Source organism: Triticum urartu, chromosome 6A (assembly GCF_056163025.1).
Source record: "Triticum urartu cultivar PI428250 chromosome 6A, HENAU_Tu73, whole genome shotgun sequence".
Lineage (NCBI taxonomy): Eukaryota > Viridiplantae > Streptophyta > Magnoliopsida > Poales > Poaceae > Triticum > Triticum urartu.
The window spans coordinates 444,794,284-444,866,142 of NC_141878.1; the positions used below are offsets into that span (position 1 = coordinate 444,794,284).

Here is a 71,859-nt window from a genome sequence, read left to right on the forward strand (position 1 = left end):
GATCAAATAGATCAATTGTTGTGTCTCTAGGGTGCCCCCTGCCCCCGTATATAAAGGAGCAAGGGGGGTGCGGCCGACCAGGGGAGAGGGCACGCCAGGAGGAGTCCTACTCCTACCAGGAGTAGGACTCCCCCCTTTTCCTTGTTGGACTAGGAGAGAGAGGGGAAAGAGGTGGAGGAGAAGAAGGAAAGGGGGGGCGCTGCCCCCTCTCCTTATCCTATTCGGACTAGGGGGGAGGGGCGCGCGGACCTGCCCTAGCCGCCTCTCCTCTCTTCCACCAAGGCCCACTAAGGCCCATTAAGTTCTGGGGGGGTTCCGGTAACCTCCCGGTACTCCGGTAAAATCACGATTTCACCCGGAACACTTCCGATATCCAAACATAGGCTTCCAATATATCAATCTTCATGTCTCGACCATTTCGAGACTCCTCGTCATGTCCGTGATCACATCCGGGACTCCGAACAACCTTCGGTACATCAAAACATATAAACTCATAATATAATTGTCATCGCAACGTTAAGTGTGCGGACCCTACGGGTTCGAGAACTATGTAGACATGACCGGGACACGTCTCCGGTCAATAACCAATAGAGGAACCTGGATGCTCATATTGGCTCCCACATATTCTACGAAGATCTTTATCAGTCAGACCGCATAACAACATATGTTGTTCCCTTTGTCATCGGTATGTTACTTGCCCGAGATTCGATCGTCGGTATCTCAATACCTAGTTCAATCTCGTTACCGGCAAGTCTCTTTACTCATTCCGTAATACATCATCCCGCAACTAACTCATTAGTTGCAATGCTTGCAAGGCTTAAGTGATGTGCATTACTGAGAGGGCCCAGAGATACCTCTCCGACAATCGGAGTGACAAATCCTAATCTCGAAATACGCCAACCCAACAAGTACCTTTGGAGACACCTGTAGAGCACCTTTATAATCACCCAGTTACGTTGTGATGTTTGGTAGCACACAAAGTGTTCCTCCGGTAAACGGGAGTTGCATAATCTCATAGTCATAGGAACATGTATAAGTCATGAAGAAAGCAATAGCAATAGACTAAATGATCATGTGCTAAGCTAACAGAATGGGCCATGTCAATCACATAATTCTCCTAATGATGTGATCCCGTTAATCAAATGACAACTCATGTCTATGGTTAGGAAACAAAACCATCTTTGATCAACGAGCTAGTTAAGTAGAGGCATACTAGTGACACTATGTTTGTCTATGTATTCACACATGTATTATGTTTCCGGTTAATACAATTCTAGCATGAATAATAAACATTTATCATGATATAAGGAAATAAATAATAACTTTATTATTGCCTCTAGGGCATATTTCCTTCAGATAATTGGTACAAAGTTTGCTCGCCGATAGAATACGGTGGGCTTGTCATCCTCAACCTCGAGAAATTCAGTAGGGCACTTAGGTTGCGATGGTTGTGGCACTCTTGGAAGAATCCCGATCGACCATGGGTGGGGATGGAGGTGCCATGTGATGACAGAGACAAGGCCACATACAACGCAATGACGACGATCACCATAGGGGACGGAAGCAGGGCCACCATCTGGGCTGTGGTTGGGCGGACGCTGAACCCTTGAAGCTCTCCTTCATGCGCCTGTTCAAACACTCTAAAAGGACAAATAGAATTGTATAGGCGGCACTCCATGCCAACACTTGGATCAAGGACCTGGCACATGGAGACACAAACCCCCTGCTCCAGGAGTTCTTGAACATGGAGAGGTTGATCAGAATCGCCAGAGCGAGAATCAGACTAGGCCAACCGGATGAGATTAAATGGGAGCTCATGGCAAATGAGCACTACAGCGCATCATCGGCGTATCAAGCCCAGTTCCAAGGATCCCCGAAGACCCCTTTCAAGGTGATTTTCTGGAGTCTCTGGGCTCCTGGACGTCTCAAGATCTTCTCATGGTTGATGCATCTAAAATGACTATGGTGCAACGACAGGCTGCAAAGACAAAGATGGGAGAACCGATACTTCTGTCAACTATGCTTCAGACACATAGAAAGCTCGATCCACCTGTTCTGGTAGTGTGAACTGTCTAGGGCTGTTTGGGAGAAGGTGGCTACGTGGAACGGCTGCCAGGCCATGAGCCCATCCATCTGGTCCTCCCTCAACCACTCAATAGACATTGTTGAGAGGATCATCAGTAGCACAACGACATTGAACCGAAATGGGATCACAACGATCGTCACCCTGGTGCTATGGGAAATCTGGTTGGAGCGACACCAGTGCACCTTCAGAGACAAAATTGCACAAGGGATAGATGTTTTCGACGGCTGTAAGACGAAGCATTGAACTATATATGGCGCCAAGCAGGAGCCAAATGCCTGGAGCAGCCGTTTGAAGAGCCGCCAGCAGGGATTGGCTAAGTCGTGCAATACAATTGTAGTGCCTCTGTGCCTTTTCTTTCTTTTTGCTTTTCCCTTTGATCTCTAGATCACATCCTCCATGTTAAGCATTTTCCCGCTAGTTCCTTCTGAATATATGAATGCCAGCAATTTGCTAGATCTTTCAAAAAAAGGAGTTCGAGAGTTGACCGGTGCATGTGTGGTGATGATGGGTCACCGGTGCCAAAGAAGAACCATATGTTAGAGGGATACCTGATGCATCGGTGACTCCGGTAGGGTGGCACGGTCGCAATGCCAACTGCGGGTATGGTGGTTGGAGACGGTGCTTCAGCCGGTGGCGGCAGGCTGCAATGGGGCCAGCGTGCAACGATGCCGTGGAGAGGAGGAAGGTGGCAGGAGAATCAAAGGATCGCAACATTATGAACTAACAAATAATCCTCCCCTAAAAGCATCTACAGCGGGTGCCTGAAACCTTCCTTTTATGTCGCGGACGGCCCAGTCACTAACCAGTCAAGAAAAAACTCAAACAAGCTCCTCATACCGACCCTAAAAGCCCAGCCAGACCGATACCCCTCATATTCAACCCAAATCTCGGGCGGATATGGGGAGGCCTGAGCGCGCCTGCCACATCGGACCAGACAGGTGGACCCTGCCCCAAATTGCACCAAACCACCCCCTGTCCTAGCTGATTCGTTTTATTCCTCTCCTCTCTCCTCTCTTCTCTGCGTCATCCCTCCCCTAGCTCTGCCGCCATACTGAGTCGTCACGCCGCCAACACCGCTCAACAGCTTGCCCATCCGTTCTCACCTCCGCAGACGTTGTTGCTGGCCCGGACGCCACCACGCTACATCCGGTAACTCTACTATCAATAGTCGCAACTATAACATGGGGTCATATCTTGCTGATGATATCTATTCTCGATGAGCGGCGTTTGTGAAGACCATATCCAAACCCCGAGGTAAAAAACCAAAGCCACTTTGCAACAATGCAAGATGCAGTTGGGAAGGATGTGGAGAGGAAATTCGGAGTGCCCCAAGCTGGTTGGAGAATTGTTTGTGGAGCTGCAATGATGTGTGAATCGAAGACTTTATGGCAAGTAATGACATGTTGTATTGTTTTGCACAATATGATTGTCGAGTACGAGGGTGGTGGGGTAGCCCAAACCAATGATTTTGCGACGCCTGGATGTAGGATCGAAAGTATGTCTAGAGGGGGGTGATTAGACTACTTGACAAAATAAAAACTTAACCTTTTCCCAATTTTAGTTCTTGGCAGATTTTAGCTAATTTAGGACAAGTCAAGCAATCATCACATAATTCAAGCAAGCATGCAAAGAGTATATAGGCAGCGGAAAATAAAGCATGCAACTTGCAAGAATGTAAAGGGAAGGGTTTGGAGAATTCAAACACAATTGGAGACACGGATGTTTTTCCCGTGGTTCGGATAGGTGGTGCTATCCTACATCCACGTTGATGGAGACTTCAACCCACGAAGGGTAACGGTTGCACGAGTCCACACAGGGCTCCACCCAAGGGCAACGGTTGTGCGAGTCCACACAGGGCTCCACCCACGAAGGGTCCACGAAGAAGCAACCACCCACAAAGGGTCCACGAAGAAGCAACCTTGTCTATCCCACCATGGCCATCGCCCACACAGGACTTGCCTCACTAGTGGTAGATCTTCACGAAGTAGGCGATCTCCTTGCCCTTACAAACTCCTTGGTTCAACTCCACAATCTTGTTGGAGGCTCCCAAGTGACACCTAGCCAATCTAGGAGACACCACTCTCCAAGAAGTAACAAATGGTGTGTAGGTAATGAACTCCTTGCTCTTGTGCTTCAAATGATAGTCTCCCCAACACTCAACTCTCTCTCATAGGATTTGGATTTAGTGGAAAGAAGATTTGAGTGGAAAGCAACTTGGGAAGGCTAGAGATCAAGATTCATATGGTAGGAATGGAATGTCTTGGTCTCAACACATGAGTAGGTGGTTCTCTCTCAGAACATATGAGTTGGAATGGTGTGTGTGTTCTGATAGCTCTCTCTTCGAATGAGAAGGAGGTGGAGGGGTATATATAGCCTCCACACAAAATCCAACCGTTACACAGTTTTCCAATCTCGGTGGGACCGAATCAATAAACTCGGTCGGACCGAAAATGTAAACCTAGTGACCGTCAGAGATTTTCGGTGGGACTGACATGCAACTCGGTAGGACCGATATGGTTAGGGTTTGGGCATAACGTAATCTCGGTGAGACCGATTACACAAACTCAGTGAGACCGAATTTGGTAATTAGCTAACCAGAGAGTTGGTCAGGCAAACTCGGTGGGACCGATTTGCTCTTTCGGTGAGACCGAGTGGAACTCGGTGAGATCGAAAAGTTACAAAGGGGAAACACTGAGTTTGCATTGCAATCTCGGTGGGACCGATTCGCTCTTTCGGTGATACCGAAAAGTTACGAAAGGGAAACAGAGAGTTTGCAACCCCATCTCGGTGAGACCGAGATCCTTATCGGTAGAACCGAATTGCTAGGGTTTGGCAGTGGCTAATGACAAGTGAAACTCGGTGGCGCCGGATAGGAAGAATCGGTAGGACCGAGTTTGGCTTAGGGTTTAGGTCATATGTGGATATGGGAAAGTAGTTGAGAGTTTTGGAGCATATCACTAAGCACATGAAGCAAGAGGCTCATTAAGCAACACCTCATCCCTCCTTGATAGTATTGGCTTTTCCTAAAAACTCAATGTGATCTTGGATCACTAAAATATAAAATGAAGAGTCTTGAGCTTTTGAGCTTGAGCCAATCCTTTGTCCTTAGCATTTTGAGGGTTCCACTTTCACATTCATGCCATGCCAATCATTGAGCTTTCCTGAAATAATCATCTTGGAATAGCATTAGCTCAATGAGCTATATTTTGTTATGAATTACCAAAACCACCTAGGGATAGTTGCACTTTCAATCTCCCCCTTTTTGGTAATTGATGACAACATATAGATCAAAGCTTCGACAAATGATAATAAGCATGAAATATATCGTTGCTTTGAGAAGTATGTGATAAGTAAGAGCTCCCCCTAAATTTGTGCATATTTAAAATTTGCTTTAGACTGCAAATGCACAAAGAGTTAGAGTCATGGGTTACTCTTCCATGTCACATACATCTTGGTGGAGCGCTTAAAATGATAAGAATGAAATACATGCACTCATCACCAAGAAAAGTGAAAGATCACATAAGATGGATAAGATAATAGCATTCATCAAGCATTAAGTGTAGCTTATGATCAAACACATGATCATCAATGTCTCACAAACAATGACGTAGTATCTCAAGCAAACAAGTTCAAAAAACCACCAAATAAAGCAAGAGAGAAAAGCAACACTCTCTCTCTCGAAGCCTATGATCTATACATCTTCTCCCCCTTTGGCAACAAGTTACCAAAAAGTTCCTAGAAAATGCATAGTGTTAAATCGACGCTCAGGCTTGATCTTCTAGTGGTGGTGGAGTCCGGATCACTCCAAGGATGAAGGCTTCAGTAGATGTTGAAGTAGACGCTGGAGTTGGAGCTGATGGAACTGAGGCTGTGGCTGGTGCTGAGGTGGTGGCTCTTGTGTCAGCAACTGGCACGGCAGATGACCTCAGACCTCTTGGCACTCTGGAAAAGGTATGAGTGGTAGTCCTGCCTCTCCTCTCCTGCATGTCCTCCTGGAGCTGCTCCACTGCAGACTGAACTTCCGTTACCTTGACATCCAAGTCATAGAACTTCTGTTCCATGATTCTCTCTAGGCTCTGCTGATTCTGAGTGAGGGTGGCCAGACTTTGCTCAATCCTCAGCGTGGATGCAATCAAGTAACCAAGCTGCTCTTGTTTAGTCTTCAAGAAATACTCAGATGCCTCCTCTTGAGTAGGCATCTTAGCATCTTTCTCCTTCCTCGCCTTCTCCTTCTTTGCGTATGCTTGGGCAGATGATGGCTCGTTCTCAGTCATGACAACTTGATTGTCCTCGAAATCTGGACGGATGGGCAGGTGTTCCTTGTCCAATAGATATATGCCCGTGCCCATCTTGGAGTTGATGAGCTCCTGAATTTGAGGGGCATATCCGCAGCTCCTCTTCTGATCTGCTGCAGTCCTCTTGATAGTTTCCACTATGAGGCTCATCACTTTGAACTTCTGAGGCACATCAAACACATGTAGCAAGTTGATAGCATGGCCTCTGATCATCTTGTGATCACCTGACTTGGGCAATAAGGTGTGCCTCAAGATCCAATTGATAGTCGGGAGCCCTGACAGAAGGTAATGTACTGAGCCAAACTTGAAGGTATGAAGTGCTTCATTTGGGATCTCCTTGTACATATTTGACATCGAGTTGTGGTCCATCTTCTTCTTGGCATAGATATCCAAGTCATCATCTTGCTCCTTGGGGCATTAATGATCTGTGCCCACTCAGCAACTGTGGATTGGTATCTTGTACCCTCAGACATCCATGTGATCCTCCCATCTGGATAAAAGTGTGCCGTGGAGTAGAATTGCATGATCAGTTCCTCGTTCCACTTTGTGAGCTTCTGCCCAACAAAGTCAGCTACTCCACAAGCTATGAAGCTGTCTTGCACTCCAGGATAGTGCTCCTCATTGTCCTTAATGTATTGCCAATCAACCCATCGCATATCACAGACAATGGGCTTCTTATCTAGCAGCACTGTCTCATAAAAATCCTGCTGCTCCTTGGTGTGAAACCTGTAGTCAACTGTTGTCCTTCTCCTTGAAGCATACGGGTCTGCTTCTCTCCACTTCCTCAGCCCTGAATCTCTCCTGAGCTTCATATCCTCAGCCACAGGATGAGCATCGTTGTGGTCTAGGATCTTGGGCTTTAGCTTTCTCAGGACATTCTCTTCCTCTTCTTCTGCAGCAGTCTCAGGCACTAGGGCCTTGTTCTTCTCAACTGCAGGAATGCTTCTTGTATTCCTCTTTGGCTTTGGCTTTGGAGCTGGCTTGGCCTTGGAAGCAGCTCCCCCTGATTTTATGGCATCTCCCATTAGGTTGGGTGCCTTGGGCGCTGGTGCAGCTACCTCTTCTTCTTCTTCCTCTTCCATGATGGAAGCTTTGCCAAGTACTCTAGCCACAGTCTTCTTCACCCTTTCCTTTCTTTTCTTGCCCTCAGCTACAACTGGCTCTATGGGCTTCTCAGTTGATATTCTGGCCTTTGACATTGGCTGCCTGCCTGCTGGCCTTTTGATTTTCAGACCTGGCTTAGTGCCTTGAGCTGGCTCAACTCTCTTGGAAGTGGCCTCTTCCTCTGCCACATAGTCCTCATCTTCGGAATCTGAAGTCCTCTTCTTCCTTTGTCTCGTGGCAGCCTTTGGCAAGTTGCTAGGAGTGCTCCTGCTGCCTTCATCAGATGAACTAGAGGGACTAGTGCCCTCACTCATCACCACTTGCTGTTCTGACACATTCTGGCTATCACTTTGATCAGACATGCTGCAAACTCTGACTGCTGACCCTGTGAACAGATTATAGATGAGGTAGAAAGGATGAGCATCACAAAATGCAGAGATTTTTGCAAAAGAATGATCCAAAAAACTTAGTTTTAGTTTCCCACTGAAATCATCTCGGATCTACCGATTTTCAAACTCGGTGATACCGAAGCAGTTTTGGAACCTAAACTAGTGAACTCGGTAGGACCGAGTCACAGTTCGGTGGCACCGAGACTGCTAGGGTTTCACAGAGTTCCAAAATCGGTCACACCGATAAGTAATTCTCGGTCAGACCGAGTCTCACTTGTGCAATGGCATAAGCCAAATCGGTGGGACCGAGTTTTTCAACTCGGTGGGTCCGAGATGGTTTCGGCGGAAACCTAACCCTAAAAATTTCGAATCAAAGCTATTCTACGGGCGTTTTGACCGAATAGGAGTGTTTCAATTGTGGCAAGAATCATGAAGAACACAATGTGCTAGGAATTGGACGGGGAATAGCACTATGATCAAGTCCATACCCTAGTTCGGCGGAGACTTGCTACGGCGGCAACGGCGGGGCAGAATTCCCGTTGACGGCGACGGAGACCAGCGACTGGAGGCAGCTGGTGGCGAGAAGACGATCCGGAGACCACGAGGGCAGAGCAGGCTATCGCACGGGCGAGGGGTTCGGAGAAATTTCCAAAATTTTGCCCGTGACTATATATAGCCCGACCCTGTCGGTGTGACCGAGTGGAACAACTCGGTGGCACCGAGATGCATAACTGCAAGCAGTTACTAAAACTCGGTGTGACCGAAAGGTTCAAATTGGTTGCACCGAGATCGAAAACCTAGATCAACTTAATGATCTCGGTAGGACCGAAAGTGGAGTATCGGTCAGACCGAGAATCATAAAGAGGTTTTGGAAGTTTAAGTCTATGACGAATCGGGGACTCCGAGCGCTCCTCACACAGAGTGGTTCGAATCTGACTTGATCAAATTTTGTGATGCAGCATGAATAGAGTTTGAGACGAGAAAAGCATAGATAGATAGAGGAGGTTCTTAGGCATTCTTGTCCATCCACTTGGCAAAAGAAGATAAAACCAAACAATCAAAACAACAAGTGGATGTCCTCGAATGAGTAAAATATGCAACCAGCATGCTCACATAATAAGATGGCAAATGAAATATGTGGCAAGGCATGCACAACCAATTCTAGCATCTATCAAGCAATTTGCGATGACAAGGTCATCTATATATGAGTATATTGACTTAGGAGTCAAGTGAGAACACTTGATCATAGGTCATACTCATCGTTTAAGCTCAAGTGGGGTTACCACTTTTACATAAAGCATTGTTTTGTTCACATCTTTAGAGTTGCTTTAGCTCAAGTCTTAGAGTAAAGCTCCCCCTAGATGTGATATCCCCCCTAAGAGGGATGAACTAACCTTGGGTTTTGTCGATGATGACTTCATGTAGATGTTGAGGATGTGGATGCTCAATGTTGATGTAGATCACTTGGAGCTATCCATTTGAGTGAATTGCACTTACAACACCTACATGGGTTAGTCCCACAAGGAACAAATAAGGATATCCATAGACATAGAGTGATGCACACAAAAGATGATGTCCATGAAAACTTTTAGGTTACCTTGTCCCTTGTCTTACCAACAAGAGGGTTTGTGACTCCTTGAACTAGTGCAAGATGTGGAAGTTGATTTCACTTGTTCTTGCCAAAATGATAAGAGTGAAGTATGTTGGCGGAGTCACCCTCAAGAACTCTCTAGTTCTTCTTCTTTTGGATCCACATCATCTTGATGGGAATCCTTGGAGTTGTAGTCGTACTTGATGAAGTGGAACTTGAAGTAGTCTTGGGAATCCACTTGACTAAGGTCTTTGGAGCTTCTTCAAATGCATCAATTTTCTCTTGAAGCTTGTCCTTGCCTTTTTGCTTGTAGTCTTGTGGTGGAAGATCATCTTGAGCTTGTGTCCCCTTGAAAGAAGTATACTTCTCTTGTTGAGGGACAAACTTTGTCTTGGGGTATTGATCTTCTTCTCACTCAACTCCATTGGCATTGAACTTTCGCTCAAAACCAACACCTTGATTCTTCCGGTGCATTCCTTGCTTGCGCACAATTTCCTCGAATTGCTTACTCCCGGCAAGGCTTTTGTACACTCCTTTCTCTATAATTCTCTTCAATAAACTATTTTCTTGCTCAAGTGTAACTTGTCTAAGAGAATCATTAGTGGAATCAAGAGAGCTACTAGAAGTAACAATATTGGATTTAGCATGATCATTGTTACTACTAGAGGAAGAATCTTTCTTGTTAGACTTGACTTGAGGCATGTAAGTGGATAAGAGTAAACGTTTGGCAATGTAAGAAGAACTTTTCTTGTGGAGATCATCATTGATTGCTTTTAAGAATTCATGCTCTTGCTCAAGATTGAGCTTTTCAAAGTGTAATTTCTCATGAGCTCTTAAAAGTTCTCGATGATCTTTGAAGATGGTTTCATGAGCTAACTTAAGAGTGTTTAGTTCTTTAGTTAGGGCCTCAATCTTCTCCTTATCATTGTCATTCGTTTTATCTTGATTAGCATGTTTAATTGACATTTCATCATAGTATTCATCACTAGAGTTGTCACCAAGCAAATCATCACCTAACAAGTCATCTTCATCACTATTGAAATCAACATACTCGGGGTGTGTTACCTTAGGACCTTTGGCCATGAAACATCTTCCAATTCCTTCATTTGGTGAGTCAAATATGTCGTAGGAGTTGGTTGACACAAGTGCTAGACCGGCAACACCTTCATCTTTAGTATCTTCGGAGTCGGAGTGATAACTTCTCTCGGAGTGGCTGTCGGAGTCGGAGCCGGACACCCATTCACCAACATGAGCTTGATGTCTTCGTCTTGTGTAGCTCCTTGATGATTTTTCCTTCCTTTCCTAATCCTTACTTCTCCGTGAGTATCTTCGTTCATAACGATCATCTCTACTCCTTCTCTCTCTTGGTGGTGATCCTTTGCTTCTTCTTTTTGGAGAATCTTCTCTTCTCTTGTAGGGAGCCGTACACTCATTGGAATAGTGTCCGGGTCTTCCACAATTGTAGCAGTTTCGCTCTCGACTAGAAAATCTTTTGTCATTGTAGGACCTTGACTTGGAGCTTCTATCTTTGCTTCTACTCTTGTAGAACTTGTTGAAGTTCTTCACCATTAAGCTCAATTCTTCATTGAAGTCTTGTTTCTCACTTGATGATGTCGGGGCTTCACATGAGGCTTTATAGGCACCACTTGATTTGTTGTGAAGTTCCTCTTTATCCTTAAGTGACATCTCATGAGCAACAATTCTTCCAATCACCTCGGTTGGCTTGAGATCTTTGTAATTTGGCATCATTTGGATCAATGTGCACACGGTATCATATTTTCCATCCAAGGCTCTTATAATCTTCTTGATGATGAATTTGTCGGTCATCTCTTCACTTCCTAAGCCAGCAATCTCATTTGTGATGAGAGCAAGCCTAGAGTACATTTCAGCGACACCTTCACCACCCTTCATCTTGAACTTGTCAAGTTGGCTTTGAAGCACATCCAACTTGGATTCCTTGACGGAGTCGGTACCTTCGTGCATATCAATCAAAGTGTCCCAAATTTCCTTCGCATTCTTAAGACGGCTGATTTTGTTGAATTCTTCGGGGCACAATCCGTTGAAGAGAATATCACAAGCTTGAGCATTGTATTGCAACATCTTCAACTCATCCGCGGTAGCTTCACGGTTCGGTTCTCTCCCATCAAAGAAGTCACCTTGCAAACCAACACACACAATAGCCCAAACGGCGGGGTTATGTCCAAGAATATGCATTTTCATTTTATGCTTCCAACTAGAAAAATTAGTACCATCAAAGTAAGGACCTCTACGGTGATAATTTCCCTCGCTAGACGCCATACTCTCCTAGGTTGTGAAACCAAGGCTATGACCACAAAAAACTATGGAGATCAAAGCAAATGGAGACCAAAGCTCTGATACCACTTGTAGGATCGAAAGTATGTCTAGAGGGGGGTGATTAGACTACTTGACAAAATAAAAACTTAACCTTTTCCCAATTTTAGTTCTTGGCAGATTTTAGCTAATTTAGGACAAGTCAAGCAATCATCACATAATTCAAGCAAGCATGCAAAGAGTATATAGGCAGCGGAAAATAAAGCATGCAACTTGCAAGAATGTAAAGGGAAGGGTTTGGAGAATTCAAACACAATTGGAGACACGGATGTTTTTCCCATGGTTCGGATAGGTGGTGCTATCCTACATCCATGTTGATGGAGACTTCAACCCACGAAGGGTAACGGTTGCGCGAGTCCACACAGGGCTCCACCCAAGGGTAACGGTTGCGCGAGTCCACACAGGGCTCCACCCACGAAGGGTCCACGAAGAAGCAACCTTGTCTATCCCACCATGGCCATCGCCCACACAGGACTTGCCTCACTAGCGGTAGATCTTCACGAAGTAGGCGATCTCCTTGCCCTTACAAACTCCTTGGTTCAACTCCACAATCTTGTCGGAGGCTCCCAAGTGACACCTAGCCAATCTAGGAGACACCACTCTCCAAGAAGTAACAAATGGTGTGTAGGTAATGAACTCCTTGCTCTTGTGCTTCAAATGATAGTCTCCCCAACACTCAACTCTCTCTCATAGGATTTGGATTTAGTGGAAAGAAGATTTGAGTGGAAAGCAACTTGGGAAGGCTAGAGATCAAGATTCATATGGTAGGAATGGAATGTCTTGGTCTCAACACATGAGTAGGTGGTTCTCTCTCAGAACATATGAGTTGGAATGGTGTGTGTGTTCTGATAGCTCTCTCTTCGAATGAGAAGGAGGTGGAGGGGTATATATAGCCTCCACACAAAATCCAACCGTTACACAGTTTTCCAATCTCGGTGGGACCGAATCAATAAACTCGGTCGGACCGAAAATGTAAACCTAGTGACCGTTAGAGATTTTCGGTGGGACTGACATGCAACTCGGTAGGACCGATATGGTTAGGGTTTGGGCATAACGTAATCTCGGTGAGACCGATTACACAAACTCGGTGAGACCAAATTTGGTAATTAGCTAACCAGAGAGTTGGTCAGGCAAACTCGGTGGGACCGATTTGCTCTTTCGGTGAGACCGAGTGGAACTCGATGAGACCGAAAAGTTACGAAGGGGAAACACTGAGTTTACATTGCAATCTCGGTGGGACCGATTCGCTCTTTCGGTGAGACCGAAAAGTTACGAAAGGGAAACAGAGAGTTTGCAACCCCATCTCGGTGAGACCGACATCATTATCGGTAGAACCGAATTGCTAGGGTTTGGCAGTGGCTAATGACAAGTGAAACTCGGTGGCGCCGGATAGGAAGAATCGGTAGGACCGAGTTTGGCTTAGGGTTTAGGTCATATGTGGATATGGGAAAGTAGTTGAGGGTTTTGGAGCATATCACTAAGCACATGAAGCAAGAGGCTCATTAAGCAACACCTCATCCCTCCTTGATAGTATTGGCTTTTCCTAAAGACTCAATGTGATCTTGGATCGCTAAAATATAAAATGAAGAGTCTTGAGCTTTTGAGCTTGAGCCAATCCTTTGTCCTTAGCATTTTGAGGGTTCCACTTTCACATTCATGCCATGCCAATCATTGAACTTTCATGAAATAATCATTTTGGAATAGCATTAGCTCAATGAGCTATATATTGTTATGAATTACCAAAACCACCTAAGAATAGTTGCACTTTCACTGAAGAACAATTTCACATTCCGAAACAACAAGATGCATATAATCTTATGAGAATCTTTGCGATCAACAGATGCACACACAATGAAAACAAAGTGCTAATGTTTGAATTGTGCACTTCAAATAAATTATATGTTCAAACTATGTATTTTCGATATCAACATTTAATATTTACGTGTGAGATAGATGTTCATGAATTTGCATTAATTTAAGAGCCATGCATGATTGTGATTGACAGGCACGACATTTGAGAGGTTGTTCGATACTATCCGTGGGTCTGTCTGAACATGTCCACAGACATACAGAAGGCCGGATTTGTCATGTCCTATTGCAGATGCTTTAACATCTTGGTACTAGTATAGTAGAGAACATGAAGAGAGTAAATCATTCCTAGCAAATTTGCATGCGCATAGCACCAAATTTGTGGGACGCATCCCGCATACAACCAAATTAATCGTGATGGAGATTTATCTGGAATTCTGGACCATCGCTTGCTGGTAGACGTATGAATCATGGTTCTTGCTAAGATCTGTATATGATGACAGGAGGTTTCTGAATTGGACGCCGCTTGTCCTCGCTCGACGAGAATTTTTGGTGGCCTCGCCAAGTTTGAGAGCAACTCTAGTCGAGTCGGCATATTGTCGGCTATACTAATGGTCAATGCAGTAATTTAGGGTTAAAATGACATTGGATGCAGGATCACGTTAAATGACAAAAGCGCGGTCCGGATGTATTTACTCGGATGGTCGACATGCGAGAGAAAAGGAAAATTGATGCCCGACATAGCATCGTTCAAGCAGCAGTAGGTAGACTCCAAAGGCGAGCGACGTTTCTATGCCCGAGTTCACCTAGGAACATTAAATTCGAAACAAAAGGTAAACTTTTCAGTAAAAAAATGTAGTTTTACACTAAAGAAGATGAAATTTCGTATGAGCTTGCAAATTTTCATGCCAAGATGACTTCGGGAGGGACTCCATAAAAAAAGGCAAAAACGGAGCTAGGAAAACTCGAGCAGCTTCGGCCATTTTGGAGTTCTGATTTTGTGTTTTGTCTTTACGGAGCTCCTCCTGAAGTCACCTCGGCACCAAACTTTTGCAAGCTCCTAGCAAATTACATGATATTTACCGCAAACAAAATCATATGATTTGACTTTCTTTTTAATTTACTGTGCACGCTGTAGCAGATGAGCTCGGGCTCAGCTTTGAATCCAAAGCAGCCATACAGCTAAAAATTGCCATCACCAGAGCTCAAAAGGCAGAAGTGAAAATTACCCGCCACCGAATACAACTGTGCCAAGCACAGACAGCAGCACTTTCATCCGGCGCAAGCCGGCCAGAGAGCAGCCACCGAACGATCGTCGGGGCCGGTCCCTCGGCGCTCGCCGTCCATCTGCATGTCCCGTTTGCACCACAGCTCCACTGTTCCAGGCCAACCCTGCCGCGATAGTAATAGGGCACCTTCCAGTCCAGGCCAGCCAGGGTCCCGGCGACCCTCCTACTCCTACTCCTACCCCTCCCAACTGCCGCTGCCACTGTGCTCACCGATTCTCAACGGAGGAAATGGCCATGCACAGCACACCACACCGCTAGGGTCGGTCCTCTACCTACCAACTCCCCCACTTTAACGCTAATCTCCAACAGAAAAAAGGCCAAAGGCGACGGAGGCTGGACTCACTGGACTGGAAGCCCTCACTCTCCCACACTGCTCACTGGTTGGTCGATGATGATAAAAACCTCCACACGATAGGAATCTCAAGCCACCCCCCTCCTCCTCCTCCTCCCGGCAGTTTCCTCCACGGCTCCACCACCCCGAGCCCAAGCCAACCGAGCAAAGCGCACGCCAAAGCGAGGGGCTTTGCCTCGAATCCTGGGCGAGCCGAGCCACGAGCCCCACCACCACTGCTTTCGCCTTTCCGTTCATTCCAAGAACCGGCGTACGTACATGGAGCCGGCGGCGGCGGACGGGGCCTCGGACGAGCCGGTGCACAAGGGGCGGACCAACTCCATCCTGCTCCCCATCCTCGCCGTGCTCCTCGCCTACCTGCTCTACCGCTACCTCCGCCCGCGCCTCCGCGGCCTGCGCCTCGACCGCCTGCCCTTCCGCGTCCCGGACTGCCTCCGCCGCCGCGGCAATGCCACCCGGACCACCCTGCTGCCATACTTCGCGCCCATCGCCGACCGCCTCGGCGCGCTGCAGCCCTACCTCGGCCCCATCGCCGACCGCCTCGGGGTCGGCGGCCCGCACGGCCACGGCGGCGGGTACGGCGGCGCCGACGCGCTCGTCAGGTTCCCCGGCGGCGAGGGCCTGTCGGTGGCCGCCATCCTCGAGGCGCCCGGGGAGGTGGTGGCCAAGTCGTCGCACAGCACGCTCTACCGCGCCGCCATGCGCTCCGGGGAGACGGCCGTGCTGCTCCGGTTCGTGCGCCCCGCGTGCGCCGTGGGCGCCGACGAGGCCGCCGCCGCCGCGCGCCGGATCGGCGCCGTCAGCCACCCGAACCTCGTGCCGCTCCGCGCCGTGTACGTCGGGCCCAGGGGCGAGAAGCTGCTCGTGCACCCCTTCTACGCCGCCGGCTCGCTCCACCGATTCTTGCAAGGTCAGTGCATGCGCATCACTCACTCTTGCTTTGGTCGACATGTTCATCCTGATTCGTACAAATGCACAATTTTGCTACGTCAAAAGTGCACATGAGCCCACACCGCAAATGAAACTTTTTCTTATTCTATTTGTTGCGACGAGATCACACATGAAACATTATACAATTACATTTCGTCACAAAGGGAAAAGCATGGCGTGGTTGCGAAGCGAGTTCGAAGACTCCAAAAAGGCAGATCAGCAGCTTTCACTAAACAAAAATCATTTGGGCCATCAGTTTCAACTTTCTTTTTCGATAATCAGTATCAACTTTTGAGGCAATGTGGAATGTGTTACACAGTTTGGTTATGGTACAGAGTCCATTTCTTATTTCCAGTTCATGTTCGCTGGTTCTTATTATTATTGCCTACTGCGGCCAGGCAGGAAACATTTCTCTGCTTTGGTTGTTAGCCTGAGACCTCACATGACACTGTCCTGAAGCAATGGTCCTGGCCATTAATGTTACATAAGGTCATTAGATCACCCTTCACAATCGTGATCGTTGGGGCATACAATCATTCCAGTGTGTTGCTCAGTTAAAACAGTGGTTAGTGCTGTATAGTCGTCTGTCAAACAGTAGTGAACATAGTCATTGTTGTGCCTTAATTGAAGGCACATGCACACATGTGCAGTCTTTTCAAGCCAAAACCATGCATTCATAATATTGGCATTTGTTGTGATGGTAGCTGATGATAGTCTGCCTGTGTGCTGCCATTTTCACAGAGGGGATCGCCGACTCGCAGAGATGGAGCCTGATCTGCAAGCTCTCCGTGTGCATCGCCAAGGGGCTCGACCACCTGCACACGGGGATGGAGAAGCCGATCATCCACGGCAACCTCAAGACGAGCAACATCCTCCTCGACGCCAGCTACGAGTGCAGGATCTCGGACTACGGCCTCTACCTCCTGCTCAACACCGGCGGCGCCCACGAGATGCTGGAGGCGTCGGCGGCGCAGGGGTACAAGGCGCCGGAGCTGGTCAAGATGAGGGACGCCACCAGGGAGAGCGACGTGTACAGCCTGGGCGTGGTGCTGCTGGAGATGCTCGCGCAGAAGGAGCCCGCCGGCGACGACGACCGCGCGCCCAGCTCCCGCGACATCTTCCTGCCGGCGTCGTTCAAGAACCTGGTGCTCGAGAGGAAGATCTCCGACGCCTTCAGCTCCGACCTCGTCAGGCAGAGCAGGAAGTCGGGGAACGAGAAGAAGCTGAACGCGTTCTTCGAGCTGGCCACGGCGTGCTGCAGCCCTTCGCCGTCGCTCCGGCCCAACACCAAGGAGATACTCAGAAGGCTTGAGGAGATAGCAAAATAATTAACTAAATGTGGGTAGGTTCACCATTCAGACGTAGCACGAGGCAAGGCTCAAGGAACGACTGAACCTCTGCTGGACGGAAAATTGGAGAATGGAGGCACACGGTTCAGATATCATGGAATGTGTATAGTCAGAGTGTAAGCGCAGTGGAGGCCATCGTCTCAAGAATATACTCATTGTACGTAATTTATTTTCTTGTGCTTTGCTTGAAACTGACCATGTACAAAGTGTTGAAAGAGTGGGGAAGGCGTATGCTGCATGTTCATGCATCAAAATCGCCATGTCGATGTAACCTTGGTCTGATCTGAGTGTTATATCAGATATGATTGGTAGGAGCATTTGCTGTGCAGCTTGTGATGTTCCCGGTGCATGTGCGGTTGTTCTACTTGTACGCACTGACAAGGGCCGGCAGGGAGTGATTCTCTCCAAGGGAATTATGCCCAGCGGTTGCCTGATTTCGGTCTCTGCACAGTCATGCTGTCCTTGACAGTGGCTAGATTCCGAAATAGTAAGAAATTAAGATTCGGAACTTTTGGTTGTAGCTAGATTGCTCAGCGGCATGGCCTCAAAAACAGGTCACCATCCACCACCTTCTCTTTCGCCGACACCAAAAGCGTAGCGTGCGTAACACACGGGCCTACAGTCTGCTGATTTATTTCGTAACCTCCAAATGAATCGCCTATTCACTATCCCACGTCAACAAATGATCATCCTGTGCTAGCTTATAAGCTTACCAAAAAAATCTTCGGCTTGACGCCGGAAAAACTTACTGATCATCTCGAGTCTCCTTGTCCCTGAATTATCGTAATGAGACGAAACATGAAAGGCATGTGTCATGGCCTCCGCTGGCCGAGTGATTATCAGGTGGGTGAGGCCTTGATTTGTGCCACCGGTTAGCCGCGGCGTCTCTCTCGCAGCGCAGGGAAAGCGGCAGCACGTGAAGCGCCAACGAACCCACCGAGAAAACTTGGAGCAAGCCTCCAAGCCTCCAAGCCGGGACCGCCTCTCGTCGTCCTCCAACTCCGCGGCCCCCTAATGGTAGATCTTGTCGGCACGTACATACGTCCGTAGGCCGTGGCGTAGATCAAATGCCCCTGCGCGCGCTCAGGCCGGCCGGCCGGTCCGGTCCGGTGCACGGACGCCTGCGCTCGCCGTGCCGTATCATCAATTTGCTAATGCACATGTCCCTTGGTCACAAATCTTACGATGTGTACTGTCGACGCGTTTTTACTGCCTCTGGCCCGTTGCCGACGCCGACGCCGATGCCATGGCCGTGCGCCGTGGTCCTCGCCCGTCCATTCGCGGCTACTACAGTTGTGCGCGCCGCCCGTCGTGTAGCGTCTTGTGGGCATGCGGCGTGCACCGTGTTTAACTTGGTAAGCTAAGCCGCACACGGCGAAGCGATCGGGGTCGGTGGGAGGCGGGTCACCGTACCTACCTATGCGTCGACATGTACCCGGTGTACGTACGTGCCGGGCCGCGACGGCGATGGCTGGGGAGAGGAGATGATGGTGGATTGGTGGTGGCGGTGGTTGCGCGTGGCTGGCGCGGCGGAGTAGGAGTGGTAGGGCGTCGGGGCGGTACCACGCGGATTGGGTGCGCGTGCACGGCGCCGAGCGCAGGGGGCTGCGTGGCCGGATGATAGATGCGTCGCACGCAGGCGCAGGCATGTGGGCGTCATGTGGTAGGGAGTTGGCTGTGGGTGCTACTACTGGGTGAGATAAGGCTCTGATAAGATGTGATTTGGCTACTGCCGCTCGCGATTCGCTGCTGCGCTGTCTACTCATTGCGAGAGTTGATGCTTGTCACTGAATGTGAATGGTACCGTACCGGAGTTAAATCAAGTGAAAGCAGCAGGTACCACTGCCGGTGCCGGGGTTTATTTATGTTGGGTTGCACTGCGGCGCTGCAATCATCGCTCTTCCGTGCGGCTTCATTCGTTCCTTTGCTGGGGCCGGGGGAAACGGGTTGGCCTTGGCCGTCGCCGGCCGAATGCAATATGGCATCGCGACCCAAAGCTTTTGCTGCGGTATTGCCGACTTGCAAGTTAAGTTTTTTTTAATGAACGAGCAAGCTCGGCTGAGATCCTTGCTTTTTCAACCTTGAACAGCGGTATTTGTTTTGATAGAGTATTTTTCATTAATTCATATTGAAACACAAGCAGATGTACAAAATACAACGAGCACACAGCCAGCCACTACACGACTAGGATGCACACAACCAATACACACACAAAGATATTCATCACAAAATCAAAACTATGCCTAGGTCAAATGAAAAAGAAAGAGAAAAGAAAAGGAGAAAGGACTTCGCCGAAGCAGTAGAAACAACCGTTGATGTGGCATGCCCTACTGCAAACATGACTAGTACACAAGTCATGGTGAGTACGTCGGTCAATGATGACAAGCGGTTGCAGGCAACTTCGGACGAATGAGGCAGCGACAATGCATGTGGATGAGGCGGATGTCGGAAAGAAAGTTGTTGATGCGAGTTGTAATTATGTAAGGACATGAGGACTACATTGTAAAAGAACAAAAATCTAAATGAAGGGAGGTGAGAAGGGGATCGGTAGAAGACCCCAGATTTTTCCCCAATGTCTCCTCTCCTTCATGAACCCTAGTTCACAAATCCATGAGTGACAAGATGGTATCAGGGCGGGACGAATCCTGTGTGGTTCTCCTGTGATTTCGATTGATTTTGGTCGTCGGTGCGGTGCGGTGCTGTGTCGCTCCTATTGTTGGAGGTGCTTCTGCTGCTGGCTTTGTTGTAGGTGTCGGGAAGCGACCTCGATTCTGCCTGAATCAAGTACAATCGGGGAGGCTCCTGCAGCTACCAGTTGAATTGAATAGAGCCTGGGCGTCTAGACTCCCTCCCGCGCTACAAGCTAATTTTTTCTCTCCTGCCATCCGGCGCCGTGAGCAGGTCTAGTTCGTCCCCAACTTGACTCTCGGACTCCTTGAGCTTCTGTGTTTTTAATTGCTTTAGAAGAAGAATCAGTGTTGCCTGGAGCTGCTTTGGTGGTCAGCTGGCCGGATTAAATAATACTATTTGCTAGTGTTGCAATCTGAAGTAATTGCCGTACTCTTTGGCACATTGTTGAGCTGTACTAGTTGGTTCCTCTTTGTGCTGCACGTATTTGATAAGAAGAACCAAGTACTAGTGTTGGAATATATTCTTGCTCACTGAACCATGGGAGATCCAAGTACAGAAAAGACAGGGGATTCTAGTGTTGATAAGATGTATGAAATATTTAGCAAAGTGCTTAAGCACCAGCAGGCTGCTGAGCCAGTTAAGCAGACACTTGAGCCAAATCCAGTCAGACTATCAGGACCTGGTGACTACATCAGTTGGGCACGCCATGCCAAATTGATTTTGAGCGCCAATGAGTATGATTATTTACTTGTTGGGAGTGAAGAAAGTTTGGAGAAAGGCGGTGCGGGCAGGAAACAAATCAATGATAAAGTACTAGTATGCCTGTTGGGAAGTATGGAACCAAAAATAAGAGAACAAGTGGAAGGCATGGACACTGTTTGTGAGGTCTGGTCATCTTTGAAGAAACAATTTGCAGGGAAAACAAATAAAATGCAAGCCACCCATATCATGCATGAGTTAACTAATTTGAAGCAGCGCTCAAGATCTGTAACAGAGTATCCAGGTGAAGTAAAAAAATTATATAGAAACTTACATTATCATCACCCTTTTGAACCTGTTGACAAGGATGACTTGGTAATTCATCATGTGTGGTTTGAGTCGTTTGTGAGCAAGCTCTTTCTTGATGGCCTAGACCAGGAACTAAACCTCCGTCGTCAATTGATATTTGCAATGCCTGAGTGGCCTAGTCTTGATGATATTATTTCTAGCATGATTGAGGAGGAGACTCGTTTGGCACAACCGAAGGAGGATGGTCAGGAGCGTGCAGATGCTCGTGCTGCATTATCCATACAACCTCGCCGTGCTACAAATTCCTTTGGTAAGGTGGATAAAAGCAAATTGCTTTGTGACCATTGCAAGAGAAAAGGACACACCAAGGATGAGTGTTTTGAGTTGCATGGTTATCCACCTTGGTGGGATAAAGGGAGATCTCAGCTAGGGGGAGCTCGGGGTTCAAACAAAAGACAAGCTAATTACAATGCATCTGCAAGGGAACTACCTGTGGTAGATATGCAAGCTCTTGAGGATTTCAAATCCAAGCTCAAATTCTCTGAAGGCTCATCTTCGTCCCAAGGTTCCTCCAAAGTTGATTCTAGCTTTAATGCCATCACCCAAGGTATGGAATCCCACCAAGCCCAGTCAAAATCATGGATAATTGATACTGGAGCTACTAACCACATGACAGGTGCCTCAAACTTGTTTACTTCCTACACACCTACCTCTGGTAAGGACAAAGTTCGTGTTGCTGATGGTTCCATGGCACCTATTACAGGACGTGGAACTGTCCAGTGTACCAAGACATTGTCCTTATCCCCAGTTCTGCATGTTCCTAAATTTCCTATCAGCCTATTATCAGTTAGCTCCATCACTAGTGCTCTCAAGTGTAGATGTTGGTTTGATCCTACCTGTTGTGCTTTTCAGAAGCTTGGGACAGGGAGAGTTCTCGGGACTGGGACCATGCATGAGGGACTCTACTATCTTGATGAAGGGGGAGATGAAATTGCTCTTGCAACCTGCATGTCTCCTACTCAAGAATTGTTACTTCATCACCGAAGATTGGGACACCTCTCTTTTGCTGCCATGTCACGTATTTATCCCTCTCTCTTTAACTTGTGTTCTATAGAATCCCTTGTATGCGACGCATGTGAATTAGCAAAATATACAAGGGGTACCTATCCTAGCAGGGGTTTGCGAAGTCATAAATCATTTGAAGTAATACATTCTGATGTTTGGGGGCCCTGTGAGGTTTATTCTGTTTCTGGACATCGGTGGTTTGTGACTTTCATTGATGGATTTAGTCGTTACACTTGGCTTTACCTTTTGAAGCATAAAAGTGATGTGTTCCCTGTTTTCAAAGATTTGTGTGCTCTCATTCAAAACCAGTTTGGAACAACTATAAAAACCTTACGTTCTGACAACGGTACTGAATATGTTAACATGGAGTTTGGACAGTTCCTTGCATCACATGGCATTGAACATCAAACTACATGCGTCAATACACCAGAACAGAATGGTGTTGCAGAACATAAGAATAGGCATTTACTTGAAGTTGCTCGTTCACTCATGTTCACCATGAATGTCCCTAAGTTTCTTTGGGGGAGGCAATAAAAACAGCAACATATTTAATAAATCGTATGCCTCTACGCACTCTTGAGTTTAAGACTCCAGCTGCGTGTCTTTTGAACACAAATGATTTTGTGGTACCTCCAAAGGTATTTGGTTGTGTTTCTTTTGTGCATGATTATCGAAATTCTGTTGGGAAATTAGATCCTCGTGGCATCAAATGTGTCTTTGTGGGCTATTCTCCTTCTCAAAAGGGCTATAGGTGTTGGTGTCCCTCTGAACGTCGATTCTTTGTGAGTATGGATGTGACCTTTCGTGAACATGAACCTTATTATCTTGGATCAGCCAATGACACTGGCATTGCTCTATCCCCACCTGAAGTAGGACAAGAGGGGGAGAGCAGTGGTGGAGGCACCCTTATTGGATCAATACTTGTCCCTACTCCAGATGCTTCTGCTCTTGATAATAATATTCCTGGACATGGGGATGAGATAAATCATGAGGAGAGTAACAATTCTGGTCATGGAGACATGCAAGATGCAACAGGAGATTCATTATCACCTTCATAGAATGTTGATCACTCAGCACATGATGACCCAGGCACCGATGATCACTCTCCTAGTCCTATTGCTCCTACTAGCACCATGGGTGAGAGTGATAACCAATTGTCGACATCTGTTCCGCGAGGTAATTTACCCATTGCCTTGAGAAAACCAACTAGAACCTCAAATCTTCCTCCACACCTAAAAGACTACGATGTTGGTTATAAACACAACATAGCCAATTTCATCTCCTACAAACATTGTAGCCCATCCTTTCAGAGCTTCATTACATCTCTATATTCCACATCCATACCTACTAACTTCGACATAGCCAAGGAGGATCCAAAGTGGAGGGAAGCAATGCTTGAAGAGATGCGAGCTTTGGAAAAGAACAAAACCTGGGAGCTTGTGGATCTACCACCAGGTAAACAACCTGTAGGTTGCAAGTGGGTTTTCAACATTAAGCATACCCCGGAGGGTAAAGTGGATAGATATAAAGCTCGCCTTGTGGCAAAGGGATATACCCAAACATATGGAATTGATCATGAGGAAACATTTGCACCTGTAGCAAAAATGAATTCTGTTAGAACACTCATATCATGTGCAACAAACTTGAACTGGAACATTCACCAGATGGATGTAAAAAATGCCTTTCTTCATGGTGACCTTCAAGAAGAAGTGTATATGGAGATGCCACCAGGGTTCGAGTCCGGCTATGTTACTAGAAAGGTACTTCGCTTACGTCGCTCCTTGTACGGGCTCAAACAATCGCCGAGGGCCTGGTTTGATAGGTTTCGGCGTGTTATGTTGAGAATTGGGTACACTCAGAGCAATGCAGATCACACCATGTTTTACAAACGCAGAATGAGCAAGGTTGTCGTCCTCATTGTATATGTGGATGACATTGTTATCACAGGTGATGACCAAGAGGAAATTGTTCACTTAAAACATCATCTTGCGCGAGAATTTGAAGTCAAGGATTTGGGACACTTGAGATATTTTCTTGGGATAGAAGTATCTAGAGGAACAAAAGGTATTTTCCTTTCCCAAAGAAAATATGTCCTAGACCTACTACAAGAGGCAGGTATGCTTGGGTGTCGTCCAGCTGCAACCCCAATCGAGCAAAACCATTGCCTGATGAGTGATTCAGGAAAACCCGTGGACCGTGAATGCTATCAAAGATTAGTCGGTAAGCTCATTTACCTGTCTCATACTCGACCAGATATTGCGTTTGCTGTTAGTGTAGTGAGCCAATTCATGCATGACCCAAGATCATATCATATGGATGCCGTGACTCGAATCCTACGCTATTTGAAGGGGTGTCCTGGAAAGGGTTTACTGTACAGTCATCAGGGAAACCTCCAGGTTGAGTGTTATACTGATGCAGATTGGGCAGGCTCACTGGATGATCGACGATCAACATCTGGGTACTGTACCTTCGTTGGTGGGAATTTAGTTTCATGGCACAGCAAGAAGCAAACTGTTGTGGCTAGATCCACAGCAGAGGCTGAGTTTCGATCTATGGCACATGGTGTATGTGAGGTATTATGGTTAAAGATATTACTGACAGAACTAGGGTTGTTCAAGGAATCACCACTGATGCTATACTGTGATAACAAGGCCGCCATTGATATTGCAAATAACCCAATGCAACATGATAGAACCAAACATGTGAAAATTGATCGTCACTTTATCAAAGAGAAAATGGATAGAGGGATAATATGTATGCCTTATGTAAGTTCATCTAGTCAAGTAGCGGATATACCTACAAAAGGTCTACATGAGAAATCATTCTCTATTTTCTGTAGCAAGATGGGTCTGTATGATATATTCACCCCATCTTGAGGGAGAGTGTTGATGTGAGTTGTAATTATGTAAGGACATGAGGACTACATTCTAAAAGAACAAAAATATAAATGAAGGGAGGTGAGAAGGGGATCGGTAGAAGACCCCAGATTTTTCCCCAGTGTCTCCTCTCCTTCATGAACCCTAGTTCACAAATCCATGAGTGACAAGAAAAGTTAACCGAGACAAGGATGAACAAATTATGAAGGTGATGACACATCTTAGCAAAGGAAAAGATGGAACCTTGCGTATTCTATGTGGTCCAGGATTTATGCCAGTTATACATAAAGAAAGAGTGCATGTTAAATGTGAGAGTGTTGCTGGTTTAAAGGAGACCATGCAAGTGCATGCACGCACAAAACTAGAAAAGATTTGTTTGTTTTCTAACCAACGTGCAAAAGAATATCATGGATGCCTTTGGAGAAATAATGGGACGTGGAAACCATGGAGGAAAATAGGAAGAGGAGCAGTATCCACGTACATGCTACAGATACATTTCCAAGTCAACCTGTTGGAAATACTACAGATACATTTCCAAGTCAACCTGTTGGAAATATGAGCAATTTACCAAATGATTTTATTAACAGAAATATTAGATAAAGCATGACTAATATAGCCGCGATAAAGCAAGTCATGCAACCTGACGGAGAACAAGTAAATAGCATTTGCATATATGAACTTGAACTGAACACATCTAGGACAGTCACTAGATCATGTTGCATATATGAAGTAGAACCTAACACATGTAGGGCAAGTACTAGTACGAGAAACTGTGGCAGGACATCTGACAGAAAGAAGAAGAACACATACGGGACAGCAGCAGCAGAAGCACTGGACTTGGGGTCGACATCCTCTCCAGCCATGTTGTTGCTGAGGTAGTCGACGTCGGGAAAGAAGTCGTCGTTGGGGAAGTAGTCGTCGGAGTCCGTGATGAAGAAGCCAGTAGTCGCGCAGAGCGTTCCCCAAAAACCTTATCACCCTTTTCCCGTACAGGACTCAAAAGGTGCGGTCTCGGAGGCCTACTGTCCCGACATGCGGTGCACGCCGCAAGCCGGGATGAGGAAGACAGCAACAGCTCAGAAATGGAACCGATGGCGAGGAAAGGAGTAGTTCTGGTGCGTCTCTCTGGGAGGAGCGACCTCCCTTTTATAGGCGCAAGAGAAGGAGGCGAGAGGGTAGCTACGGGAGGCCAGTAGTCGCGTAGAGCGCTCCCCAAAAACCTTATCACCCTTCTCCCGTACAGGACTCAAAAGGTGCGGTCTCGGAGGCCTACTGTCCCGACATGCGGTGCACGCCGCAAGCCGGGATGAGGAAGACAGCAGCAGCTCAGAGATGGAACCGATGGCGAGGAAAGGAGTAGTTCTGGTGCGTCTCTCTGGGAGGAGAGACATCCCTTTTATAGGCGCAAGAGAAGGAGGCGAGAGGGCAGCGACGGGAGGCGAAACGAACAGCCAGCAGCCGAAGGGCTGCACCGTTCGCATTCGAACTCCACTTTCGCAAAAATCTTTTCAGCTTCCGTGTGACCTTTCGTATACCCGTAGTGTGTGGCAAAAATTTAGATATCGGCTCGGCTCATTCCCTCCCCGCGTCGCGTCGTGACGAGGCGTGGCGTGGCGTGGCGAGGCGGGCGATGGAGGAGGAGCGCGCGTGGATATCTCTCTTGTTCTCATGCTCGTACAAGTGGGGAAAGAACCTCCCTTATAAGGAGGTCCAACTCCCACTAAACTAGCAATGTGGGACTAAACTTTAGTAGTATCCCTTGCCTTGCACAAATTGGCTAAGTGGGCCTCTAGGATTTATTAGGAATTTCTGAAATAGTTATTGGGCTGCCCAAAATAGACTAAATTCCAGCAATCCCCCACCAGATCCCAGAGGCACACAGAAATTTGCCTTTGGTTCCAAAACATTGTTTTATATACCGGTACTGCAGTGGAGACTGTTAAGTTGAACTTCCACCTAGAACTCTATGCTACACTAGTAAGCAACTTGAACAGTGGACTGGGCTTTGAACTGCAAGTTTTTTGCGAATCTAGCTTCACATAAAGCCTTGACCGATACGTGGCTACTATGGGTCTTCCCCGCGGGTGGAGCTTATGCGTCATACTCCGTGACCTTTCATGAGTTTACTAGAGAGAACCCTACTCTCATAGATTGCGATGTTTGACAATCAGACTCATATAGGTGTGTTCTTCGAAAGATGTTCTGCAGGATAACATCTCTGCTTAAATAAGCCACTTAGAACACATTAAGATATACATCAACTTGCCATGCAGATTAGGAGAGTATTGCATCTTCATGGAGTGGTATTGTGAATAGTAAGGATACTCTCCTCTCAGTTGACCAACAACTTGTCTTCCACATCTAATTCACGGGATCTCCGATCACAAAGAATAGGTTACCACTGTGAACAACTCATATTGTGGGTCTCATACCCATCTCTTTCGATGCATTATCTATCACATTACGTGATAGACCCTTAGTAAAAGGATCTGCCATATTTTTAGACGTTTGGATATAATCCAATGCAATAACTCCGGAGTTTTTCATTTTCCTGACAGACTTTAATCTTCTCTGAACATGTCTTGATGGCTTCATATTATCCTTTGAGCTGCTCACTTTCGTGATCACAGTTTGATTGTCGCAGTTCATAAGGATACCCGGTACAGGTTTCTCAACAACCGGGAAGTCATTCAAGAGCCGGCGAAGCCAATCTGCTTCGACCGTAGCTGTATCTAGTGTTGTGAGTTCTGCTTCCATTGTTGACCTCGTTAAGATGGTTTGCTTGCAAGACTTCCAAGAAACAGCGCCACCTCCATGAGTGAATACATAACCGCTTGTGGCCTTTATCTCATCAGCATCTGAGATCCAGTTTGAGTCACTATATCCTTCAAGCACCTTTGGGTGCCCGGTGTAGTGAATTCCATAATTCGCAGTGCCTTTCAAATAATGCAAAACTCTTTCTAGAGCTTTTCAATGCACATCTCCTGGTTTTGAGACAAACCGACTCAGTTTGTTAACAGCGAAAAAGATGTCAGGTCTTGTAGCACTGGCTAAGTACATAAGCGAGCCAATAATCTGAGAATACTTCAATTGGTCTCTAGCAATTTTTCGATTCTTCCGAAGTAACACACTTGCATCATAAGGTGTTGGAGAGGGCTTGCAGTCACTATAGCCAAAGCGACTCAAGATCTTTTCCACATAGTGAGATTGAAGCAATGTAATCCCACCATCATCGTCTCCCAACAACTTAATGTTCAGAATGACATCAGCCACTCCTAAATCCTTCATCTCAAAACTGCGAGATAGAAAATTCTTGACCTCCTTAATAACATTCAGATTTGTTCCAAAAATCAGTATGTCGTCAACATACAAGCAAAGGATAACTCCCTCGCCCCCACCATGGCGATAGTACACACATTTGTCAGCTTCATTTACAACAGAGCCTGTGGCTGTTAAAGTTCTTTCAAACTTCTCATGCCACTGTTTAGGTGCTTGCTTGAGTCCATATAAAGACTTCAACAACTTGCACACTTTTCATTTCTGACCATCTACTACAAACCCATCTGGTTGTTCCATATAGATTTCCTCGTCCAACTCTCCATTTAGGAAAGCAGTCTTAACATCCATTTGATGAACGAGAAGACCATGTGAGGCAGCTAGTGAAAGTAGAACTCGAATAGTGGTCAGTCGAGCCACAGGTGAGTAAGTATCAAAGAAGTCTTCACCTTCCTTTTGGGTATATCCCTTAGCCACGAGCCGAGCCTTGTACTTTTCAATAGTACCATCAGGCCTAAGTTTCTTCTTGAATACCCATTTGCATCCTATAGGTTTGCACCCATAAGAACGATCAGTTATCTCCCAAGTTTCATTCACCAAGATGGAATCCATCTCGCTACGAACTGCTTCCTTCCAGTAGTCAGCATCTTCAGATGCATAGGCCTCTGAAATAGAACTGGGAGTGTCATCTATGAGGTACACAAGAAAATCATCACCAAAGGACTTTGCAGTCCTCTGTCTCTTGCTCCTAATAGGAACTTCATTGTTCTCCTCCCCAGAACTTTCAAAGTATTCCATCGAAATTGTAGGTTCGGTAATTGATGAAGCTATGTACCTAGGGTAGGGTCATGGACCTGTCCTAACTGCCCTACCCAAGGACATCTCTAGAAGAAATCACCTTTCAATCGACTTGGAGGTGTTCCACTCGACAGACTCGAAGACACTCGACCAAGAAGCAATCACTCGACCAAGATCCAACCACTCGACGGTCAGGAGACCTAAAGTCACTCCGCACGCTAACGGTCGGTCATTAAGTAGCTTTTATGGTCATCATAGCACTTTATTAGGGGCGTTACCAGTAACGCCCGACCTTAATGTACTTAAAACCCTGCATAACTCTATATAAGCCACCCCCTCCTCAGTGTAGAGGGTGCGCACCCCTGTAATTCATACACACATAATCCAGTCGACCGCCTCCGGGCTCCGAGACGTAGGGCTATTACTTCCTCCGAGAAGGGCCTGAACTCGTAAACCTCGTGTGCTTACAACTACTCCATAGCTAAGATCTCACCTCTCCATACCTACCCCCCTACATTACTGTCAGACTTAGAACCACGACAGTTGGCGCCCACCGTGGGGCGATGTCTTAGCGATTTGTTGGAGGAGTTGCGATCTTTTCCGATCCAAATCATCATGGTTTCTGGTGGAGTTTTGGTGGAGGGCCGCGAGATCCGTCTCGGCGCGCTCATGTTCATCGCCGACGAGTCCGCTTGGCTTCAGGAGGCTCCGCTCGACGTCGACGCACTCCCTGTCCGCGGGGCAACGCACTTTCGCGCATGCGTTCGCGGCGTCCTCTTGCGGCAACCGTCGACCCATTATCGGTCGGCCCCTGTGTTGTCCTCCCTCCCTGTTTCCCGCCGGCGCAAGCGCTCCGGTTGGTCGAGACTGCAGCGGTGGGTGAGACACGCGGTGGCATGCCAGTCGGCCACCCCTAAAGTCGCGGCGATCGAGCTCGACGAATCCCTCTACGGCCTGTTCGACCTGTCGACTGGCTCCACAGAGACCGCATCCGAGTGCGACAACAGTGATCCGGCGGCGGAGGTTCTGATGGTCGATGGACCGCGCAGTCCTCCCGGTTTTCCCCGCACCGACAGAGGCGCAGGTGGAGGCGACCTGTCGCATCCCCATGAGGAATATCTCTCCGAGCCTCTCACGTCACTGCAGAGAGAAGAACTTCATCGCCGGAACATGGATGCACTGCACACTCCTATCGTTGGACAAACCCCCAAGGCTCGTGCCTTGGAGGACGCGTGCCTGGCAAACTTGGCTGAGCGCACTCGACTGGAGAACCTCCAGCGAGCACTCGACGAGCGTGCGCGACAACGGGTTCCATAATCCAGTCAACGTCATCTCTTTCCGCCCCTGCAGGTATATCGAACTCCGATTCAGAATTTAGCAGCTGCAGCCCGTATAGCAGAGTCGATTCATCCTTCCGAGTCAGACGCTGGCAGAGGCTTGCTGCAGATCAGAGCGTTACTCCGGGCAGCAGGAGACCAGAATTCCGCTGTTTCTCAGTCGCGGAACAGGATTCATAGCAGATCCATTGCTGCAGACACAGTCCAGTCGGCTCATAGCCCAAGATCGCCCCCGAGGCGTGAGGGACGTGGGGGCCGGCGTGATCAGTACAGAAACCGTGAGCAGTATGATCACCGATTCGATCGTGACGATCGACGTCAAGTGCCCACCCCTCCCCTGAGGAGTGGATCGTATGTGCCTCGACAACAGGATGACAGGCGCCCTCATAGTGTTGGGCGAAGCATTCCAGTCGACCCCAGGGAACCAGGCTTTGATGCGAGTTCAATTCTCGTTCAAGGTTTGGTCGACAGGAACAGAGCTCATCGAGAAGGTCACGACAGAGATGCACCTACCAGCAGCAGAGTACATGTTTCGGGGCCTGAGTGCTTTAGTAGAGCCATCAGGGCTGCTGTGATTCCTCCCAACTTCAGGTTCGCGACTGGAGTCAGTAAGTTCACTGGTGAGTCCAAGCCCGACTTGGCTTGAAGACTACCGAGTGGCTGTCCAGATCGGCGGTGGCAATGATGAAGTGGCCATGAAGCACCTGCCTCTCATGTTGGAGGGCTCGGCCAGAGCGTGGCTGAATCAGTTAGCACCCAGCAGCATTTACACTTGGGAAGATCTCGCCCGAGTGTTTGTCACCACATTGAAGGAACATGCAAGCGACCGGCAGGGCTGACGGAACTGCGGTCTTGCGTGCAGAAGCCGAATGAAACTTTGAGGGATTACATCCAGAGGTGGATCACGTTACATCACACGGTAGAGAATGTGCCTGATCACCAAGCAGTCTGCGCCTTCAAAGAAGGCGTCAAGTACATAGAACTGAATCTGAAATTCGGTTGAACCAGAGACATGTCTCTGAATCGGATGATGGAGATTGCCACCAAGTACGCTAATGGTGAAGATGAGGATCGACTCCGGAGTGGCAAGCACAAGTCAGTCGCCCAGGAAACCGGAGGAGGAAATTTCAATCGGAAACAGAAGCGGAAAGCCAAGCCAGCTGCTCCTCGGGAAGCCTTGGCTGTAACTCAAGGAAAGTTTAAGGGGAAACCCAAAGGGCCTTGGAACCCCAAGAAAGTTAAAGACCAAGACGGAAATGATGTGTTGGATTTGCCATGTCACATCCACACCAAGAAAGATGAAGAGGGTAAGCTCATTTACCCAAAACATACCACTCGACAGTGTCGGCTCTTGATCCAGCAGTTCCAGGGCAAACAACCCAAAGATAAGGAAAAGGAGCCGGACAAAGTTGAGGACAAGGAAGACAGTGATGATGGATACCCCCAGGTCAATTCCACCTTGATGATTTTTGCTGATGTTGAAAGCAAAAGTCGACTGAAAGTTATCAACCGTGAGGTGAATATGGTTGCTCCGGCGACACCCAGTTATCTGAAGTGGTCTCAGACTGCCATCACATTCGACCAGTCCGATCACCCAACGCACATTGCCATCCCTGGGAGGCAAGCTTTGGTGGTCGACCCAGTTGTTGAAGGCACTCGACTGACCAAAGTCTTGATGGATGGTGGCAGTGGTTTGAACATACTGTATGCTGAGACGTTGAAAGGGATGGGCATTCCGATGTCCAGACTCAGTACCAGCAACATGAGTTTCCATGGAGTCATTCCTGGGAAGAAGGCTGAGTCACTCGGCCAAATTGCTCTTGATGTGGTTTTCGGTGATTCCAAGAATTACCGCAAAGAAAAGTTGACGTTCGAAGTTGTGGATTTCCAGAGTGTTTATCACGCTATTTTGGCCAGGCCAGCTTATGCACGTTTCATGGCTCGACCATGTTATGTGTATCTCAAATTGAAGATGCCTGGTCCCAAAGGTGTGATCACTGTTACGGGCAATCAGAAGAAAGCAGAAGAGTGTTTTTAGAAAGGCTCAAAGATCGCTGATGCTCAGATGGCAGTGGTGGAGCTGCAGGAGTACCAGAAGACTGCAAACCCGAGTGATTTGTTGCGAGCCAAGAAGCCCGCTACAGAATCAGCTTTTCAGTCGTCTGGTGAAACGAAGCCGGTTCACATTCACCCGACCGATCCCAGCGTTGCTCCAACTCATATCTCAACAACACTCGACTCCAAATAGGAAGAAGCGCTCATCCAGTTCCTCCGTGAGAAGTGGGACATCTTCGCATGGAAGCCTTCTGACATGCCGGGTGTTTCCAGGGGGCTGGCTGAGCATCGCCTACGAGTCAACTCAAAAGTGAAACCTGTCAAAGAACATCTCCGACGGTCCGCCATCCAGAAGAGAAAGGCTATTGGTGAGGAGGTGGCTCGGCTCTTAGCAGCGGAGTTCATCCGAGAGATTTACCACTCCGAGTGGCTCGCCAACGTTGTCATGGTCCCCAAGAAGGACAAGTCACTTCACATGTGCATTGACTTTAAACATATCAATCGGGCCTGCCTGAAAGATCATTTTCCTCCCCCCCCCCCCGCATCGACCAGATAGTCGAATCGACTGCGGGATGTGAGCGACTGTCTTTTTTAGACGCCTATTCTGGGTACCATCAGATCCGTCTGTATGGACCTGACGAGATCAAAACAGCTTTCATCACTCCATTCAGGTGCTTCTGTTATGTTACCATGCCATTCGGCCTCAAGAATGCCGGGGCCACATTCATGAGGATGATTCAGAAGTGTTTGCTTACTCAAATCAGTCAGAATGTGGAAGCATACATGGATGATATTGTGGTCAAGTCATGGAAGGGTTCCGACCTGCTGACTGACCTTGCTGAAACCTTTGCCAACCTCAGGAGGTATGATATCAAGCTTAATCCATCAAAGTGCACATTCGGAGTTCCTGGCGGAAATTTACTCGGTTTTCTCGTTTCCGAACGGGGAATCGACGCCAATCTAGAAAAAGTCGGTACTATACTCCGGATGAAACGTGATGTGCGAGTGCACGATGTCCAAAAGCTTACTGTTTGCTTGGCCGCTTTAAGTCGATTCATCTCTCGTCTCGGTGAAAAGGCATTGCCTCTTTACCGATTGATGAAGAAGTCAGACAAGTTCGAGTGGACTCCTGAAGCTGATGCAGCGTTTGCAGAGCTCAAAGCTCTCTCTCCACCCAGCCGGTGCTTGCTGCCCCAATCAGCAAAGAACCTTTGCTGATTTACATTGCAGCCACGGGACAAGTCGTCAGTACGGTACTTACGGTCGAGCGGGAAGAAGAAGGAAAAGCCTTCAAAGTTCAGCGCCCAGTATATTATGTTTCTGAAGTTTTGACCCCGTCGAAGCAAAGATATCCTCATTATCAGAAGCTTGTATATGGGATTTATATGACCACAAAGAAGGTTGCTCACTACTTCTCTGATCATTCCATTACAGTCGTCAGCGACGCTCCATTGTCAGAGATCCTACACAACAGAGATGCAACTGGTCGAGTGGCAAAATGGGCGATTGAACTCCTTCCTCTAGATATCAAGTTTGAGGCAAAGAAAGCTATCAAGTCCCAAGCAATAGCAGATTTCGTCGCCGAGTGGATTGAACAACAACTGCCGACTCAGGTTCACTCTGAGCATTGGACCATGTTCTTCGACGGTTTCAAAATGCTGAATGGTTCCGGTGCCGGGGTAGTATTGGTCTCCCCCCGAGGAGATAAGCTTAGATATGTTCTTCAAATCCACTTTGATTCCTCCAATAACGAAGCAGAATATGAAGCACTTTTATATGGGTTGCACATGGCCATTTCACTCGGCGTCCGTCGCCTCATGGTCTATGGCGACTCAGATTTGGTGGTTAATCAAGTGATGAAGGAGTGGGATGTCAGAAGTCCGGCCATGACTGGTTATTGCAATGCAGTGAGAAAGCTGGAGAAGAAATTTGAGGGGTTAGAACTTCATCACATACCCCGACTGAAAAATCAAGCAGCTGATGATTTGGCGAAAATAGGTTCCAAAAGAGAAGCCATTCCCAGCAATGTGTTTTTGGAACACATCCACACACCATCAGTTCAAGAGGATCCCTTCACTGAAGAAGCCCCGCAGCCAAAAAGTGCCACAAATCCGATTGAAGTTGAAGTTCCAGCTGTTGTCGATCTGATCATGGAAGTTTTGGTAATCACTCCCGACTGGACGGTACCGTACATCGCGTACATCCTAAGGGAAGAACTCCCAGAGGACGAAGAAGAGGCTCGACAGATCGTCCGTCGATCCAAGGCCTTTACAGTCATAAAGGGACAGTTGTATAGAGAAAGCGCGACTGGAGTCAGTCAGAAGTGTATAACACCAGAAGAAGGTCAGATAATCCTTGATGATATCCACTTGGGGACCTGTGGTCATCATGCGTCCTCTCGGACCATTGTCGCTAAAGCATACCGAGCGGGATTCTACTGGCCAAGGGCGAATGAAATGGCGAAAGAGATAGTCGACAAATGTGAAGGATGTCAGTTTTACTCCAATATGTCACACAAACCCGCGTCAGCCCTGAAAACCATTCCACTCGTCTGGCTCTTTGCTGTTTGGGGACTGGACATGGTTGGACCACAGAGAACGGGCAGGAGCGGCTTCACTCATGTGCTAGTAGCAGTCGACAAGTTCACCAAATGGATTGAAGCTAAGCCTATCAAGAATCTTGATGCTTGCACTGCTATCAGTTTCATCAGAGAGTTGATATTCAGATATGGAGTTCCGCACAGCATCATTACTGACAATGGGTCAAACTTTGATTCTGACAAATTCAGAGCCTTTTGTGCCTCTCAAGGCACACGAGTCGACTACGCTTCAGTCGCTCACCCCCAGTCGAATGGACAAGCGGAAAGAGAAAACGGCTTAATTCTCAAAGGACTGAAACCCCGACTGATGCGCGATCTCAAGAACGCACCAGGTGCTTGGGTAGACGAGCTTCCATCAGTTCTTTGGAGATTGAGAACAACCCCGAACCGATCGACAGGAAGAACCCCATTCTTTCTGGTCTACGGAGCCGAAGCAGTTTTGCCGAGTGACCTGCTTCACAACGCACCCCGAGTCGAGCTCTACTCTGAAGATGAAGCAGAACAAGCCCGGCAGGACGCAGTTGACCTCCTGGAAGAAGAAAGAGAAATGGCCATGATCCGATCGACCGTCTATCAGCAGGACTTGCGTCGATTCCATGCCAGAAATGTGAAGAGTCGAGCCTTCCAAGAAGGAGACTTGGTCCTCCGAGTGGATCAACAGAAACCACACAAACTCGCTCCTACTTGGGAAGGTCCCTTCATAGTCACCAGAGTCCTCCACAATGGAGCGTACCACCTTTATAATGTCGATCGCCAGATTGATGAGCCACGAGCCTGGAATGCGGAGCTGCTCCGCCCCTTTTATACTTGAATTCTCACTCGGATGAGATATAATAAGAAAAACTTCTGTAGTTTATTTATCAAAGACAAGAGCGTTATAATTTTCCCAGTGATTGTTATTGTTTTTGTTTGCGTGAGAAATCCCCCAGTGGGTGGCTTAGCTGTGAACCCGTTTCGCCTAAGTGTTTGAAAATCCTACCGAGTGGTGGGCCAGCCTCCCACTCGGAGGCTTAGCTGCGAACCCGTTTCGCCTAAGTGTTTGAAAATCCTACTGAGTGGTGAGCCAGCCTCCCACTCGGGGGCTTAGCTGCAGTCCAGTACTCGCCTAAGTATTTGAAAATCCTACCGAGTGGTGAGCCAGCCTCCCACTCGGGGGCTTAGCTGCAGTCCAGTACTCGCCTAAGTATTTGAAAATCCTACCGAGTGGTGAGCCAGCCTCCCACTCGGGGGCTTAGCTGCAGTCCAGTACTCGCCTAAGTATTTGAAAATCCTACCAAGTGGTGAGCCAGCCTCCCACTCGGGGGCTTAGCTGCAGTCCAGTACTCGCTTAAGTATTTGAAAATCCTACCCAGTGGTGAGCCAGCCTCCCACTCGGGGGCTTAGCTGCAGTCCAGTACTCGCCTAAGTGTTTGAAAATCCTACCGAGTGGTGAGCCAGCCTCCCACTCGGGGCTTAGCTGCAGTCCAGTACTCGCCTAAGTTTGAAAATCCTACCGAGTGGTGAGCCAGCCTCCCACTCGGGGGCTTAACTGCAGTCTAGTACTCGCCTAAGTTTGAAAATCCTACCGAGTGGTGAGCGACCCTCCCACTCGGGGGCTTAGCTGCAGTCCAGTACTCGCCTAAGTTTGAAAATCCTACCGAGTGGTGAGCGACCCTCCCACTCGGGGGCTTAGCTGCAGTCCAGTACTTGCCTAAGTTTGAAAAATCCTACCGAGTGAAGAGCGACCCTCCCACTCGGGGGCTTAGCTGCAGTCCAGTACTCGCCTAAGTTTGAAAAATCCTACCGAGTGGAGAGTGACCCTCCCACTCGGGGGCTTAGCTGCAGTCCAGTACTCGCCTAAGTTTGAAAAATCCTACCGAGTGAAGAGCGACCCTCCCACTCGGGGGCTTAGCTGCAGTCCAGTACTCGCCTAAGTTTGAAAAATCCTACCGAGTGGAGAGCGACCCTCCCACTCGGGGGCTTAGCTGCAGTCCAGTACTCGCCTAAGTTTGAAAAATCCTACCGAGTGGAGAGCGACCCTCCCACTCGGGGGCTTAGCTGCAGTCCAGTACTCGCCTAAGTTTGAAAAATCCTACCGAGTGGAGAGCGACCCTCCCACTCGAAGGCTTAGCTGCAGTCCAGTACTCGCCTAAGTTTGAAAAATCCTACCAAGTGGAGAGCGACCCTCCCACTCGGAGGCTTAGCTGCAGTCCAGTACTCGCCTAAGTACAAAACACATCCCAATCCGCAGGGACGACGAGGTGCAGGTCGACTGCCACCTTCTCCTTCGGAGCTTCGCCACAAATACAACGTGCGCTCCATCCCAATCCGCAAGGACGACGAGGTGCAGGTCGACTGCCACCTTCTCCTTGGGAGCTTCGCCACAAATACAACGTGCGCTTCATCCCACTCCGCAAGGACGACGAGGTGCAGGTCGACTGGCACCTTCTCCTTCGGAGCTTCGCCACAAATACAACGTGCGCTCCATCCCAATCCGCAAGGACGACGAGGTGCAGGTCGACTGCCACCTTCTCCTTCGGAGCTTCGCCACAAATACAACGTGCGCTTCATCCCGACCCGCAAGGACGACGAGGTGCAGGTCGACTGGCACCTTCTCCTTCGGAGCTTCGCCACAAATACAACGTGCGCTCCATCCCAATCCGCAAGGACGACGAGGTGCAGGTCGACTGCCACCTTCTCCTTGGGAGCTTCGCCACAAATACAACGTGCGCTTCATCCCACTCCGCAAGGACGACGAGGTGCAGGTCGACTGGCACCTTCTCCTTCGGAGCTTCGCCACAAATACAACGTGCGCTCCATCCCAATCCGCAAGGACGACGAGGTGCAGGTCGACTGCCACCTTCTCCTTCGGAGCTTCGCCACAAATACAACGTGCGCTTCATCCCGACCCGCAAGGACGACGAGGTGCAGGTCGACTGGCACCTTCTCCTTCGGAGCTTCGCCACAAATACAACGTGCGCTCCATCCCAATCCGCAAGGACGACGAGGTGCAGGTCGACTGCCACCTTCTCCTTCGGAGCTTCGCCACAAATACAACGTGCGCTTCATCCCGACCCGCAAGGACGACGAGGTGCAGGTCGACTGCTACCTTCTCCTTCGGAGCTGCGCCACAAATACAAAAGTTGTCTCGAGTGAAGAACGAGTTCCACTCGACGGAGAATTCATGAAGATATTCAACGATAAACCAAGTTCAGATAAATCCTAAAGGTTCCAGACCGCAGATCGAAGTGCTCGGGCATTCAGCCCGAAAGAGTTTAACGGTTACAAAAACCACTCGGCATTCCGAGGCAAATTTAAGGTGGGGCATAAAAGTTTGTTCACTCCGCAGGAGGAGGACTGGCAGGCTCGACGAACTCGTCCAGGTCGACGTCGTTGGCGATCCGAGTGGCTGCAGCAATAAAAGTCTCCATAAAAGATCGGAAGTCATGCCTCTGGGTGTTGGCGACCTTGATTGCTGCCAGCTTATCTTGTCGCACCTCCTTGCAGTGGACACAATGGGCCTGCGCGGGCCCGCGATGGGCTCCGCGGGCCGCGGCGAAGTGGGCGCGGGCGAGGCTGACGTGGCGCAGCGGGATTGGAGGAGGGAGGCGGCTGTGACGACGTGGCAGCTCCGGATTGGTCCGGGTGAGGTGGCGGCGGCGGACATTGTCTGGCGCGGTGGAGAAGTGTCCGGCGGCGATGAGGGAGTTGGATCTAGGGTTTGGACTGCGCGAAAAATCGGGGAGAGCCACATATTTATAGGTAGAGAGAGCTAGGAGAGTCCAAATGAGGTGCGGTTTTCGGCCACGCGATCGTGATCGAACGACCGAGATGATGGAGGAGGTTTAGGTGGGTTTTGGGCCACTTTGGAAGGGTGTTGGGCTGCAACACACACGAGGTCTTCTCGGTCCCTCAGTTAACCGTTGGAGTATCAAACGAAGTCCAAATGGTACGAAACTTGACAGGCGGTCTACGGTAGTAAACCAAGGCCGCTTGGCAAGTCTCGGTCCAATCCGGAAATGTTTAATCCCCACACATGAAAGAAAGGTAGAAATGACCACCGGAGGAGAACGAAGCGCCGGAATGCAAAACGGACAACGGGGAAAATGCTTGGATGCAAGAGAATAACACGTATGCAAATGAAATGCACATGATGACATGATATGCAATGCATGACATGTAAGCAATGACAAGGCAACAACGGCGAATAACTGGACGACACCTGGCACATCGGTCTTGGGGCGTTACATTGGAAGTGACTGCATCCTCCATTACCTCATCCTCATCTCTGTAAGCTGAGGTCCCGGAAGTAGCAGCGCTGCCAGTTCCAAAGTTCGTCTGGTTAAATCAAGAAAAAATAAACAGCACGGAGCATCGAGTGAATACAAAGGGAGACACTCACGCAGAAGCGACGGGGATGTCAATCTTAATCTTCGGCAACGCCTTCCGAGGCTTCTGCTCTACAACTTTGAGATGCTTTGACACTTTTTCAGTTGGGGTCGGTGAAGATGTCCGAGGACGCTTTGAAGACTGACCAGTCTGAGCAATCGCCTTTTCACGGGCGCTCGGTCGTTGGTCAAGCTTGGATCGCCTCTCCCTGCGAGGAGGCGACTCGACTTCTTCTTCGTCACTTGAGTCGTCGCTTTCTTCGTCCTCTTCTCCGTCGGAATGCCATTCGCCACTGTCGCCGCCGCTCGCCTCTCCTTCTGGATCTTGCTCTTGCTCTCCGTTGGGCACTGAGTACATTTCGATAAGGGCCTCAAAGAAAGCAGGAAGAATAAAGTCAGTCGACGCAGTATAGACAGCTGCGCGAGTGAATTCAGATTATAATCAAAAGCTCAGAATCTGACCTTTTCTGGTTCATGGGACTGGTCGAATGGAGGAACTCTCCTGGCTCCCCTGGGGTTGTCCTTGTTTCCGGTGATGCCCGACAGCCACCCCTCCAGTGTGTCGTCATCGACCTCCTCCGGGTGAATCTGAGTGGTGTCGTCAAGACCCGAATACATCCACATCGGCTGGTCTCGAGCTTGAAGAGGCTGGATGCGCCGCCGAAGGAAAACCTCCAAGAGATCCATACCAGTGACCCCGTCACAGATAAGCTGGACCACTCGTTCGACCAGCACCCTAACTTGCACCTTCTCCTCCGGGATCACCTTCAAAGAGGAGGGTTTCCTCACTCGGTCCATGGTAAAAGGAGGGAGGCCAGTCGACTGCCCTGGCGTCGGCTGGTCTTTGCAGTAAAACCAGGTCGACTGCTATCCGCGGATCAAGTCGGGAAGAATCATGGTCGGAAAGGAACTTTTCCCTCTCATCTGAACACCAAGACCCCCGCACATCTGAATCACTTGTGTTCTCTCATCACTCGGATTGGCCTTTTTCACCGTCTGAGAACGACAGGTGAAAATGTGCTTGAAAAGACCCCAGTGAGGCCGACAACCCAAGAAATTCTCGCACAAAGACACGAAAGCAGCGAGATACACGATTGTGTTGGGAGTGAAGTGGTGGAGTTGTGCCCCAAAGAAATTCAGAAATCCCCGAAAGAAGGGGTGAGGAGGCAAGGAAAACCCACGGTCGAGGTGGGTGGCAAGGAGTACGCGCTCACCCTCCCGAGGTTGCGGCTCGGATTCCTTCCCCGGAAGCCGCGCCGATCCATGGGGGATCAGTCCTCCGTCGGCTACGTCGTCGAGGTCTTCTTGGCGGATTGTCGAGCGGATCCAGTCACCCTGGATCCAGCCCTTCGGCAGGCCGGCTCGTGAGGAAGATCCACCCCGACTGATCGCCTTCCCCTTCGCCTTTGTTGTCGCCTTCTTCGCCCGCTCCAGAGCCACCGTCTTCTCCTTCCCCATCGTCGTCGTGGGACACGTATGGAGCAGCGGCGCTGGGGCAAGAACGAGTGCGACGAAGAAGCTTGAAGAGGACGAGAGGAAATGAGAACACACTGTTCAAGAAACCCCGGTCCGACGCCTTATATGAGGTTACTTCCGAGTGGCTGACTGGTAGGCCCGGACGATCCTGTCAAATCACGCAACAGTCGCGCATGCGATACATGGCGAAAAAGGTGGCGCGGAGATCGAGGCGGCTCCGCCCTATCCCATCTGATTACTGCGGCCTCCCCCGTCCTGCGCGCTTCCCAAAATTCGAATCCCACGAAATCCGCGGGTAGCAGAACAACTTGTCAGACGGAAGATCTCCTCCACACTGTCACTCGGAGCTTTTCAAGTAAAGAAACTCACTCGACAAAAAACCAAGAATGGATCAAGGCGACTGAAAAGGAAGTTGCTGTCGTCACTCAGGTTCATTGATTCGAAACAAGATATGCTCATGGCATGAAAAATGAGTCGGAGAAGTTCTCAACTCCTTCCCCACTCAAACCTCGATCCATTCAGGGGCTAATGATGAAGCTATGTACCTAGGGTAGGGTCATGGACCTGTCCTAACTGCCCTACCCAAGGACATCTCTAGAAGAAATCACCTTTCAATCGACTTGGAGGTGTTCCACTCGACAGACTCGAAGACACTCGACCAAGAAGCAATCACTCGACCAAGATCGAACCACTAAACGGCCAGGAGACCTAAAGTCACTCCGCACGCTAACGGTCGGTCATTAAGTAGCTTTTATGGTCATCATAGCACTTTATGTACTTAAAACCCTGCATAACTGAGGGCCGGAGGGGTCTGGCAAACTCTATATAAGCCACCCCCTCCTCAGTGTAGAGGGTGCGCACCCCTGTAATTCATACACATATAATCCAGTCGACCGCCTCCGGGCTCCGAGACGTAGGGCTATTACTTCCTCCGAGAAGGGCCTGAACTCGTAAACCTCGTGTGCTTACAACTACTCCATAGCTAAGATCTCGCCTCTCCATACCTACCCCCCTACATTACTGTCAGACTTAGAACCATGACAGTAATTGTAACTGGTTCCTGATTCGATGAACTAGGCATCTCCTGATTAGATGAGGTAGCCATATCCTACATGGGAAAGATATCTTCAAAGAAAGTCGCATCATTCGACTCCATGATCGTACCGACATGCATGTCAGGTACCTCAGATTTTACAACCAAGAATCTATAGCCAATGCTATGAAAAGCATATCCCAGGAAAACACAATCCACAGTCTTTGGTCCAAGCTTCCACTTCTTTGGAATTGGAACATTACTTTCGCCAAACAACCCCATGTTCGTAGATAAGAGAGTTTTAACCTTTTCTTCTCCCATTCCTCGAATGGAGTTATCTCTTTGTTCTTTGTGGGAACTCGGTTTAGGACATGACATGTCGTCAATATCGCCTCCCCCCACCATGCCTTGGAGAGACCCGATGTGTCTAACATGGCGTTAACCAAACCAGTTAGAGTATGGTTTTTTCTTTCGGCTGCCCCATTTGACTGAGGTGAATAGGGAGGCGTCCTCTCATGGATTATACCATGTTCCGCACAAAAAGCATCAAATTCATTAGAAAAAATACTCTCCACCACGGTCGGACCTAAGCCTCTTGATTTTTCAATCAAGTTGGTTTTCCACTTCAGCTTTATAGATCTTGAAAAAGTTCAAAGCCTCATCCTTAGATTTCAGAAGATACACATGGCAGTATCTAGTGGAGTCGTCAATTAACGTCATGAAATATTTTTTTCCACCTTTTGTCAAAACACCATTCATTTCACATAGATCTGAATGTATGAGCTCTAGTGGTGCAAGATTTCTCGTTTCTGCAGTCGTGTGAGACTTACGAGGTTGCTTAGCTTGCACACACACTTGAAACTTAGATCCCTTGACAGTGGTGAAACTAGGGATTAAGTTCAACTTCGCTAGTCGCGACATGCAACCAAAGTTAACATGACAAAGACGTGAATGCCACACATTGGATTCACTATTGTTGCAAATATGATTAACAATTTTATTACAAACATCTAATAAGGATAAATGAAACAGACCTCCTGACTCATAGCCTTTACCAAAAGGTTCCATACTTGTATATTACAAATTTATTCGACTCAAAGACAAGCTTGTAGCCATCTCTACACAGAAGAGATCCGCTAACAAGATTTTTATTGACGGAGGGGACATAATGCACGTTCTTCAGCCGCACGATCTTCCCCGAAGTAAACTTTAGATCGACCATGCCAACACCACGAACAGAAGCACTTGAACCGTTGCCCATCAGCACGGTTGAAGTCCCTGCGGTCTGATAAGACGAAACATGGAAATATCACCGCATACATGCACATTAGCACCCGTGTCAATCAACCAATCAGGAGAATGACATACTGAAAGAATAGTGGGAAATATACCATACCCAGCATCCTTCATGTCAGTGTCTCCAATGACAACATTAGCGGTCTTGCCGCCTTTCCCAGGATGACGCTTGTCATGGCGATTAGGGCAACTAGGAGCCCAATGATCAGGATCCCCACACACATGACAAGCACCTTTCTTCTTGTCATTCTTCTTCTTGAAGTTCGTGTGTTGCACAGCCTTTTTCTTCCCATCAAACTTTGCTTTACCATCAAACTTGCCCTTGTTCTTGAACTTGTGGGACTGAAAGTTCTTCTTCTATACCAGATTGGCACTAGATCCTCCCTCAATACCTCGGGCACGTGTGTCCTTTGCTCTCGCCTTTTCTTCCACATCAAGAGTACCAATGAGATCCGGGACGGAAAACTCCTGCCTCTTATGCTTCAGCAAGGTAGCAAAGTTCCTCCACGAAGGAGGAAGCTTAGTGATGATACCTCCAGCAACAAACTTGTCCGGTAGCATACAACTGAAGTGCTCAAGTTCTCTAGCAAATGACTGTATCTCATGAGCTTGCTCAACCACGGAGCGCTCTTCAGTCATCCTGTAATCATAGAATTGCTCCATGATGTACAGCTCAGTGCCAGCATCCGAGACCCCAAACTTGGCCTCGAGTGCATCCCACACATTTTTTCCATTATCAATTGACGCATAAGCATCAACTATATTCTCACCAAGAACACTCAAGAGAGCAGCCTTAAACAGAGTATCCATTTTCTGAAAAGCTTGTGCCTGTTGAGCATCAAGCTCTCCTTCAGGTTTGCCAAGAGTGGCGTCGTAGCAACTCATGGTTTGAAACCATAAGACTGCTCTCACGCGCCACCTCTTATAGTGGATACCCTCAAACATAGGAGGTCTCATGGAAGCAGCAAAACCACTTGGGGTAAATTGCCTATTATAAGGTTTTTGGATTGTTGGAAATATGAGCAATTTACCAAATGATTTTATTAACAGAAATATTAGATAAAGCATGACTAATATAGCCGCGATAAAGCAAGTCATGCAACCTGACGGAGAAAAAGTAAATAGCATTTGCATATATGAACTTGAACTGAACACATCTAGGACAGACACTAGATCATGTTGCATATATGGAGTAGAACCTAACACATGTAGGGCAAGTACTAGTACGAGAAACTATGGCAGGACATCTGACAGAAAGAAGAAGAACACCTACGGGACAGCAGCAGCAGAAGCACTGGACTTGGGGTCGACATCCTCTCCAGCCATGTCGTTGTTGAGGTAGTCGACGTCGGGGAAGTAGTCTTCGGAGTCCGTGATGAAGAAGCCAGTAGTTGCGCAGAGCGCTCCCCAAAAACCTTATCATCCTTCTCCCGTACAGGACTCAAAAGGTGCGATCTCGGAGGCCTACTGTCCCGACATGCGGTGCACGCCGCAAGCCGGGATGAGGAAGACAGCAGCAGCTCAGAGATAGAACCGATGGCGAGGCGAGGCGAGGCGAGGCAAGGCGTGGCGGGCGGCGGAGGAGGAGCGCGCGTGGATATCCCTCTTGTTCTCATGCTCGTACAAGTGAGGAAAGAACCTCCCTTATAAGGAGGTCCAACTCCCACTAAACTAGCAATGTGGGACTAAACTTTAGTAGTATTCCTTGCCTTGCACAAATGGGCTAAGTGGGCCTCTAGGATTTATTAGGAATTTCTGAAATAGTTATTGGGCTGCCCAAAATAGACTAAATTCCAGCACAACCAACTGTGTATGTTTGGAAAAGAAAAATAAAAATAGAAGATCAGAACGTACACGCCAAGGAGCAAAAATGCTACACCTACAAAGAAAACCTACAAACTCTTACATAAATTTCCTATCTATAACCTCTCCGCCCCCTGATTTCAACTGGGTGGGCCCCCTCCTCCTTATTTCCTCCAACCAAAAAAAGCTAACGAAGCCATTACATTAGTTACGTATGAATCAGTATGTAGGTCTAGCATTGCTGCGCCAAGGAGATCGGCCGCGGTGCAACAAATCACGCGAAGGATGTTAATTCAATTACATAAGATGGCCTGCGTGCCTTTTGTTTTTTTTGGCCGACCAAGTATGAGTCGGTTTGTATCCTAGGTTATATATATTATTTACTATTGAGATTTTTAGGGATTAGACTATTTTTAGAGTTTAGACAACGTCGTGTATCGACTATGAAGCGGCCCTCTGGATGTTCGTCTTGTTTATCTTTGTGAAATTTTCTGTTATTAAGAAGGTTACACTTTGGTGAGAGGATTCTCGTGATCGAGGATTTGCTAGCTATTGGCTTGAGGTCCGTAGGCGACGACGAATTACGTGCCGGTTACTTTACTCCGAAGGGAGGTGCCTTGTCAACCGAGGTATTGCTTGTCAGTTGTTGTTACCATAGCTTCAGGTTGCATGTATCGCTCGCGTAATTGGGAGTTTTTGTCGGTGGAATTTTCTCGAGGTTGTTGCATCGTGAAAGATCGGGCCAAATCGGCGGCGCGTTCGGGGTCATGCCCTATCAACCACCATCATTAGCAACACTAGTGCCGCGGAAAAGATACTTAGAAATATTAGACAGAAAATAAAAGGTTGGATTCTAAATGCAAATGCAATGTATAGGAAAAAGAAAAAAAGGAATTGTTAAGTATGTTGGATGTGATGGACAAAAATGTTGAATCTAGAGGTATCAATGCTCAGGAAAGAGACATTCAAAAAGAACTAAGGAGAGAATTAAAAGAAATACTCAAACTGGAAGAAATTAAGTGGCTACAAAGATATGAGGACAAAGAAATTAAAGAGGGAGACTCTAATACTAGATATTATCATGCCAAGGTAAATGGGAGAAGGAGAAAATTAGAATTATTAAATTGGAGCAAGATGGGGAAGTGATTGAAGGGGGGAAAGAACTTATGAAATACATCACTGCATTCTACAAAAATATGTTTGGACAAGCTGAAACTTCCAGTATTAATCTTAACATACAAGGGCTGCAGAAATTTCCCCTCAAACACAAGAAGAGCTGATCAAAAACTTCTCTATGGAGGAGATTAAAGAGGTTGTTTTCTCTATGGTAAAAAAAAAGTCCAGGCCCTGATGGGTTTGCTATTGAATTCTATCAGAACTTCTGGGAAGTGGTTAAAAATGACTTAGAAAATATACTCGATGATTTTCACAGAAGTGTGGTTGATTTAGCGAGACTTAACTATGGAATTATTACTTTGGTTCCTAAAGTTATGGATGCTAAACAGACTCAAAAATTCTGACCTATCTGTCTCCTAAATATCAGTTTCAAAATCATTACTAAAGTCTTAATGAACAAAGCAAGGTAGTCAACCCAATAATTTCACCCATCCAAACTGCCTTTGTTAAGGATAGATATATTATGGAGGGAGTGGTCATTTTACATGAAGCTCTGAATTCAAATCCATGCAAAAAAAGTAGAATGCTATGCTGTTTAAAGTTGATTTTGAAAAAACATATGACAAAATTAAGTGGCCTTTTGTCCACAAGATGCTTAAATTGAAGAACTTCCCTGATAAGTGATGTGACTGGGTGATGCACACCATGAGGGGGGGGACAAGTGGGGGTGAAATTCAATGATAATGTGTGAAATTTTTTCAAAACCTTCAAAGGGCTTAGGTAGGGGGATTCTTTATCCGCTTTGCTATTTGATCTAGTTGTAGATGCCCTGGCCATAATAATGGATAAAGCTAGAACTGAAGATTATATTAAAGGGGCACTTACTGACATTCATGAAAATGGAGTTAATATGCTGCAATATGCTGATGACACTATATTTCTGATACAGGATGATGAGGAATTAGCAAGAAACTTGAAATTCATTTTGACTGCCTTTGAACAAATGTCAGGATTGACAATTAACTTCCATAAAAGTGACATTTACCTTTTTGGGGAAGCTAAGAGCAAGAGAAATTTATATCAAGAGACCTTCACATGTGCCCTTGGGGAAATGCCTTTGAAATATTTTGGTTTACCAGTCCACAACAAAAGGATCAGTAATAAAATGTGGGGAAATGTGAATGAAAAAAATGAAAAGAGATGTGCTTGCTGGCAGGGCAGATTGCTCAATATTGCTGGTAGAGTCACACTGGTGCAATCATATCTAACAAATATTCCCATTTATATGATGTCTTTTTACCTGCTCCCTGCTGGAGTTAGGAAAAAAATGACTTCTATAGAGCTAGATTAGTGTGGCAAGCTGAAGAAGATAAAAAAGAAATATCACCTAGTTAATTGGAAAACTTGCTACCTGCCAAAACAACAAGGTGGGTTGGGGATAATAAATCTTAAGAATTTTAATATTGCTCTGCTTGCTAAATGGATTTGGAAACTGGAGGCTGAGGAAGGGCTCTGGCAAGATATTATTAAATCCAAATATCTCCAAGACAAATGCCTTTCTAGAGCCAAAAATAGAATAGGAGACTCTCAATTCTGGGCTAGCCTGCTAAAAATTAGGGGTGTGGTTTTCCCTCACATCAAGAAAATGCTGGGTGATGGGAGAAATACAAGATTCTGGGAAGACTGGTGGGTGGATGATAAACCCCTAAAGGAGGCTTACCCCTCATTATATTCCATTAGTAATGATAGAGAAATTACTGTCAGAGGGGTGATAGATAGAGGTTGGGGGCTATGTCTTTCAGAAGAACAATTTGTGGGGGATATGGAAATCTCTGGGATAGCTTAAAGAGGAGATGTGAGGAAATTACAATGCATGGAGGGAGGGACAAACCCATGTGGATGTTGACTGCTAACAGAATATTCTCTGTGAAATCCCTATATCTACATCTTGTTAAATCTGATGTTGGCTTTCCACATAAATTTCTGTGGAAAGTTAAGGTGCCTGCAAAAATTAAAATTTTCCTTTGGATCTTGAATAAAAAAAGTATTCTAACCAGAGATAACCTGCTGAAAAGGGGATGGAAAGGAGACAAACACTGTGTGTTCTGTGGGAAAGAAGAAAATATTGATCACCTGTTCTTTTCTTACTTTGTTGCTAGACTTGTTTGGAGTCTGGTAGGGTGTACTTTTGATTTTAGAAACATTCCAAAAGATATGGATGACTATTTGGAAAACTGGTTGAAGAAATTCAACAAAAATGACAAGAAAATGGTCTTGACTGGTACCTCTGCTCTTCTTTGGGTGATCTGGAATAGTAGAAATGATATTGTGTTTGGCAGAAAATATATAAATGACCCGATTGGGATCGTTAAAAGAATGTGCAGCTGGATTACTGACTGGGCTATTTTGCGGAAAAAGGACCCAGGGGAAAGATCGCTGATGTTGGGGGCAAGGCTCATCGAACATGTGGCAAGTGAAATCTACAAAGCTTCACAAGGATGGCGCTTCGGAGTTCCAAGGTTGCAAATGTGAAGCTTCGGGGAGCAGAACTTCAAAGCTTGTCTCCTGTTTCTATGTGTTTCTTAGCCTTCTTCCTTTTGGATGGAGTGTAATAAACTCTTGTGATGTTGCCGTAGTGGTTCTGGTCTGTAGGGTCTCACAGAGTGAGTTTGCCCATCTGGCTAGGCTCTCTCTTGATTTGCGTCTTTTATTGTGTTAGAATTTGTATCAGACAACTTGACTACTCGTTGGCTTCGGCCTGGTTTCTCTAATGGAAATCGGAGGGGAAACCCTCTTTTGCTCTAAAAAAGAGTGAGGCATCCAAAAAGGGAACAGTGCACAAGCGTCGTCATTGCCTGATCAACCATCAAAGTCAAGTCAGGGGGTTTCACCTTGGAGAAAGTCTGATTAATCTCCAGACAATGCCTTCAACGAGGAAACATATAGAGATCCACCATTGCTTGGTACAACGAATAAGGCCATGTCTGGGGTTTCACCCCGGAGTCAAGACTTGATGCCCAAAAAAACACCACCAAAAACGAACCCTATGTCAATTCCCCCATTTGCCGAGAACGTTTCTGCAATACACTAATCGTCCGGCTCATAGTCGTCACACACATGGTTTTGATGTAGACACACCCAAACGGAACCACACTCGCGGAATGAGAACTAAAATGTTGCCTTCTCCCATCAATTGGGGTGCTTTCTCCTTTGAGCCTTGCCTATCTCTTCAAACACAACCGCCAAGAACATCGCCACACCACTTTGTTTCAGTGCTTTGCCAGCTTTGCTCGCTCCATCGGGTTTCTTGAATCAAAATATGATGCCTCTCTATCCATTTTTCAACAAGGTGCCTCCATGGCTTATCTTCTACTTTATGTCGATGGCATCATTCTCAGTGCTTCCTCTTCGTCCACCGTTGCTACCATCACTCGCGCCATGGCCACTGAATTTTCCATGAAGGACCTTAGGTCCTTAGCCCTCTACATCACTTTCTTGGCATTTTAGTCACTTGTACAACTAGTGGCCTCCATCTTTCGCAACGCCAATGTATTCATGACATCTTCTGGCATGTGTGGCTGGCATCTTGTTTCTACACTCATTGACACCAAAGGTAAATTATCTTCTTCGATCGGTGATCCTTCATTTTATCGTAGCATAGCGGGTGCTCTTGAATATGCTACTCTCACTCGCGATGACATTGCTTTGTCGCACAAGTCTGTCTTCACATGCATGATCCTCATGAATCCCAATTTTCTCTCATCATCAAACACATCCTTCCTTTATCTAAATGGAACTCTCCATCATGGTCTATCATTACACTGCACTTCTTATTCTCTCACTACCTGTTGGGATGCCGATTGGGCTGGGTGCCCAAACACCATACACTCCAGCTCAGGGTTTTGCATGTATCTCGTTGATAACATGGTCTCCTGATCCTCCCGCCTACAGAAAACGGTTCCCACTCTAGTGCGGAGGCAGAGTATATGGCGATTGGTGCGGTTGTTCCAGAATCATGTTGGGTTCATCAACTGTTACAGGATCTTTGACAACCGATTTCGAGTGTTACTATTGTCTGCCGGGACAATGTCCGTGCCGCCTACTTATCAGCCAATCCAGTTCAGCATCGCCGGACTAAGCATATCGAGCTTCATATTCACTTTGTTCGAGAGAAGGTGACACTTGATGTTCCAGTATTACACGTCCCACCATCTTCACAGCTTGCAGATATATTTTACGAAGGGCTTACCCACAGCTCTTTTTCAAGAATTTCGCTCGTCTTCAGGTCCATTCTATTCCCGATTCAGATTGCCGGCGCGTGTTAAGAGTCCTACCGTCCTTCGGCTACCGATCGACAGTTCCATATTATTTGTCTCATTGTATTTGTATAAACAGTCTCTTTTGTTGATAAATATACGTGGAGGCTGAGCCGTGGCAGGCATTGAGTCGCCCTCTCTGTTCTTTTACAGCGAGCAGAGCCCAGCCCAACATCAGATGTAAGAAACTCAAAATCATGTTCCTGTCAAAGAGACGTCATGAAACGGCTCCAAAATCATTGCAACAAAAAATTAAGTAACAACACTTACGAACTAAGTTTTTTTTCAGATGAATTAAGTACATGTATGAAGTTATGAACTGTAATACTACAAGTACATAAAGCTTTCAATCGTGACTTTCAAAGCCTTTCCAAGTGAATCTTTGGTGTGTCTGTGTGTGTATCCTGCTCAACAAAACTTTCGCTGTCATTTCATTGGTAAATGATATGGTGGCTGACCTCCAAAATATCATACAGATGTACATATGGAACTATGGAGAACATACTACACATACGGCTTCGAGCAATACAGGTAGGCTTACGGCCATGGCCTCCCCTGACGATCCAATGGTACATGGATTTTCAGATAAACTTGGAGGCTTGCAATAGATCATGGGGCTTCCGAAGGCACTCCATGATACGCAACAGACGAGTGGTCCGAAGTAGACGGAACAGCGTTGTACTGACCATATCCAGCATATACCCCCACCGCGATGAGACTAAGGATGACAAATCTGTACCAAGCTTCTTCATGTAGCTGCAAACAAAGTGCCATTACCAAACCATTAGTCCTATGATGGCAGTCAGTAAACAGGGCGAACTACTACAGCACATTTTTGTAATGAAATCATCAACTATAAATTCTGGTAAATACAGCTACAAGTAAAATCCTGCTTACCTGAGCAAACAAAAACATATTGAAGAAAACAGAGACAATCGGAACCATAGGAACTCCAGGACAAGAAAAGCGAGGTGGGTCCACAGGAACATACACCTGGAAATGGATGTCATACAATGTTAGAAGAACCACCCGATTAATAGCGGGATCTGACATCCATGCATGCCAAATTTTGCTACTCCCTCCGATCCATATTAATATGGAATTCGGATGGAGTGCATGACGCGTCAGACTCTGATTCATGTAATAGCTAACGAAGATGCAAATGATTGTGAAACCATGGACAATTTGGTACATCTGAGATTTTTAGGGATGATATAATGATCTCTTATTTGGTACGTACTACAAATTGAAAGAAAATGCACTTACCTGTCGAAACAGCAGAGAAAAACTGCCGACTGTAGCTATCAGAAAAGCTATGATGATGAAGGCAATAGAATAGCTAAACCGGTAGGATATTCCTGCTATGAAACCACAGAGAGCCACTATGACAAGACAAAAAACACCCTCCTGCCAGATTGAAAATTTTCCAAGGGAGCGAGAATTAGTTGCTTTGTCGCTCCATCGAAGTGTGATCACACAAGCTGATACAACCGAGTAGCCTGTCTGGTTCCAAAAAAAAGCAGTTAAATGTCACTTATGAACAGCCAAATCTTGTGTTACAATTGCAAATAGTATTCTGAAGCTTCAATACCAGTGTGCCAACTGAGAGAATATGAGAGAGTGCATGCACATTAAAGAGGCCAGCTAAGACTGCTGCAACACAACCAACCCAGATCTGAGAGTGCAGAGGAGTATGCAGTGTTGGATGAACTTTAGAAAATATTGAAGGTAGTAGGCCATCCCTTCCAAGTCCAAGATACAAACGTGACTGTTATGGATCAAAAGGAGGTGATGTTGGTAAAGTGGAATAATATGATTCAGAAGAAATTATTAGTCCGTCAGTGATAGATAATAATGTCGTCAGGTTACCTGAACATACAGACCAACAAGAAGTGTTGTAGTAAGACCAGCAACAGCTCCAATGCTGATCAAAACAGTTACAAATTTCAGCCCCTTTGCAGAAAAAGCCTCAGCCAAGGGAGCATCTTCACCCAGTAATGTATATGGCAACATTCCAGTAATCACCAAGCATACAGCAACATATAGGATGACACATGCCAGAAGGCTTCCTAGGATGCCAATAGGCAAGTCCCGCTGGACATATTGGTTTGCATGATAGTGAAAAGAAAAGTTAGAACATATTATGATGACAAAAGGGAAGATATTAATTGAAAATTGGAGAACGTTTCTAAATTCTAAGAAGCCAATGAACTAGGATGACAAAGGGAGAACATTTAATGAAAATGGGAGAACATTTCCAGGTTCTAAAAGGCAAATGAATTATGATGACAGAAAAAAATACTTAAGGTGATAGTACGGAAATAAGAGTAAAATTACCTGTGGGTTTTTAGCTTCCTCGGCAGAATTAGCAACTGCATCGAATCCAACATATGCAAAGAAGACTACTGTAGATCCGGTTACAACAGCTTTGAAACCATTCGGCATAAATGGTGACCAGTTTGATACATCCACCTCAAACACACCAGCAAATACAACGACTATGACGATGATTATCTGCATCCCCACATCAAATCCAACACGGCAGACGAAACCACAGACATAGTTAATAATCATTTGAGCAAATCATGAAAAGTTGCTCACGAAACTCGTACTGTGTTGCAAGTTATAAATCATGGAAAATATCGCTTTGTGCAAGCACAAATCGCAATATCACAGAACATCACAAAATTGTTCTACAACGATAGACCTAGCCAATTTAACTTTCAAATGTTACTTGTGATTGATGAAACAAACATATCTTAGTTTAGAAGCAGTCTTACCTTCAATGTAGTCATAAAGGTATTCACTGCAGATGATTCTTTGACACCGCGGCATAGGATCACAGTCAGGATGACAAGAAGGATTGGAGCCAATATGTTAACTGAAACGACACCACCAAAAAACTCTTCTCCATGCCCAATCCAACTCGGAACATTGCCTTTCACAGAAGGAATCAGCTCCAAGAATTGGATAAAATAGCTTGCTAGGCTACGAGCAATGCTTGCAGCCCCAATATGGTAATCAAGCATCAACTGGGTGAAAACCAAGAAGGCCGTGAGTTCATTAAACGCTGCATATGTGTACAAGTATGCTCCCCCGACCACGGCAGGAAAACGAGATGCCAGTTCAGCATAGCACAATGCATTGAGCACACACGCAGCTCCAGCGAGAGCAAAACTGATTGTAACACCTGTTAGAAGCAAACATGTTATTTGAGCAGAAATAAACAAGGAAACAAACTTTAGAGTAGCAGCTGATAATATCAAAGTGATGATAACAACCAAACGCTACTGAGGAAATCAACCTATTCGATGGTAGAAAAACTAGGTATTCAGATTCATTATTGGACAATATGGATCAGAATATTTGAGCTCGCTATTGTTATGAATTATGAGGCTAATTAATCTGATGCCAATGGTTGTCAAGTATAAAATAAAAGGCTACCAATTGGCTCTTGCCAATTTTGGCAACATTTGGGCCAAACCAACAAGCTGCTGCCACAATTGCAAACTGCAGTCTGTTGACCGAGTAGTAGTGTGCAGTGCCTACTATTGATTGGAATGAGGAACAGAGGCGTAAGGGGCTTAATAACCTGGGCCGGCGTCGCGGGCGACGGTTCCGGTGATGACGAAGATGCCGGCACCGATGGACGCGCCGATCCCAAGGAGCACGAGCTCGAGGACGCCGAGCTGCCGCACGAGGCCCTCGCCGGAGGCGGCGGCAGAGGCGCGCGCGGAGATGGGCTTGCGGCGGAGCGCGGCGGCGCAGAGGCCGGAGAGGAAGGGGCCGCCGGACGAGGAGGAGGAAGAGGGCCTGTGGTGCGCGTCTTCTCCATCCATGGCCTCTGCGGTGGTGGCGTGGAGCGACTGGCGTCGACTACTGGGCCTTCGCGCAGTCGTCCGCGCCCAGACCGGGAGGAGTGACGTCGGCCCTTGCGTCATGGAGAGGCGTGGCCCCCACTGCGCGGGGATCGGTCGGGATCGAGCGAGGAAGAGGCCTCCCTCAGCGTGGTATTCATTTTTCTAATGGGCGCTGCTAGGCGTCATCCGGTTGATTAGAGGGGAACTTAAGCCGCCTCCACGGCCGTTAGGTGCGCCTATCACAGCCGTCGCTTGGTCCTTCCAGATCCCACATCGCTTGCTGCACTGAGCAACACACGCATCACCATCTCAGGCATCGCACCCCTCACATCGGCAATCGGCCCCAGCTTGCCCCCGACGCCATTAGCCATCACTCTCCGGTGGTGCTGCAAAGAAACACTCATCGCATCTCATGTGTGCTGTAACGGGCCGCCATCGCTCGTGGCCGCCGCCGGCAAAGTGCTTCATCGGAACACCAGGAAACCACTGCCTAGCACTTCATCGCAGCATTGGACGCCGTTGCGCGACTGCTCCATTGCAGCAGCAAGTGTTGCATCGTAGCTTTCAGAGCCTCGGCGAGTGCTCCATTGCAACGTCGGAAGCTCCGTTGCAGCGCTGAGAGCCGCTGTCGAGTGCTCCATTGCAGCACCCGGTGCCGCATCGCAGCTCTGCAAGACACCGGCGAGTGCTGCTTCAGTGGTTGCCCGTTGCTCCATTGCAGTGGTCAGAGCTACATCAAAGCTCCACGAGCCGCCGGCAAGCTTTGGCTGAGCACTCCGTTGCAGCGTCAGAAGTTCCGTCGCAGCGCCGGGAGCCACTGTCGAGCGCCATTGCAGCGCTAGAAGCTCCGCGCGCAGCGCCGGGAGCCGCTGTCGAGCGCCATTGCAGCGCCGGGAGTCTTCGAAAAGCGCTCCATTGCAGCGCTGGTGCCGCATCACAGCTCCGCGAGCCGCCGGCGAGAGCTGCCATGATGGTTGCCCCTTGCTCCATTGTAGCGCCCAGAGCAGCATCAAAGCTCCGCGAGCCGCCGGCGAGCTTTGTGGCTGCATCTCTGGTTGCCCCTTGCAGCATTTGCGTCGTCGCGCGGCGTAACAGCGACACCCAGTTGCGGCACCTCCACCGACCATCGTTGCCCCATGAAGCAACCGCGGGTGAGCGATGGGCAGTGGCCATCCTTTTGGTTTGCAACAGCGGGTAGGAGCAGCAGCTGCAGAAAAGTGGTGTTCCTCCTAGCGATGCACACGGATGGGGAAGTAGAAGCTTGCAAACAGTGGCGGCCCTCGACTTGCCGGCGTTTGCCCCGAAGCCCGGACTTGGGGAAGGGGAGGGCAAAGGAGAGAGGGAAAATCATGGAGGAAGACGAAGGATAGGGGAGAAGAGGAAATGAGTGGCTCTGTGTTTCGCTGCGTGGGGATAACGGAGAGAGCTAGCGGTGCGTGGGGCCCAGCCCATGGAATGCGTGTCGATCGCTCCAGCCGGCTTACGCGTCACGTGGTATCAGCCGGTTGAAACAGAGCCTTTTCCTTTTTTATTGATGAGGTACACGCACTAGAGCAAATGTTTTCTGCAGAAGTAAATTCACTCTGGATTGCAGTTGCATGTTGGCTTACAATCACAAGTGTTGCAATTTGATTTGTAACTTCATTATTTTCAATATGATTGTAACTGGGTCGATAGAGGGGTGTCGGCCAATTTAAACACTCACCACTAAATATGCAACTGCAAGGATTGCAACTCAACTGCAACAACATGGGCTTTTATGTGACTGTAACTGGGCCGATTACGTAGGGGGTTGTCGGCCAGTTCATGTTCACCAATAGACATGTAACTGCAAGGGTTGCAACTCGACTTCAACTGCATTGTCCCAACGTGAACTTGGCTGGTACGAGGGTTCGTTTTCTAGTTGCATGTGCACCACTAGACTTGCAACTATAAATGTTGTAACCTGACTGCAAATGACTCCCAATGCGACTACAATGGGGTCCGTAGGCTTGTCAGCTAGTTGCATGTCCTGCATGTCCGCTAGTAGAGAAGTAACTACAAGTGTTTCTCCCTTGATTGTATTTTGCATGCCTTTCTGTCATAGTCACAAGTTCACCCCCAACATACAACTGCCACGGGCTCTTTTTTGTGCCAGTTGCAAGTTCACCCTCGACATACAACTCGTCCTTGGCCCTTTTTGTGTCCCAGTTGCAAGCCTCCCCTAGACATGCAACTAGCCAGGACCTTTTGTCCCAGTTTCAAGTCCACCGTCGACGCACAACTGGTCCAGAACCTTTTTTAGCCTAGCTGCGAGTCCACTCTCAAACGCAAACCAGTCCCTGCCCTTTGTCTTAGTTGTAAGTCCGCCCTTGACTCGTGACTAGCCTCGACCTTTCTTTTGTCCTAGTTGCAAGTCCACCATCGGCACTCAACTGGGGTCTGACCCTTTTTACTTAGTTGCAAGTTCACCCTTAACTTGCATCTGGGCTCGTAGTTTGTAGTTATCCCAATTGCAAGTCCACACTTGACTCACAACTTGTATCGTAGTTTCCTGTAGTTGTCCCAGTTGCAGGTCCACCCTTGACTCACAACTCATATCATAGTTTTGTGTAGTTGTCCCATTTGCAAGTACATCCTTGACTCGCAACTAGGTTCATAGTTTGATCTATTCCAATTGCAAGCCCACCCCTTGACTCGCAACTTTGGTTGTTTTGTTTTTTAACCCACCTGTAGGTCCGTTATTAACTGCAACCGGGCATGTAATTTTTTTCATCCCGGTTGTAAATCGACCCATCACTCGCAACAGGGCTCATAGTTTCATAGTTGTCCCACTTGCAAGTCCAACATCGTGTGACGCCCGGGTAATCAAGCTACAGTAAACCTCTGTTAATGATGCCACGTCACCACGATTACTATTGCTAAACTCACGTTGGTTCGAAACCGATTCAAATTCGAATTTAAAATCAAGTCAAACAATAAAGGTTTTCAAATATTAAAACTAAAATATTCGCGAAGTGCCAAATAATTCATAAGTACTATTGGTGGGTAAACCAAGTCTTTATAAAAAATTTAAATGAACTAAACTAAATAAAACAGTAGCAAAAACAATTAGATAAATGCCTTTTATTAATTATAAAATATTAAACCATTTTATTTGAGGTTAAACTTTTTGTGTCAGTGGTATAATTAGTAAAACTAAATTAGGTACTACTAAAATATTTTACAAAACTAAAATAGATTGAAGAATGAAATAAAATAGGAAAAGAAATATAAAAACAGAAAGCAAAAGAAAAACAAAGAAAAGCCCCCTGGTCCAACTGGGCTTTAGCCCAGTCGACCGGCCCACCGACGCCGGCCCACCCCACTCCCCTTATCCCCCTCACCGAAACCCTAGCCCGATCCCACTCCCCACTTCCCCCCACGACCCCCTTCTCTCACCCGTCTGGATCGGGATTGAGGCGACCTCGCCTCGTCCCCATCGCCCATCGCCCCCGACGCATGCCCCCCGTCGCCCCGCTTCCTCCCCGACACGTTCGCCTCCTCCATCACCCATCTGGATCGAGAGAACGACCCGCCGACGCCCGCCGCTCGACCTCGACGCCCGTCGCCACCACCACGACGCCGTCGTCGCCGGCCACCACGCCGGCCTGCCTCCTCGCTTCCTCAACCCTCTCATCGCCGGGAAGTCGTCCCCGTTCTCCGCCACGACAACCGCTGCCATTTTCCCTACAACTCCGGTGAGGACCCCGGTCCTCCTCCCGTGCCCTCACGTCGGCGCTCACCCCGCGCCTCGCCGTGGTCGTCCTCGCCGTGCGCCCTTCCCCTGTTGGCTTCGAGGCCGCGCGCGCCGCGCGCCGACGCCCGCGCCCCACCTCGTCCCTACCTCCCGCAGCCGCCCTGCACTGCGCTGCAGCCTCTGCTACTGCCGGAGGCCGCCGATGTTGTCCCACACGCGCCGGTCGGCCCCTGCCCGACGCCCGCCTTCAGTCGCCTGCTCCAGTTGCCGCGCCACGCACCACTGCGGCCCCTCCCGCTCGCGCCTGCGTCCTTGGCCGCACGCGCCTTGCGCCGCGCGTGCCCACCCTCTCGCTGTGCTGCTCCGGCACCCCGCCGTGGCCGGCGCCCCCTGGTAACCTGGGCGTGCGCCCAGCGCCTGTGGCCGACGCCCGTGCCTGTATGGACCCCAGGGCCTATGACAGGGGGCCCCACCCCAGAACGAATTAAAAAAAGAAGAAAGAAAAAATGAATGTAAAATAATAATAATAATTAATAATTAATTAATTAATTAATTAATAAATTAATGAATTAATTAAGTTAATTAATCCTACTTAATTAAACTAATTAAACCTGATTAGATTAACCTAACCATTAATTAAACTACCAATGACATGTGGGCCCCCACCCGCAGTTGACCCAGTCAACTACACAATTGACTGCTGACGTCAGCATGATGTCATGCTGATGTCATCATTTACTATTCTGGATAATGTTGATTTAAATAATTAAATAAAATCCTAAAAACGATTTCAATTTTTTAAAATCATAGAAAATAATCTGTAACTCGGATGGGAAAACTTCGTACATGAAAGTTGCTCAGAACGACGAGACGAATCCGGATACACAGCCCGTTCGTCCGCCACGCATCCCTAACATAGCGAACACGCAACTTTCCCCCTCCGGCTCCTCTGTCCGAAAACGCGAAACACCGGGGATATTTTCCCGTATGTTTCCCCCTTCACCGGTATCACCTCATACCGCGTTAGGGCACCCCTAGCACCGCTACTTGCCATGTCATGCATCGCCATGCATTTGTTTGCATTATATTTATTGTTTCTTCCCCCACTTCTCTCGCTAGACACCGAGACCGATGCCGCTGCTACCCAGTACGACTACGGAGTTGACGACCCCTCTCTCTTGCCAGAGCAACCAGGCAAGCCCCCCCTTTGATCACCAGATATCGCCTACTCTTCTCTCTACTGCTTGCATTAGAGTAGTGTAGCATGTTACTGCTTTCCCTTAATCCTATTCCGATGCATAGCCTGTCATTGTTGCTCCATCTGTTGATACCTTACCTGCAATCCTAAATGCTTAGTATAGGATGCTAGTTTACCATCAGTGGCCCTACATTCTTGTCTGTCTGCCATGCTATACCATCGGGCCGTGATCACTTGGGAGGTGGCCACGGGTATATACTTATGCATAATAAATGATACTTGTGGTGATTAAAGTCGGGTCAGCTTGTAGGAGTACCCGCGAGTGATTCCGATGTTGGGGGCTGAAGGGGCAGGTGGCTCCATCCCGGTAGAGGTGGGCCTGAGTTCCCGAAGGCCCCCGACTATTACTTTGTGGCGGAGCGATAGGGCAGATTGAGACCACCTAGGAGAGAGGTGGGCCTGGCCCTGGTCGGTGTCCGTGGTTATTTCAGAATAGCACGCTTAACGAGATCTTGGTATTTGATCCGAGTCTGGCTACTGGCCTATACACACTAACCATCTACGCGGGGACAGTTATGGGCACTCGACGTCGTGGTATCAGTCGAAGCCTTCGTGACGTCAGCGACTGAGCGGCGCGCGCCGGGTTGGACCGCGTAACGCAACTTTCTTTGTAATGGAGGTTGCTAGGTCTGCTCACCGGCGGCGTACGCAACGTGCAGGTGTGCAATGGGCGATGGGCCCAGACCCCTGCGCCATAGGATTTAGACCGGCGTGCTGACCTCTCTGTTGTGCCTAGGTAGGGCTGCGACGTGTTGATCTTCCGAGGCCGGGCATGACCCAGGAAAGTGTGTCCGGCCAAATGGGATCGAGCGTGTTGGGTTATGTGGTGCACCCCCGCAGGGAAGTTAATCTATTCGAATAGTCGTGATCTTCGGTAACAGGACGACTTGGAGTTGTACCTTGACCTTATGACAACTAGAACCAGATACTTAATAAAACACACCCTTCCAAGTGCCAGATACAACCGGTGATCGCTCTCTCACAGGGCGACGAGGGGAGGATCATCGGTTACGATTATGCTATGCGATGCTACTTGGTGAACTTACCATCTACTCTCTTCTTCTGCTGCAAGATGGAGGTTACCAGAAGCGTAGTCTTCGATAAGTGTTGGGGAACGTAGTAATTTCAAAATTTTCCTACGCACACGCAAGATCATGGTGATGCATAGCAACGAGAGGGGAGAGTGTAATCTACGTACCCTCGTAGGCCGACAGCAGAAGCGTTATGACAACGCGGTTGATGTAGTCATACGTCTTCACGACCCGACCGATCAAGCACCGAAACTACGACACCTCCGAGTTCTAGCACACGTTCAGCTCGATGATGATCCCCGGACTCCGATCCAGCAAAGTGTCGGGGAAGAGTTCCATCAGCACGACGGCGTGGTGACGATCTTGATGTTCTACTGTCGCAGGGCTTCGCCTAAGCACCACTACAATATTATCGAGGACTATGGTGGAGGAGGGTACCGCACACGGCTAAGAGAACGATCTTGAAGATCAACTTGTGTGTCTAGAGGTGCCCCCTGCCCTCGTATATAAAGGAGCAAGGGGGGAGGAGGCCGGCCCTAGGAGGGGCGCGCCAGGGGAGTAGGATTCCTACTCCTAGTTGGAGTAGGTTTCCTCCTTTCCTAGTCCAACTAGGAGAAAGGGGGAAAGGGGGGAAGAGGGGAAGGAAGGGAGAGAGGGGCCGCGCCCCAAACCCCTTGTCCAATTCGGACTGGGCTTGGGAGGGGCGCGTGCCACCTCCTAGTCCTTCCCACTAAGGCCCATTAAGGCCCATTGCTTCTTCCTCATATTCCCGTAACTCCCCGGTACCTCCGAAAATACTCGAATCACTCGGAACCTTTCCGATGTCCGAATATAGTCGTCCAATATATCGATCTTTACGTCTCGACCATTTCGAGACTCCTCGTCATGTCCCGATCTCATCTGGGACTCCGAACTCCTTCGGTACATCGAAACTTATAAACTCATAATATAACTATCATCGAAACCTTAAGCATGCGGACCCTACGTGTTCGAGAACAATGTAGACATGACCGAGACATGTCTCTGGTCAATAACCAATAGCGGAACCTGGATGCTCATATTGGCTCCCGCATATTCTACGAATATCTTTATCGGTCAGACCGCATAACAACATACAGTGTTCCCTTTGTCATCGGTATGTTACTTGCCCGAGATTCGATCGTCGGTATCTTAATACCTAGTTCAATCTCGTTACCGGCAAGTTTCTTTACTCGTTCTGTAATACATCATCTCACAACTAACTCATTAGTTGAAATGCTTGCAAGGCTTATGTGATGTGCATTACCGAGAGGGCCCAGAGATATCTCTCCGACAATCGGAGTGACAAATCCTAATCTCGAAATACACCAACCCAACATGTACCTTTGGAGACACCTGTAGAGCTCCTTTATAATCACCCAGTTACGTTTTGACGTTTGGTAGCACACAAAGTGTTCCTCCGGCAAACGGGAGTTGCATAATCTCATAGTCATAGGAACATGTATAAGTCATGAAGAAAGCAATAGCAACATACTAAACGATCGGGTGCTAAGCTAATGGAATGGGTCATGTCAATCACATCATTCTTCTAATGATGTGATCCCGTTAATCAAATAACAACTCTTTTGTTCATGGTTAGGAAACATAACCATCTTCGATTAACGAGCTAGTCAAGTAGAGGCATACTAGTGACACTCTATTTGTCTATGTATTCACACATGTATTATGTTTCCGGTTAATACAATTCTAGCATGAATAATAAACATTCATCATGATATAAGGAAATAAACAATAACTTTATTATTGCCTCTAGGGCATATTTCCCTCAGTCTCCCACTTGCACTAGAGTCAATAATCTAGTTCACATCGCCATGTGATTTAACATCAATAGTTCACATCACCATGTGATTAACACCCATAGTTCACATCGACATATGACCAACACCCAAAGGGTTTACTAGAGTCAATAATCTAGTTCACATCGCTATGTGATTAACACCCAAAGAGTACTGAGGTGTGATCATGTTTTGCTTGTGAGAGAAGTTTAGTCAACGGGTTTGCCACATTCAGATCCGTAAGTATTTTGCAAATTTCTATGTCAACAGTGCTCTGCATGGAGCTACTCTAGATAATTGTTCCCACTTTCAATATGTATCTAGATTGAGACTTAGAGTCATCTGGATCAGTGTCAAAACTTGCATCGACGTAACCCTTTACGACGAACCTTTTGTCACTTCCATAATCGAGAAACATATCCTTATTCTAATAAGGATAATTTTGACCAATGTCAAGTGATCTACTCCTAGATCACTATTGTACTCCCTTGCTAAACTCAGGGCAGGGTATACAATAGGTCTGGTACACAGCATGGCATACTTTATAGAACCTATGGCTGAGGCATAGGGAATGACTTTCATTCTCTCTCTATCTTCTGCCGTGGTTGGGTTTTGAGTCTTACTCAACTTCACACCTTTGTAACACAGGCAAGAAATCCTTCTTTGACTGTTCCATTTTGAACTACTTCAAAATCTTGTCAAGGTATGTATTCATTGAAAAAACTTATCAAGCGTCTTGATCTATCTCTATATATCTTGATGATCAATATGTAAGGAGCTTCACCGAGGTCTTTATTTGAAAAACTCCTTTCAAACTTTCCTTTATGCTTTGCAGAATAATTCTACATTATCTCCGATTAACAATATGTCATTCACATATATTTATCAGAAATGTTGTAGTGCTCCCACTCACTTTCTTGTAAATACAGGCTTCACCGCAAGTCTGTATAAAACTATATGCTTTGATCAACTCATCAAAGCGTATATTCCAACTCTGAGATGCTTGCACCAGTCCATAGATGGATCGCTGGATCTTGCACATTTTGTTAGCATCTTTAGGATTGACAAAACCTTCTGGTTGCATCATATACAATAAATCCATTAAGGAATGTAGTTTTGTTTATCCATTTGCCAGATTTCATAAAATGCGGCAATTGCTAACATGATTCGAACAGACTTAAGCATAGATACGAGATTTCTTGTAGTGGAGGAGAATTGTGACGCCCGCGTAATCAAGCTACAGTAAACCTTTGTTAATGATGCCACGTCACCACGATTACTATTGCTAAACTCACGTTGGTTCGAAACCGATTCAATTTCGAATTCAAAATAAAGTCAAACAATAAAGGTTTTCAAATATTAAAACTAAAATGTTCGCGAAGTTCCAAATAATTCATAAGTACTATTGGTGGGTAAACCAAGTCTTTATAAAAAAATTTAAATGAACTAAACTAAATAAAACAGCAGCAAAAACAATTAGATAAATGCCTTTTATTAATTATAAAATATTACACCATTTTATTTGAGGTTAAACTTTTTGTGTCAGTGGTATAATTAGTAAAACTAAATTATGTACTACTAAAATATTTTACAAAACTAAATTAGATTGAAGAATGAAATAAAACAGGAAAAGAAAAACAAAGAAAAGCCCCCTGGTCCAACTGGGCTTTAGCCGAGTCGACCGGCCCACCGATGCCGGCCCACCCCACTCCCCTTATCCCCCTCACTGAAACCCTAGCCCGATCCCACTCCCCACTTCCCCCCCACGATCCCCTTCTCTCACCCATCTGGATCAGGATTGAGGCGACCTCGCCTCGTCCCCATCGCCCATCGCCCCCGACGCATGCCCCCCTCCCGTCGCCCCGCTTCTTCCCCGACACGTTCGCCTCCTCCATCACCCATCTGGATCGAGGGAACGACCCGCCGACGCCCGCCGCTTGACCTCGACGCCCGTCGCCACCACCACGACGCCGTCGTCGCCGGCCTGCCTCCTCGCTTCCTTAACCCTCTCATCGCCGGGAAGTCGTCCCCGTCCTCCGCCACGACAATCGCTGCCATTTTCCCTACAACTCCGGTGAGGACCCCGGTCCTCCTCCCGTGCCCTCACGTCGGCGCTCGCCCCGCGCCTCGCCGTGGTCGTCCTCGCCGTGCGCCCCTCCCCTGTTGGCTTTGAGGCCGCGCGCGCCGCGCGCCGACGCCCGCGCCCCGCCTCGTCCCTACCTCCCGCAGCCGCCCTGCACTGCCGCTGCAGCCTCTACTGCTACCGGAGGCCGCCGACGTTGTACCACACGCGCCGGTCGGCCCCTGCCCGACGCCCGCCTTCAGTCGCCTGCTCCAGTCACCGCGCCACGCACCACCGCGGCCCCTCCCGCTCGCGCCTGCGTCCTTGGCCGCGCGTGCCTTGCGCCGTGCTGCTCCGGCACCCCGCCATGGCCGGCGCCCCCTGGTAGCCTGGGCGTGCGCCCAAACGGGCTAGCGCCCAGCGCCTGTGGCCGACGCCCGCGCCCGTAAGGCCCTAGGGCCTATGACAGGGGGCCCCACCCCAGAACGAATTAAAAAAAGAAGAAAGAAAAAAATGAATGTAAAATAATAATAAATAATAATTAATTGATTAATTAATAAATTAATTAATGAATTAATTAAGTTAATTAATCCTACTTAATTAAACTAATTAAACCTGATTAGATTAACCTAACCATTAATTAAACTATCAATGACATGTCGGCCCCCACCCGTAGTTGACCTAGTCAACTGCACAATTGACTGCTGATGTCAGCATGATGTCATGCTGATGTCAGCATGATGTCATGCTGATGTCATCAGTTACTATTCTGGATAATGTTGATTTAAATAATTAAATAAATCCTAAAAACGATTTCAATCTTTTAAAATCATAGAAAATAATCTGTAACTCGGATGGAAAAACGTTGTACATGAAAGTTGCTCAGAACGACGAGACGAATCCGGATACGCAGCCCGTTCATCCGCCACGCATCCCTAACATAGAGAACACACAACTTTCCCCCTCCGGTCCTCTGTCCGAAAACGTGAAACACCGGGGATATTTTCCCGTATGTTTCCCCCCTTCACCGGTATCACCTCATACCGCGTTAGGGCACCCCTAGCACCGCTACTTGCCATGTCATGCATCGCCATGCATTTGTTTGCATTATATTTATTGTTTCTTCCCCCTCTTCTCTCGCTAGACACCGAGACCGACGCCGCTGCTACCCAGTACGACTACGGAGTTGAGGACCCCTCTCTCTTGCCAGAGCAACCAGGCAAGCCCCCCCTTTGATCACCAGATATCGCCTACTCTTCTCTCTACTGCTTGCATTAGAGTAGTGTAGCATGTTACTGCTTTCCGTTAATCCTATTCCGATGCATAGCCTGTCATTGTTGCTCCAGTTGTTGATACCTTACCTGCAATCCTAAATGCTTAGTATAGGATGCTAGTTTACCATCAGTGGCCCTATATTCTTGTCTGTCTGCCATGCTATACTATCGGGCCATGATCACTTGGGAGGTGGTCACGGGTATATACTTATGCATAATATATGATACTTGTGGTGATTAAAGTCGGGTCAGCTTGTAGGAGTACCCGCGAGTGATTCCGATGTTGGGGGCTGAAGGGGCAGGTGGCTCCATCCCGGTAGAGGTGGGCCTGAGTTCCCGAAGGCCCCCGACTGTTACTTTGTGGCGGAGCGACAGGGCAGGTTGAGACCACCTAGGAGAGAGGTGGGCCTGGCCCTGGTCGGCGTCCGTGGTTATTTCAGAATAACACGCTTAACGAGATCTTGGTATTTGATCTGAGTCTGGCTACTGGCCTATATGCACTAACCATCTACGCGGGGACAGTTATGGGCACTCGACGTCGTGGTATCAGCCGAAGCCTTCGTGACGTCAGCGACTGAGCGGCGCGCGCCGGGTTGGACCGTGTAACGCAACTTCCTTTGTAATGGAGGTTGCTAGGTCTGCTCACCGGCCGCGTACGCAACATGCAGGTGTGCAATGGGCGATGGGCCCAGACCCCTGCGCCATAGGATTTAGACCGGCGTGCTGACCTCTCTGTTGTGCCTAGGTAGGGCTGCGACGTGTTGATCTTCCGAGGCCGGGCATGACCCATGAAAGTGTGTCCGGCCAAATGGGATCGAGCGTGTTGGGTTATGTGGTGCACCCCTATAGGGAAGTTAATCTATTCGAATAGCCGTGATCTTCGGTAACAGGACGACTTGGAGTTGTACCTTGACCTTATGACAACTAGAACCGGATACTTAATAAAACACACCCTTCCAAGTGCCAGATACAACCGGTGATCACTCTCTCACAGGGCGACGAGGGGAGGATCATCGGTTAGGATTATGCTATGCGATGCTACTTGGTGAACTTACCATCTACTCTCTTCTTCTGCTGCAAGATGGAGGTTACCAGAAGCGTAGTCTTCGATAAGGACTAGCCATCCCCCTCTTATTCCGGCACTCTGCAGTTCAGTCCACATATGATACCCTTATTCCATTTGATACCATTGCATACATATGTAGTGTAGCTCCTTGCTTGCGAGTACTTTGGATGAGTACTCACGTTTGCTTTGCTCCCTCTTTTCCCCTTTTCTATACCCGATTGCTGCGACCAGACGATGGAGCCCAGGAGCCAGACGCCACTGTCGACGACGACTACTACTACTCGGGAGGTGCCTTCTACTACGTGCAGCCCGCTGACGACGACCAGGAGTAGTTTAGGAGGATCCCAGGCAGGAGGCATGCGCCTCTTTCGATCTGTATCCCAGTTTGTGCTAGCCTTGTTAAGGCAAACTTGTTTAACTTATGTCTGTACTCAGATATTGTTGCTTCCGCTGACTCATCTATAATCGAGCTCTTGTATTCGAGCCCTCGAGGCCCCTGACTTGTAATATGATGCTTGTATGACTTATTTTATTTGTAGAGTTGTGTTGTGATATCTTCCTGTGAGTCCCTGATCTTGATCGTACACGTTTGCGTGTATGATTAGTGTACGGTCATATTGGGGGCGTCACACATCGGCTCACAACATGGCTCGTAGTTGTACGAGTTGCAAGCCCACCATCGACTCGCAACTGGAGCATATGTTTTGTTTTTTCATCCTAGTTGCAACTCCACACTCGTAACTGGACCAATAGTTTATTTCGTGCTAGTTGCAAGTCGACTATTGACTCGCAACTAGGCTTGTCGTTTTGTAGTTGTCCCAGTTGTAAGTCCACCCTTGACTCACAAATGAGCTCGTAGGTGTTCCAGTCGCAAGCTCACCCTCAACTTGGAATTATTAATGTCTTTTGTCTTTCATCCTAGTTGCAAGTCCACGCTCGACTCGCAACTAGGCTCGTAGTTTGTTAAACTCCTAGTTGTAAGTCCACCCTCGACTCGCAAATGTGTATCGCAGTTTCGTCTGGTTGTCTCAGTTGCAAGTCCATCCTTCACTCACAATTAGGCTCGTAGGTTGTTTCATCCCTGTTGCAAGTCCATCATTGACTTTTAACTCGGCTCATAGTTTGTGTTATCCAAGTTGCAAGTCAACTCTTGACTCGCAACCTGGCTCATAGTTTTGTAGTTGTCCCAGTTGCAAGTTCACCCTCAACTCACAACTGGGCTCGTAGTTGCAGAGTTGCAAGGTCACCCTGGACTCGCAACTGGAGTAGTGTTTTGTTTTTCATCCTAGTTGCAAGTCCACCATTGACTCACAATTGGGCCCATACTTTCTTACCAGCTGCAAGTCAAACCTTGGCTCGCAATTGGGCATGTTTTCTTTCATCCCAGTTCCAAGTTCACGCTCGACTCAGAACTCGGCTCGTAGTTTTTTATTGTCCCAGTTGTAAGTTCGCCCTCGACTTGCAAATGGTATCGTAGTTTTGTGTAGTTTTCTAAGTTGCAAGTCCTTCCTTGACTCATAACTGGACTCGATTTTTGTTACATCACAGTTGCAAGTCCATTCTTGACTCACAGATGGGTTTGTAGTTTTCTCGGTTGTCCCAGTAGCAAGTCCATCCTTGAAACACAACCAGGCCCATAGTTTTTTTATTGTCCCAGTTGCAAGTCCATCCTTGAATCACAACAATGCCCATAATTTTGTTGTTATCCCGGTTGTAAGTCCAACCTCCGACTCGCAACTAGGCCCGCAGTTTGTTTCGTCGTAATTGCAGGTTCACCCTCAACTCTCAACTGGTATCATAGTTTTGTGTAGTTGTACCAGTTGCAAGACCACCCTCGACTCGCAACTAGGCCTATATTTTGTTTTTCATCCCAGTTCACTGTAGTTTGTTTGTCATCCCGGTTGCATGTCTACCCTCGACTCGCAACTAGGCTCATACTTTTCCTAGTCACCCTCGACAACAACTGGTCTTATAGTTTTGTATAGGTGTCCCAGTTGCAAGTCCACCCTCGACTTGCAACCAGGCTCATAATTTGTTTTTCATCTTAGTTGTAAGCCCCCCTCGACTCACAACTAGGTCTATAGTTTGTTTTCCAGTCTAGTTGCAAGTCCATCCTCAACTCGCAACTAGGCTTGCAGTTCTCCCAGTTGCAAGTCCACCATCAACTCGCAACTGGGCTGAATCTAGACCTGACCTTTTATTTCGTCCTCAGTTGGAAGTCCACCCACGACTCTCAACTTCTAATGTTTTCCATCGATTACAATTGGAAGGCTTCAATAGTACTACAACTGGGGGTGGTTGGTGTCCAGCCTCTCTTTTGTCTCAGTTGCAAGTTCACCCTCAACTCATAACTGGGTTCAAAGTTTTTTTCTCCCAGTTGCAAGTTCACCATCAACTCGCAACTGGTCCAAAGTTTATTTTCATCCTAGTTTCAAGTCCACCATCAACTCGCAACTGGGCTCAATCTCGGCCTGACCTTTTGTTTCCTCCTTGGTTGCAAGTCCACCCTTAACTCGCCACTGTGTTTCCACCGACTGCAAATGCAATCTTTCAACTCTACTGCAATTGGGGGTGGTTGGGGCCCGACCCCTTTTTTGTCCGAGTTGCAAGTTCAGCCTCAACTCGCAACTTCATTCGAAGTTTTTTTGTTCCAGTTGCAACTCCACCATTAACTTGCGACTTTGCCCTGTGTTATTTTGTGTCCTGGTTGCAAGTCCATCGTCAACTCGCAACTAGGCTAATCTAGGTATGACCCTTTTTTTGCCTCAGTTGCATGTCCACCCTCGACTCGTAACTACTAGTGTTGCCCCCGACTGCAATTGTATGCCTTCAATTATACTACAACTAGGGGTGGTTGGGTTTGGCTGCGGAATTCGTGTTGTTGGAGAGCAATTGCATGCCCGACATTATACTACAATTATTGTTTTACCATCAATACAAACTTTTTTAAGAAGAGGAAGGCGAACGTTGTTGGAGGAAACTATATAATGAAATATTTTTAAATACATGATTAACATTTTTTGAATAAAAGTAAAACATTTTTTAAATACATGATGGGGGTGTCACGTGGTATGGGTCAAACAAACCGAAATCCTATACACCGCTTACTGCAGCAAAATGTGCTCACCTTTTTCAAAATATGTTCGTAAGTTATAGAAATGTTCTTGTTTATTCAAAACAAGTTCAAATATTTGAAACAATGTTCGCTTTTCCAACAATTGTTTGCAAATTTTAAAAAATAACTTGTTGAAAAAGTGTGCACATTTTCAATGGCTACCATATGTGATTTTCATTTTTTTTTGCAAAACACCACTCTTGCACCCTTTTTGCACCTTCTCCATGTTTGTTTCCACAACTGAACAAAACCTTTTTTATTATCTATTTTCTCAACTCCTCTCATACAAATAGTTTGGTATCTTCATCATAGTGATAAATGCAGAAGCACAAAGGGAGGGGAGTGCACACAACAACCATAGGTAACCCCCATTTGCAAAACCAAATCCTAGAGTTATCCTACCCCACATTCATGAATTAAGAAAAGTGTTTATGAATTTAAAATTATGTTCATGAATTCGAGAAATGTTAACAAAATTTAAAATTATTCAAGAATTTTAAAAAATGTTCACTAGTTTGAAAATGTTCCTAAATTAAAAATGGTCATGAATTTGGAAAAGTGTACATGAATTAAAATGGTCCTAAATTCCAAAGGTGATAATGAATTTGAAAATGTTGGCGAACTACAAAATATTCACGGACTTAATAAATGTTCACTATTTTAAAAATATTCACAAATTGATAAATGCACATGTATTTAAAAATATACTCCCTCCATTCCTTTATGTAAAGCGTATTATTTTCGGCACGGTGACCAAGGCACATAATTATAGACAAGTTAGGACAAAAATTACCCTTGGCAAATTTGTTGGTTAGTGGCAAGTAAATCATTTAGTACAGGAAAGTAAGAGATACATGCAATCGACAAAGAGATATTTTCTTTCTTTTGCTACAAAAAATATAGGCAATTAGAAGAGAGATACTTTCCTTTTTTATGAAGGGCTAATAAGGAAATTATGAGGAACTGAAAGAAATGCTACATTCTGAAATTTTATCAAAAATAAATACACATAATAGAAAGGAACGGAGGGAGTATTCAACATTTTAGAAACTTTCACGAAAAATGAACCGAGAAAGATACAAAATAAGAAATGAATGGTAAAGAAAAACAGAAGAAAAAATGATAGAAAAGGAAACAAAATACAGAGGAAAAGGTAGAAAATCGGTCAGAACCTTCCTTGAACCCGCTAGAAGCTTTCCAGACCCAGACTTGGGGCGAACTGCTACGACTTACAAAAGGATTCGAGAAAATCAGGCAAGCCCAAGTTGCGTTCCCCTATATTGTAATGATTCTAATTAGCCGGCCGATTTGGCGCGAGGCATCCGCCACCTCGCGTGGCCTGCTTGATCACTCATGTCTCTCTTCCTCATCCTTTTTTTGCAACAATGATCTTGTTGCAGAATAGTGGCAGCGAACAATGACTGCGCAAGTGTGTGACGTGGCCGGAGATGTGTTGTAATTTTTGCAACATGCTCTTGTTGCAGAAAATTAGATGAGATGGAGATGTTGCTGCATTTTTTGCAGTAAGGATTTTGTTGCAAAAAATTAAAGAAGAAGAGGTTACGTAATGTGGGTCTTGTTGCAGAAAATTAGATAAGAGAAAATTTTGCAACAAAGGCCTTGTCACAAGAGGAATAAATATAAACAACTCGTAGAAGGACGGCTTGCGAGACGGCGGATCTTTTAAATCCACCAGCCCACGCGTAGCAGGCTCCATGTATTTAGCAAATCTAGGTTGTCCTAGGCTGGGCGTGGGCGTTGAGAAAAACAAAAACAAAAAAGACAAACAAAATAAACAATGATGATCCTGCCAAACAAACAATGATGCACGGCATGAGCGTGACATATGACCGTTAGACATAACTTTTTTTGGTGAAAGGAAGATTTTATTTCATTAATCAGGATATAAGTCGTTTTTACAAATATCACAGACGTCTTCTGATCCCGAACCCGACCACACCACAGTGTGACCTTATGTCTAGCCAAAAGCGGCCAGATTATGGCTTACACCATTATGTTCTCTACGAACATGAGATAGCTTGAACATTATCCCTTCCCTCAAA

The 71,859-nt window shown here is 47.3% G+C and overlaps 3 protein-coding genes across 3 annotated transcripts; 2 read left to right on the forward strand and 1 right to left on the reverse strand.

Annotated features, from left to right (window-relative positions):
- The first annotated feature begins 15,070 nt into the window (after positions 1-15,070).
- Positions 15,071-17,857, forward strand: LOC125513950 (putative kinase-like protein TMKL1). Its single transcript, XM_048679185.2, has 2 exons — positions 15,071-16,177; positions 16,939-17,857. The coding sequence occupies exons 1-2, from the start codon at positions 15,526-15,528 to the stop codon at positions 17,523-17,525; spliced, it is 1,239 nt and encodes a 412-aa protein (XP_048535142.1). The 5' UTR covers positions 15,071-15,525; the 3' UTR covers positions 17,526-17,857.
- A 2,171-nt stretch (positions 17,858-20,028) lies between these two features.
- Positions 20,029-22,492, forward strand: LOC147965619 (uncharacterized). The gene is made up of 2 exons (XM_087528288.1): positions 20,029-21,792; positions 22,098-22,492. The coding sequence occupies exons 1-2, from the start codon at positions 20,715-20,717 to the stop codon at positions 22,139-22,141; spliced, it is 1,122 nt and encodes a 373-aa protein (XP_087384414.1). The 5' UTR covers positions 20,029-20,714; the 3' UTR covers positions 22,142-22,492.
- Positions 22,493-50,864: 28,372 nt separating this feature from the next.
- CAT9 (cationic amino acid transporter 9) lies at positions 50,865-54,605 on the reverse strand. Its single transcript, XM_048679186.2, has 8 exons — positions 54,191-54,605; positions 53,379-53,788; positions 52,936-53,112; positions 52,468-52,692; positions 52,190-52,366; positions 51,865-52,101; positions 51,496-51,591; positions 50,865-51,354 (listed from the first exon to the last, which is right to left on the reverse strand). Exons 1-8 carry the CDS (start codon positions 54,537-54,539, stop codon positions 51,208-51,210), a joined length of 1,818 nt encoding a protein of 605 aa, XP_048535143.1. The 5' UTR covers positions 54,540-54,605; the 3' UTR covers positions 50,865-51,207.
- Between the last annotated feature and the right edge of the window lie 17,254 nt (positions 54,606-71,859).

Bases quoted from the DNA above. Each gene is read 5' to 3' on its own strand.
- LOC125513950 (XM_048679185.2), top strand. From the start codon at position 15,526: ATGGAGCCGGCGGCGGCGGACGGGGCCTCGGACGAGCCGGTGCACAAG. The intron at 16,178-16,938 runs GTCAGTGCATGC...CCATTTTCACAG, and splicing joins GCTCCACCGATTCTTGCAAG to AGGGGATCGCCGACTCGCAG.
- LOC147965619 (XM_087528288.1), top strand. From the start codon at position 20,715: ATGGGAGATCCAAGTACAGAAAAGACAGGGGATTCTAGTGTTGATAAG. The intron at 21,793-22,097 runs GTATGGAATCCC...TGTGCTTTTCAG, and splicing joins CTTTAATGCCATCACCCAAG to AAGCTTGGGACAGGGAGAGT.
- CAT9 (XM_048679186.2), bottom strand. From the start codon at position 54,539: ATGACGCAAGGGCCGACGTCACTCCTCCCGGTCTGGGCGCGGACGACT. The intron at 51,592-51,864 runs GTAAGTGCATTT...ATCCATTTCCAG, and splicing joins TTTCTCTGCTGTTTCGACAG to GTGTATGTTCCTGTGGACCC. The intron at 51,355-51,495 runs GTAAGCAGGATT...CTTTGTTTGCAG, and splicing joins ATATGTTTTTGTTTGCTCAG to CTACATGAAGAAGCTTGGTA.